This window comes from Rattus norvegicus, chromosome 4 (genome assembly GCF_036323735.1).
Source record: "Rattus norvegicus strain BN/NHsdMcwi chromosome 4, GRCr8, whole genome shotgun sequence".
Lineage (NCBI taxonomy): Eukaryota > Metazoa > Chordata > Mammalia > Rodentia > Muridae > Rattus > Rattus norvegicus.
The window spans coordinates 119,198,051-119,267,208 of NC_086022.1; the positions used below are offsets into that span (position 1 = coordinate 119,198,051).

At 49.2% G+C, this 69,158-nt stretch overlaps 1 protein-coding gene, 2 long non-coding RNA genes, 1 other non-coding gene and 2 pseudogenes across 11 annotated transcripts; 3 read left to right on the forward strand and 3 right to left on the reverse strand.

Annotated features, from left to right (window-relative positions):
• Positions 1-2,275: 2,275 nt before the first annotated feature.
• Positions 2,276-22,777, reverse strand: LOC134486599 (uncharacterized). Of its 4 annotated transcripts, none has more exons than XR_010065843.1 (5): positions 21,823-22,712; positions 9,803-10,147; positions 9,560-9,678; positions 9,186-9,301; positions 2,276-6,392 (listed from the first exon to the last, which is right to left on the reverse strand). It is a non-coding gene; the product is annotated as an uncharacterized LOC134486599 (long non-coding RNA). The 4 variants fall into 4 exon arrangements; XR_010065842.1 differs by having other exon boundaries at positions 9,803-10,152; positions 21,823-22,580; XR_010065845.1 differs by having other exon boundaries at positions 2,332-6,392; positions 9,186-9,272; positions 21,823-22,777.
• On the reverse strand, positions 12,323-12,446 carry LOC120102708 (small nucleolar RNA SNORA17; annotated as a pseudogene).
• Positions 22,778-31,396: 8,619 nt separating the features above from the next.
• Spr (sepiapterin reductase) lies at positions 31,397-35,270 on the reverse strand. Of its 3 annotated transcripts, none has more exons than NM_019181.2 (3): positions 34,806-35,129; positions 34,196-34,486; positions 31,397-31,985 (listed from the first exon to the last, which is right to left on the reverse strand). In NM_019181.2, exons 1-3 carry the CDS (start codon positions 35,110-35,112, stop codon positions 31,795-31,797), a joined length of 789 nt encoding a protein of 262 aa, NP_062054.1. In that variant the 5' UTR covers positions 35,113-35,129; the 3' UTR covers positions 31,397-31,794. The 3 variants fall into 3 exon arrangements, with proteins under 3 accessions (NP_062054.1, XP_038963129.1, XP_038963128.1); XM_039107201.2 differs by lacking the exon at positions 34,806-35,129 and adding an exon at positions 35,132-35,270 and having other exon boundaries at positions 31,423-31,985; XM_039107200.2 differs by lacking the exon at positions 34,196-34,486 and having other exon boundaries at positions 31,423-31,985; positions 34,806-35,151.
• Positions 35,271-35,651: 381 nt separating this feature from the next.
• LOC134486600 (uncharacterized) lies at positions 35,652-42,787 on the forward strand. 3 transcript variants are annotated; one of them, XR_010065846.1, is made up of 5 exons: positions 35,652-35,788; positions 37,752-38,079; positions 38,204-38,350; positions 38,585-38,700; positions 41,286-42,787. It is a non-coding gene; the product is annotated as an uncharacterized LOC134486600 (long non-coding RNA). The 3 variants fall into 3 exon arrangements; XR_010065847.1 differs by lacking the exon at positions 38,204-38,350 and having other exon boundaries at positions 37,747-38,079; XR_010065848.1 differs by lacking the exon at positions 38,204-38,350 and having other exon boundaries at positions 37,747-38,069.
• Positions 42,788-44,522: 1,735 nt separating this feature from the next.
• On the forward strand, positions 44,523-44,653 carry LOC120102711 (small nucleolar RNA SNORA17). The gene has a single exon (XR_005504318.1). It is a non-coding gene; the product is annotated as a small nucleolar RNA SNORA17 (small nucleolar RNA).
• Positions 44,654-48,896: 4,243 nt separating this feature from the next.
• Spr-ps1 (sepiapterin reductase, pseudogene 1) lies at positions 48,897-52,724 on the forward strand (annotated as a pseudogene).
• Positions 52,725-69,158: the final 16,434 nt, after the last annotated feature.

Genomic DNA, 69,158 nt, shown 5'->3' on the forward strand with positions numbered 1-69,158 from the left:
GAGACCTTTGGTGAAAGAGCACCCTCAGTTGCTGTGAAGATCTCTGGGTATTGGAATTTCCGCAACTGTGAGACATCCAGCAAGGAGGACAACAGCAGATGTGCATGGAGCCGAGAGACAAGCTCTGTGGGCTGTGGATGGCGGAGCTGGGAACTGCTCAGGCTCTTTGGAGCTCAGATCATGAGCCCCAGTCACTGGACATCAATTTATTTACACTACTAGAGTTTAATTGTGCCCCAGTTACATCCTCTTGGAATAAGAATTATCTAACATGTTTTTATTTTTGTAGGAACCCACAATCAAGAGACCAGGGACATTGAAAAAGACAAATACTTTTTGTTTTTGAGATGGTTTCACTAGGTAGGCCTGGCTACACTACTAGATTTTAGTTTTGCTTTTATCTGATTGTAGTTGTGCCCCAGTTATTTCCTCTTGGGATAAGAATTATCTAACATGTTTTTAGATTTATAGCCACCACAATTATGTGACCATGAACATTTAAAGAAGACATCATGGGTTGGGGATTTGGCTCAGTGGTAGAGCGCTTGCCTAGCAAGTGCAAGGCCCTGGGTTTGGTCCCCAGCTCCAAAGAAAAGAGAAAAAAAAGACATCAATTCTTTTGTTGTTCTTGAGATGGTCTCACTCTGAATCCCTGGTTGGCCTGGAACTCACAGAGATCCTCCACCCCTTACATTCTGAATCCACCACACCTGGCATGATATTAAACTGTTAAGTGTTGAAGAAATTGTGGGATTTTTAAAAGCTGGATTGTGTTTTATGTTATTCTAAGCTCCTGAGGATAAACCAGAAAGGAAAGGTTATGGTTTGAGAGTGATGCAGTTGTGTGTCAGGTTGACAAAGTGTCAATTGTACGGGTTAGTTTTTGTCAATCTGTACAACCTAGAGTCACCTTGGAAAGGGGAATGTCCACTGAGGGTTGCCTCCATGTGACTGGCCTGAGGCATTGTTTGTCTAAGGATTACAGTGGGTGGGCTCAGCCCACTGTGGGAAGCACCATCCCGGGGCAGATGGTCCTGTGTTCTGGAGAGAGAGAGAGAGAAAAAAAAAAAAAGCAAGCCAGTAAGCAGCATTTCATGGCCTCTGCTTCAGTTCCTGCCTCCAGGTTCTTGTCTTGAACTCCAGTTCTCGCTTCCCTCAATAATGGACCATAAGCAAAAAAAAAAAAAAAAAAAAACCTTTCCTCCAGAAATTGGTTTTGCTTGGCATTTTATCACAGGAAAGCAAACCAGAACACAGAAGGGCAAGTGTTTTATAATGTACTCAAGTTGGCTTGTGGAAATAGTGGTGAAATTTGGGCAGATTCCTTAACTTATCGTGGTGGTTTCCTTAAGTGAAATTGGATCTGGATCATGGAATCTGCCTGGTATTTAGTTAGACCACTACCTGGTACACAGCAGACATGTGGGAAAGTGTGTGTGTGTGTGTGTGTGTGTGTGTGTGTGTGTGTGTGTGTGTGTGTGATGGAAAAAGAGGCACACACCGAGGTACACACACAGAGGAACACATACAATGATAGGTACATGGGCACACACAGAGGGGGTTATACACACACACACAAGAGAGGCGAGAGAGAGAGAGAGAGAGAGAGAGAGAGAGAAATATATGTGTGTGACTACTTTTAGGTTTCCTAGGTGAGGTAAAAGTCTTTTGGTCATATATAGGAGGTTCTGTAATGTGAGTTACTGCAAACAAGACAGGAATTTTTCTTCTCACCTCACTAAAATTAAACACTAATTTAAGTTAGGACTATTAGGTCTAAAGATTCTGTTTCCTAAGAGGCAAAAAGATAGGGGTATAAATATTTGGAGAGAAGGATGACTCACAGCACCTAGGGTGGGGTCTACACTGTCTCAGATGCCCAGCACCTCTCTCTGCTTCCAAACTACAGAAGGAAGACAGGGGAACAGGGCAAGGATGACTACCTTTCCTCTACTTAATTCTCCCTCATTTAACCCCTCCCTCCCCCTGACCCCAGACAAAGGCTTGGAGGGATCCTCTACCTAATGTTCCAGTCTGCTGTCCCGGAGCTGCTGGTCCCATGACCATCTTGATTGCACACCAGGTCACTGAGATGTAGGTCCTATTGGAGGGCTGTTACCCTGGGGTGCCTCCTCTCTGGTGACTGGCGAGACCCATTGCTCACTTCCCTAAGTCTGTATAAAGAACACATCTAGACCCTTCTGGCATGTTCACACAGCAGGACCCCCCCCCCCATGCCAGGAGTTGGCCCGTCAGTCAACTTGGGAACCATGACTGGAGAAATGTGGATGTTTTATTGGAAAGGCAGAAAGAAGATGCAAGAGACAAATATGAGAGGGCTGCTGGTCAATACCATGGCAGCACTGTATTTTCTCAGTGTCTTTTAAAGGCAAGCAACACAAAGCAGGAACAATTTCAGGAAGTTAAACAAAGACCACAAATGCATACGTGGTGAGTTTATAGTACCCAGTATATATGTTTGACTAAGGCCATTTCATCCTGGCTTGGACAGCCTCTCAAAGACATATGTGTAAGCAGATGAACTTGGAAGGATATAAAACACGTCTTAACTAAAAGACGTCAGCAGACAGGATGACAAACCTGTGTAAAGGAAGCACTTCAGTGGTGAAACTGGACTACCATGTACCCACACTGACATGTGTGGGTATAAAACTTGTGAGGAATGCAAATAAGTATGCCTCAACTATCAGTAGTGAAGTCAGCATTATGAAATCCCTTACCCGTCCTAACATTAGCTGTTTCACATGGTCCAGGGGAGAGAAACCCCCTACCCAGTGATGGAGCAAGCCTCAGAGAGCTACTAGACCATATCCACGAATGGAGTTTAGAAGAGAGTGAAGCTTGAAGGATGTTTGCCCAGATACTACATGTGGTACAGTACTACCTACACGTGACATTGTCCATAGACAGAGGCTGTGCAGCATTGTCCATAGAGACATAAAGATTGAGCAGCAACATTTTGGTCAAGTGCAGGACTAATGCCAAACTGTATGGTTCTGGTCTGGCTGTTAGTGATTCCTGGCAGAAGCAGGTGGATTTCTGTGACACGCTGCCCTACAGTGCCCTGGAAATCCTACATGTAGAGGAATGTGAGGGCTGCCCAGTTCATATCTGGAGTTTAGGTATCCTCCTCTTCCTCATGGTGGCCACGAGCTTTCCTTTCCGAGGCAGGAATTTTGTAGAGGTGAGACGGCAAGTCATCGCCTCAACTTTCGGCATTCCTCTTAATCTTTCCACCTACATTTTCAAGGACATAGTCAAACTGCTGATGATTGATCCAGCAGGATGCCTACCATGAACATAATCATGATGCACCCTATGAACAGGAATAGCAAGGCAAGTATATCAACTACTTCCACACAGAGTTTCCTGGGCAACACGAGCCTTAGCATTGTCAGGCCCATGATAGTCATGGGGTATAAGAGTGAGGAAATCATACAGTCTCTGAGAGAGAAAAAATTCAATGATGTGATTCCAACCTAATTCTACACAAGTCACCCAGGAGAGAGAGCTCCCACTACTAATTAAAAGCCTTAAAATGCATGCAGTCAAGCCTGGAAGACCTTCACTCCTTTCCTGATTTCCTAAAGAGAGCTTCTGAGCCTCTTCACTCTACACCTTGTCCTCACCTTCATCTAAGCTAAAGGAAGAAGAGGAGGAAGAGGAAGAGGAGGAGGAGGAAGAGGAAGAGGAGGAGGAAGAGGAGGAGGAGGAGGAGGAGATTTCCTGTCAGGAGGAAAGAAGACATGCTGTGTGCTGCCAGCCAAAGAGGACGCACCGTCCATAACTATCCCACATGGACTGTCCTGTGACTGACTCCCTCATGAGAAGCAGACTGGAAATCAGTTGAGATTTTCGCAGTCCAAACTTGTCTTCTATGGTAGCTTGACTGAACCTGCCGTGTCTCCATTTCTATATACTTCCTCTTCTGACCAGACAATGAGTCTACAACTGACAAAGACAGGAATATGCCCTCCACAAGACGAGCTCTGGGCATCCCTGCAGGCAACTAGGAGCATAAGCCTCAGGCTCCTCCTCTGGGATGCCTTGGAGAAAGAGACCCTCATACAGGAAGAGACCCTCACACAGGAAGAGGCCCTCACACAGGAAGAGGCCATCATTCAGGATCTGGCCAATAGTCAGGAAATGCCCATCATTCAGGAAGAGACCATTACTAATGGCCAGCACGAGATGGCAGGTCCAGCCTCCCCTGGTGACAGCATCACCTCTGGAAGGGGGAAAGAAAGAATCATGAACTGTATCAAAAACCTGTGCTGCTGCTGCCTGCCGCTACTGAAGAGAAGCCAAGCCTCGTGTAAGAACCTGACTCCAAGGGAAGGGGACTGTGGAGTCACCCACAGGACCAGGAAGGTGCATGTCCTCATTCATTTTATACGTACTCCCTCTCTTTTGTGACAAATGATGAGTGTGCCCACTTGTAGCACACTTGGGAATTTAGCCTGTCACTTCAGAAAGACCATTTCCATAGACACCCCTTAAGGGCCACCTCACTCTTGTAGAGCCAGAAGCAGACTGCAGAGATGCTGATCAAAGCAGGGAGAAGTGAGGGTGGGACCTTGGCCAAAGGAAGCAGTGAGTCCTTGAAGAACCAGTGGGGTGCTGTGGCACTTCAGGGCCAGCCCAGTCAGTCCTGTGGGTTTCAAAGTTATGAAAGGCCTCTTTCCTGTGTCTTTCTGCTTTGAAGTCCTGAAGAGGACCTGCCCCAGGTCGATAGCTTGTGCACCATGATTTGGAAGTTGGTCTGGCTGAGAATTGGACAGCCCCTCAGGGGAGCAAGGGAAGACGTCCAGGAGCCAGTGTGATCACAGGCCCTCCTGCACAGGACAGATCTGTCCAGGTAAAATCTCAGACAACAAGGGGTAGATTTCACCATGTCTTGCTCAGGAAAGAGAGCTGAAGGGCTAAGGTGCCCTAAAACTGTATGTGGAACAGTACCCCATGCCCTCTCCCCCAGCCTGGGAAAACAGGGAGCAAATAACAGTCACACATGTCTCCTCATGTGTTATGGGAAGGTAACGTCATTTGCTCCATTTCTTACAGGGAACCTGGTCTTGTTCAGGAGGTAGCCTTCTCTCTCCAGAGAAGTCTCCCTAGTCAGCCTGTCCTGACTGCCCCAAAATGGGTTCCCAGGGTGAGAATGAGGCCTGCAAGTGCCCTTGTGGGACTCCTCTAGAGGGCAGTCTCCTGCCAACGTTATACATGCCCTCCCCTGCTCCCGCACCCCCATCCCATCACAGGTCACATTGCTTGAGGCCTCAGACCCACCTCAGAGCAAACACATGAAAACCACAGCTGTGGAGTGACTGCAGGGGCAGCTGTGCCCTCTCTCTCCACCAAATCTGCCCTCTAATAACCCACTGCCTGCCTCTCTAAGCTTGTTCCTTCAAGGCCAACATTCACATTTCACATTAACAACGTAAGTCCACACTCACCACCACCTGCCACACCATAAGCCAGTAATGCCTATTATAACCAGGCTGAAACTTGAGCCCCTCATGATGGGGCAGCAACCTGCTGAGGCCCTGTCTCCTGACAACTTCATCTCTCTTCCTGGAGTCTGCACGCAACTGGACAACTCAGAAAGCTGCTTGCATTTCTCGGAGTATTTGCACATTACTTGCTCTTGCCCTGGTAAGCAGCCTCCCACATCCTGTGAGAGCTTCTGGGAAGCTTTCCCTGTCCCTCCCACTGTCACATTGGTAAGATGTCATCTCCTGTGTTCTTTCTCCCTAGACTGTGCCAACATCTGTCACAGCCTGAGGCACACAGAAGCCCGTGTGACTGACATGGATGGTCCCTCCGACCAACGGTCTCTCCTAATTTGAACACAGGACAACAAGGTTCCTGGCATAGTCACCCTGCTGGGATATCTGCTGAGTTCAACACCCTGTCCCAGTAGTATTCTGCCCCTGGGAAACACATTCCTCTTTCTTATCTACTCTGTCCCCTGAGCAACACTAAGCTCTCTTAGGACAGACATTTTTTTCCTGTCTAATTTGAGAAGAGAGGAGTGTCCTATCCCTCTCAGAGGCAGGAAGGGCACCATTAGACCCCATGTTCCCCAACCCATAATGCACAACTCTGGGAAGTTCATTCCATGGATTCAGTGCTGGCTTCAGCCTCTGGAACAGGCTAGCTAATCAGACAAAACCAACGAGGACCTCCCGGAGACTCTGGCCAGCCTGGGTTGGAGATCTGGCCTCACATCCTGATGACTCCTTGACGTCCATGCACTGTGAGGTTCTGTCTGTGTCTCTGTCCCCGTCTCTTCTTGCACACAAACAAATTCCAGTCAGGCAGGTCGCACGTGCTCTTTCTTAAACTGGGATTCATGGAACACTGAAGATGGCCTTAGGTGGAAAACACAAAACACAAACATAAAAATCACAGCTGGTGGAAATCAAAAATCAACAGATGAACAACACTACCAACAACAATCCTTGAACGTGTCACCGTTCATAACATCAGACTCACAGAAGTATGCTAAGGGAACACATTCCACCGCAAACAGAAGATGGAATCTCTGTTTATGCACTGATGTATTCAGAGGTCTTAGGCACACTTCCACTGTGTATTCTGACATTTGCTTCTTTTTTCTTTGCTTCATAGGAATAGTACTGCTATGCTGGTTTTAATGTTCACACAGTCTCATCTATAATTCAGATGGAGTGGAACTCAGGGGAGCCCAGGCTAGCTTTTACTTCCCGTGGATCCTGCTGCCTCAGTTCCTCCTTAGGTGCATTGTAATGCTGTTAACATCTGTGTTTTACTCGGGGTCTCATTTATCCCAACAGGCCACCTTGTAGCCAGAGATGACCTTGAGCAGGATCCTCACCTTCCTGTCTCTAATTCCCCAATGCACACATTTCAGTTCTGAACCACTCTGCCCCGTCAAGGATCAAAAGTTCAAGACCAGTGCAAGCAAGATAAGTTCCCACCTGAGTGGATCCTGTCTGCAAAAGGACATGCATGGTCTAAATATTTTGAACTGTCATATCTGGTTCCTGGGGCTGTGGAGATGGCTGTTGTGTAAAGTGTCACAGTGTAACAAAAGGACCTCTGAAACCAGACATCGTAGCGTCCATATGAGGCCGAAGTGGGAGCTTGCTGGCCTGAGATCACTGGCATATCCTGTCTCAAAAGTTATGGTGGAAAAGCATTTGAGGAACATTCCTGGCCTACATGAATGAGGATAAACATGCACACAAACATACAGAGACAGAGACAGAGACAGAGACAGAGACAGAGAGAGAGAGAGAGAGAGAGAGAGAGAGAGAGAGAGAGAGAGGAGAGAGCTACTATAGTCATTTATGTCATGCAAAGATTCAGTCCTATAGCAGTATCGAGAGTTTCCCACCCTGGTGTTCACCTGCCTTCGCACTACTGACTATCTAACATTTGTGTTCATGTCCTTTTTTTCCTCTCAGGTGACATAACTGTCAGGTCTTTCTACTGAAAGATCCTGTCTTTTTTTTTCTGTCTCCTTTTGTTTTTACTCCAGTTCTCCGTGGGCAGTCCAGGTCGTCAAGGACTGGTGCTTCTCCTGCCCTCTGCCAACTGATATAGGAGAGAGAGCTGTGCCCTTAGCCCTAATGGTCTTTTTTAAAAATTCTACGTATCTGTGGGTGACCTTGATCCTCCCACCACCACAGTCCTTTTAAGGAGTTACCACTGACCCTGCCTTTTCTTTCCTTTCCAGATGGCTTATTTTTCCTTCTGAGAATATGTCCAAGTACTGCAGACAGGAGCTGCAGCAGGACTTCCCCTTCTGAAGCTGCTGAGCTGGAAGCTGGTGGAGGGAGGGAAAGGAGGCCGTCCAAGTCCCATGCCATCTCAAGGAGACTCAGGTCAGCACGCAGCCTGGGCAGCCAGGAAGCTTTGAAGGTGTATTCTGACTACAGCCCTCAGCTGACCTCATCCACCTTCCCCATGCAGCACCATGATAGAAGAGAAAACAGAAGCCACTACAAGCCTGCTGCTGACACAATAGGATGATGGGGTCTCATCCCACTGCTGGAAGATTTAGTTCCCTTGTCTCTGGATGATCTCACCTGCCTCACACGTAGCCAGCTTTTGGGAGTTTGTGGATTTTTCCTAAGACTAAACATCAAAGCTAGGGTGAAGGTTTTCACCTGTAATCTCAGGATTCTGGACACTTAGGCTGGAGTCAAATCCTTTGTAGACTATATAGGGAGCAGTAGTCTAGCTTTGTTTGACTGTGTGAGAATTTAAAGACAACAAAAACAGGCCTTGTGCTATGGCTCAATGTGTCTAGGAGGCAGGAGTCCCTGGTTCTTGGCCAGCATTAAATCAAATCAGATGGTTCATGGCCAGAATCCCACAATTCAGGAGTGGAGACAAGAGGACCAGACAATAAAGATCACCCATCACATTTTGAGGCCAGCCTAGAATGCACAACACTGTTTTACAAACTGTTAAAACAAGCATCCCCCTGCCCCAAATCTTATGCCCAAACCTGAGAAAAGTGACATGGCGGCTCACGACAGCCACATAATCCCTGTGAATCGTAAGTGCTCTCCGTTGGAGAGAAGAAAACTGGGCATCCATACGTGCAGTAATCATTTCCTGTGCCTCACATCTGGAGTTGGCTGAGCACTGAGTTCCTCCCCTGTGCACAGCAGTGAGGAGCTGTGAAGTAAGTACTCTCTGCTGGGCCTATGGGAGGTGTTGAGTCTGTGCAGCCAGTGCTCCATGCTGGCCCTGCGGAAGGCATTGAGTAGCTGTGCATCCATTGTTCCTTGCTCTCCCTGTGGGAAGCAGTGAGGAGGTATGCATCCAGTGCTCTCTGCTGGCCCTTGTGGAGGCACTGGGGAGCTGTGTACCCAGTGCTCCCTGATAGCCCCTTGGGAGGAAATGGGGAGAAAGGTTTGGAGAGCATGGTGACCCCAACCTTTGCCAAGAAGGCTGCTGGCCATGCAACCACTCAGAAACTGCTGTTCTACTGCCGCCTTGTGGTGATTCTGCAGCACCACCCTGTCCGTGCACCTGGTTTGCTGTGTTCCTGCTTCAACTCATGCCAACAGTGAGTATGGGCAACTTGCCCTGATACACATACCTAACATCATGTTGTCATTCCTTTTTCTCATGCACACCATAATAAAGGAACAAAATTCCTTTCATACCTGGGCTTCCCGGAAATGTCCCTGGAAGAAGTTGCCTAGACACATTGCTGTTTCTGATCCTCCAGTCCTTAAGGAAATTTGTCTGGGCTGCAAGGCAAGAGCGGGACATCTACAGCCTGGGAGAAATTGAGAAGCACAAGAAGGCTGAGACAATGACTCTTTCTGTGCATACAGTGCCTGCTTCCCATGTGAGATCTGAGAGTATTCACCAGAGTACAAGAAGAGCCAGCATGCTGGCTGAGGCTTGTCACCTAGCACTTTGAGATGGAGACAGATACACCTCCCCCTTTACATATTTCTTGAGACTCTGTTTCTATATTGATCCCTGACTATCCTAGAATTCACTCTGTAGACCAGGCTGGCCCAGAACTCACCAAGATCCCCTTCATCCTCTTGATTAAAGGCATGTGCCACCACCACCCAAATAGGCAGGTGCATTTCAACCTCGATAGCCTTGCAAAAGCCTGTGTCCAAAAGTCAAGGTGTTCAGCACCTGTGAAATAACATTTGAGGCTGAAATACATGTGTAAACACACACTACATACACAGAAAGTTGAAACAACACATGCATGTACACATGGACAAGTACACAAGTTAAACATATCATGTGACTGCACCTGCATGCACCGTAAAGTAGTGGTGATGAAGTTGACTTCACCGTTGACTGCACCGTTGACTTAAGCCCCAGGCAGCCCTCTGGAAAGCCTGACCTCCTTGCTGCAGGAGCATGCTGGTGGGTGAGACTTAGAAGCATCACAGGGCGATGATGCAGAGACACCTGGGTGCTCGTCGATGGATGCTGGACGCTGACAGAACCCAGCAGGCCCAGCTTCGGGGAATCTCGTGACTACTGAGTAGATCCCAGTGGTGGACTGGCAATGTGATCCCAGCTTTGTCAGCACAGTGGTCACCTGGATGTCTCACTTCCGTGCAGCATGGGACCAGGCACCTCTCAGATAGCCCTGCACTGGGAAGAAATGAAGGCCAGCCAGATCAGTTCTAATAGTAACCTCCCCCACCCCTTAATTAATGTAATATGTCTTCTATTTTGGAAATAAAATCACATTGTTGGATGGACTTTTTTGTTACGTTGTTTTCTTTATTTAGTTTTTTAAATTTTTTATTGGTTCCTTGTGAACTTCATATCATGCGCCCAATCCTACTCATCTTCCCTTCCCCCTTGTACCTGCCCTCCACCAATGCAACCATCTCCCTGCAACAGAGGTAAGAAATCTCTTGGCAGCTGTATTGTGCCAGTATGCCCATAATATTCCCTTTTGTCCACACTTCTTTGCTTGTAAATGTTCATTGCGATGACTCGTTACTCTGCTAGGAAGCCCTGGCTTCTGCTGCTCTCATCAATACTGGAACCCCACAGGAGCTCCTCTTGGATATCCTGCTCCTGCCCTGAGTCATGGAGCTCTGTAGTTTTGGATCTGTACAACCAGCCACTTAGTGCACAACAGGAAACCAATGATGGGCTGGATGCTGGGGTAGAACAACTGAAAGTCGGGCATCTGGGCATGAAAGGCTCAGAGAAGATCAGCCTGCTGGCTCTTACTCACTCATGCCCTTGGGGCCAGCTCGCCCTCAACCCCCACAACCAGTGGCAGCTCTGCCCTGCTGCTCAGGTGATGTGCGAGGACCCCCTCCTGAGTGCTGCAGCCACTAAGGGAAATGGCCAATTCTTCCACTCATAATCCTGTGGCCACCTTTCTCGTATTCCAGAGATTGATGAGGGGAAAAATGTGTCTCTCCCTCTTCTGTGCCAGTGCCCAGCAGGCAAGAAGCAGGGCTGGGTCACCTGTAACCTCGATTCCAGGGTCAGTTATACTATGATGCCCAGCCAAGGTTGCAAGGCCTACACTCCTGACTGCTGCAGCAGTGGCAGAGTGTGAGAGGGAGAGGGACAGGGACAGCTCTCCTGCTCTCATGAACCCAGGGAAAGTATTCCTGACTGCTGAAGGTGGCTAGGGACAAGAGTGGTTGTCACTGCTGCCTAACAGACAGGAGGCAGGGCAGCTCTCCCATGCTCACATCCTCAGGGCTGGCTCACCCGTACCCCTGCCATCAGGGTCAGGTCTACTGTGCTGCCCAGGTGAGGGGCAAGGCCAGATCTCCTGTTCTCATGGCCTCATGGAGACAACTCTCCTCCTGCCTCCATAGTGATGGCAAATGCAAGGGAAGGAGATCTCTCCCTTGCCATGCCAACGTACAGCAGACAAGAGGCAGAGCCGGCTCTCCCACACTCATGCCCTCTGGGCCACCTTACCCACAGTCCCCACATCTAGGTCCAGCTCTACTGTGCTTCCCAGGTGAGGTGCAGGGATTGCCCTTCCAAGTCCTGCAGCTGGTGAAGGACAGGGCCACCTCTCATGCTCTCATGTCCCCAGGGCCAGGCCTCCTGCCTGCTACAGATGGTGAGGGAGAGAAGGGAGGAGTGCACCTCCACATCACCACAAGGACCACAGTGGTAGGGCCAGCTCTACCATGCTAGCACACTCAGGGTCAACTCACGCCCATCTCCTGCCATGTTGGGCCCCTGAGTACTGTAGGGGTCTCTGGACGGAGTCAGCTTTCCTGCTCTCGGGCCTCCAGGGCCAGCTCTCCCACAATGCCCAGGTGAAGGGTGGGGCTAGTTCTGCACAGCCCTCAGATACCAACATGTCCACAGGGGCATACCAGACCAGGGACATCCACTTGGCCTTTGGTAGTGACAAATCCCTGCTGCTGCAGGGCCTTGGACACAGATGTGGCCCCCATTGTCAACACAGGACCCTACCATGATCCGTGACTTCACCAGCTACTTACATCAGGCCGTTCCTTACTACCCTCGAGTGTCCAGTTCTGTCTCCCTTGGTCATGCCCATGTCCTTCTGTTTCTCTTTCTCTTCTATTTCTCCACCACTTACTTGCTCAACTTAGTGGTGCCTTGGGGTCTCTTAGTGTCTGGGTCATTTCAGATGATCTCAGGACTGCTATGCTCTGTTCATCCATTATGGTGCTTGGCAAGGGTCATCTTAAGCATGGTCTGCAATTCCCCAGGCTTAAGGAAGGGGATAGTGGCCCCAGACTAATGTTCACCTCAGGTTAGCTCCTTGTCAGGGCCCTTGGCACCAGAATGGTGCTCCTCTTCAGATGTTAGGCTACTGATCATCAGATAATCATAGTTCAACACACTGTAGACATAGCTTCTCTCCCCTATCACCCCATGATGAACATGTGGGATAGCACCACACCTACAGTGCCTCTAGGGGCAGGGCTTTGTTGTTCTGAGAAGGGGTCTTTACGGTCTATCTCTGCTTTGCATGGCCTGGTACTATGTAGCCCATTCTGGGCATAAATCTGAGATAGTCTGGTCTGGAGAGATGGCTTAGTTAAGAGCACTGGCTGTGGTGGAGAGATGGCTCAGTGGTTAAGAGCACTAGCTGCTCTTCCAGAGGTCCTGAGTTCAATTCCCATCAACCACATGGTGGCTCACAACAATCTGTAATCGGATCTGATGCCTCCTTCGGTGTGTCTGAGAACAGCTACAGTGTACTCATATAAATAAAATAAATAAATCTTTTTAAAAAAAAAAAAAGAGCACTGGCTGTGATTACAGAGGATCAGGGTTCAATTCCCAGCACCCAAATGGCAGCTCAAAACTGTCTGCAACTACAGTTCCAGAAAATCTCACATCCTCATACAGGAAAACCACCAAAGAACATAAAATAAAAATAAAAAAAAAAAACCTTTGAAGCATTCCGACACAGTTTCCTGAATGGCAGGAATTGAAGGCTTCCTCCTTACTCCCTGCTTTAAGACACGTTCCTCTGTCTCCTTGTCTCTATCTCTGACTCTGGTTGTCTTCCTCCTTTCTGTCCCCAGAATCTCATATGCTGGTTATCTTAGGATCATTCTAACAGTTCAAAAGTCGTGACTCGGGGCTGGGGATTTAGCTCAGTGGTAGAGCGCTTACCTAGGAAGCGCAAAGCCCTGGGTTCGGTCCCCAGCTCCGAAAAAAAAAGAACCAAAAAAAAAAAAAAAAAAAAAAAAGTCGTGACTCCATGCAAGGGTCAAAGGTACCATCCTTTGCTGCTAACTGGAAGTGGGCAGCTGAAGAGAATTCAAAGACAGAATAAACTCAAGTCTAAAGAGGGACACACCACAGCCCGTCCCTGCCCCCGCTTGGGTCCCTCTGTCTGCAGCTGTCATCCCATGGGCTATCTTCTGTCTTAAGGAGGGTGAAGGGGGCACTGAAGCCGAGTGTGTTACAGGCACAGGAGGCCATAACGATACTGAAGCAAAGGATCAAGTCTGTGCCCTTGGGTTCTGCTGGCCAAAGAGCTCAAAGGACATGTCAGGGACAAAACCGCCCAGTGCTGGAATACTCTGCCCAGCACTCCACAGAAGCTCCCCAAACACCCGTGCCTTTGGGAAAACAGGGGACAGTCTAATGAGAAGGAGAGTCTCCCCAAATTTCCAAGCCTAGGCTTGAATGACACCTCTTCCTCCAATCCCAGTCTTTCATCTGTTATGGAGAGGCAGTGGGGAGCAGAACTGTCATGGTGCAGCAACAGAGCCCCTTTCAGGTGCCTTCCTGGTCTCCAAGGTGATGCTGAGGAGGGAGAGTCTGCCCTCTGTGACCTTCGTAAATCAAATATCTGATTAGAGAACTGGCAAGCACAGCTTTGGAGCCCATTGCTGGGCAGCCCCTGTGCCTCCCCTCACTGTGTGATGGGTTAGCTTGTTAGAACTGCTGGCCAGTGCTCTGTGTGGAATGTGGAGGCAGGTGCTGCCTCCAGTGACAGTGAACATTTTATTAAGACAGAACGTCCTCCTCCACCTCTGCTAAACTGCAGTCCAGTGCCTTTGGTATCCGTCTGTAGCTGGTTCTGGGTGGGTCCTGTGAGGTCCCTTTAATGTGTAAAACTGATGACATCTGCTGGGAGGTGATAGCAGCTTACCTTCAAGTGCATGGAAATGGCTGACCACGGCCCTCACACCGCAGTCACTGATGTCACACTCACTTGTGTCTATGCCCTGGTGTAACAGCGACCATTAATTTTTGGAGCATTGGGAATGAAGCTCATGCAGAAAACAAAAGCAGTTCTCGTTTGCTTTTGCATGTTGCTTTCATGAGACAGGGTCTCCTGAAGCACAGACTGCCCTCCTCATCACTGTGTAGCCAAAGATGACTTCAACTGCTGATCCTCCTGCCTCCACTCTCATAAATTTTATATCTACCGTGGGCTTATCTTTATGGGACTGTCCTGACTTTCCCTTTGTCTCATGTCTGTCCATTGACCCTGGAGGGCTCTTGTCAGGTTGGCACAGCTGAGTTGATCATGTCTAGATGTGTGATGTATGTCTGCGTCCTGCCAACTCCCTCTGCAGACTACGACCTCATACAACAGTAGTAAGGTTTGTGGCCTCACAAGCACCAGAGACTTGCTACAGAGCAGAACATGTGGCCTTTAGAAAGGGCTTCATAGATTGATTTCATGTTTTTTCTTGAGCATCTGGGAACACATACACATTAGAGTTAGAAAGCAGCCCTGTGACAAAAATTCCCTGTTGGAATTTTGCTCTTGCCTTATCAACATCCAGATGCACAAGCAATCGGTCTCTGTTGTTTCTAAGGACAAACTAAGGAATTTTGCTGAGACCCAACGGGGTTACAGAGTCAAGAAATGGCTCTACCCCCCACATTTGTTGTGTATAGGGTCATGGCTGACAGGTGCTTTCTTGATCATTTTGAACATATCAGCCCACCGTTTCTGGGTCCTGGACTTGGGTGAGAAGCCTCAGATCTAATGGGGAACATAGGAGAAATGATGTCATCTTCCTCTCAGCCCCACACATGTTAGTCTCATGGCCTGGCATGTCATGGAAAGCAGTACATTGCAACAACTACCAATGAGGTCAGGAGAATACCATCCTATAGCACCAATCGATCTGAGTTTTAAAAAAGTAGAATGGTTTCAGAGTAGACATGAGTTAATACAAAGTCATCATAAAGGCTGGGTCCAAGTGAAAAGCAAACACTGTCCATCTACTAACCAGGGAACATCAGAGTCAGTAACCGAGGGAGACCAAGGCTCTGGAGCCCACTGTCATCCTCTCGATTCCTTGTCTCATTATTGAGGAGGAAAGGTGGAGTGTCAAAGGTCCCACAGAGTTTCAAGGGTTTGACCATTCTTGCCACCACGTGACACCTTTGGGGAAATTGTGGGCCTTGGGCAGTGGGCCTAGCAGGAGGAATTGGGTCACTGGGTGACACTGGGGACAGACATTTGCGTGTAACCAGCCCTCTACTGCTCCAGTGACCAAGACCAGCCTTCCTGTCCTTGGAGACAGAAAGGGAGGAAAACCAGTGGAAAAACAGTGGAGGCACCACTGTGGAAAATGACAGACACCTGTCCACACACAGCTCTGGCCGAGGCTGCCTGCTGTCCTGAGAGTACAGAAGCTGTTGGTTGATTGGAAAACAATTGGGAGTTCAATGCTGCTGAGAGATTACACTTGGACTTTCTGAAGATGTTGGAGCCCGACATAGAGAGGTTTCTCTCCACCCAGGTGACTTTGATTTGTTTTTTAGGATTTGGTTTGTGTATTTCCTGGCTTGATTCTTGTGCTCACTCTTCCATGTTCCTTATTATCTTCCATTTTTCTTCTTATTTTCTCCATTTTTATTAACTTGAGTATTTCTTATTTACATTTCAATTGTTATTACCTTTCCCGGTTTCCAGGCCAACATCCCCCTAACCCTCCCCCTCCCCTTCTTTATGGGTGTTCCCTTCCCCATCCTCCCCCCATTACCGCCCTCCCCCCAACAATCCTGTTCACTGGGGGTTCAGTCTTGGAAGGACCAAGGGCTTCCCCTTCCACTGGTGCTCTTACTAGTCTATTCATTGCTACCTATGAGGTTGGACCCAGGGTCAGTCCATGTATAGTCTTTGGGTAGTGACTTAGTCCCTGGAAGCTCTGGTTGGTTGGCAATGTTCTTAATATGGGGTCTCAAGCCCCTTCAGCTCTTTCAGTCCTTTCTCTGAATCCTTCAACGTTGGTCCGGTTCTCAGTTCAGTGGTTTGCTGCTGGCATTCGCCTCTGTATTTGCTGTTTTCTGGCTGTGTCTCTCAGGAGAGATCTACATCCGGTTCCTGTCAGCCTCCACCTCTTTCCTAATCCACCTTATCAAGTTTGGTGGCTGTATATGTATGGGCCACATGTGGGGCAGGCTCTGAATGGGTGTTCCTTCAGTCTCTGTTCTAAACTTTGCCTCCCTATCCCCTCCCAAGGGTATTCTTGTTCCCCTTTCAAAAAAGGAGTGAAGCATCCACATTTTGGTCATCCTTCTTGAGTTTCATGTGTTCTGTGCATTTAGGGTAATTCGAGCATTTGGGCTAATAGCCACCTATCAGTGAGTGCATACCAAGTGTGTTTTTCTGTGATTGGGTTACCTCACTCAGATGATATTTTCCAGTTCCAACCATTTGCCTATCAATTACATAAAGTCATTGTTTTTGATAGATGAGTAGTATTCCACTGTGTAGATGTACCACATTTTCTGTATCCATCCCTCTGTTGAAGGGCATCTGGGTTCTTTCCAGTTTCTAGCTATTATAACTAAGGCTGCTATGAACATAGTGGAGCACGTGTCTTTTTTATATGTTGGGGCATCTTTTGGGTATATGCCCAAGAGAGGTATAGCTGGATCCTCAGGCAGTTCAATGTCCAATTTTCTGAGGAACCTCCAGACTGATTTCCAGAATGGTTGTACCAGTCTGCAATCCCACCAACAATGGAGGAGTGTTCCTCTTTCTCCGCATCCTCGCCAGCATCTGCTGTCACCTGAGTTTTTGATCTTAGCCATTCTCACTGGTGTGAGGTGAAATCTCAGGGTTGTTTTGATTTGCATTTCCCTTATGACTAAAGATGTTGAACATTTCTTTAGGTGTTTCTCAGCCATTCGGCATTCCTCAGCTGTGAATTCTTTGTTTAGCTCTGAACCCCATTTTTAATAGGGTTATTTGTCTCCCTGTGGTCTAACTTCTTGAGTTCTTTGTATATTTTGGATATAAGGCCTCTATCTGTTGTAGGATTGGTAAAGATCTTTTCCCAATCTGTTGGTTGCCGTTTTGTCCTAACCACAGTGTTCTTTGCCTTACCAGAAGCTTTGCAGTTTTATGAGATCCCATTTGTCGATTCTTGATCTTAGAGCATAAGCCATTGGTGTTTTGTTCAAGAAATTTTTTCCAGTGCCCATGTGTTCCAGATGCTTCCCTAGTTTTTCTTCTATTAGTTTGAGTGTATCTGGTTTGATGTGGAGGTCCTTGATCCACTTGGACTTAAGCTTTGTACAGGGTGATAAGCATCGATCGATCTGCATTCTTCTACATGTTGACCTCCAGTTGAACCAGCACCATTTGCTGAAAGTGCTATCTTTTTTCCATTGGATGGTTTTGGCTCCTTTGTCAAAAATCAAGTGCCCATAGGTGTGTGGGTTCATTTCTGGGTCTTCAATTCTGTTCCATTGGTCTATCTGTCTGTCTCTGTACCAATACCATGCAGTTTTTATCACTGTTGCTCTGTAATACTGCTTGAGTTCAGGGATAGTGATTCCCCCTGAAGTCCTTTTATTGTTGAGGATAGTTTTAGCTATCATGGGGTTTTTGTTATTCCAGATGAATTTGCAAATTGTTCTGTCTAACTCTTTGAAGAAATTGATTGGTATTTTGATGGGGATTGCATTGAATCTGTAGATCGCTTTTGGTAAAATGGCCGTTTTTACTATATTAATCCTGCCGATCCATGAGCACGGGAGATCTTTCCATCTTCTGAGATCTTCTTCAATTTCTTTCTTCAGAGTCTTGAAGTTCTTATTGTACAGATCTTTTACTTGCTTGATTAAAGTCACACCGAGGTACTTTATATTATTTGGGTCTATTATGAAGGGTGTCATTTCCCTAATTTCTTTCTCGGCTTGTTTCTCTTTTGTATAGAGGAAGGCAACTGATTTATTTGAGTTAATTTTATACCCAGCCACTTTGCTGAAGGTGTTTATCAGCTTTAGTAGTTCTCTGGTGGAACTTTTGGGATCACTTAAATATACTATCATATCATCTGCAAATAGTGATATTTTTACTTCTTCCTTTCCAATCTGTAGCCCTTTGATCTCCTTTTGTTGTCTGATTGCTCTGGCTAGGACTTCAAGAACTATATTGAATAAGTAGGGAGAGAGTAGGCAGCCTTGTCTAGTCCCTGATTTTAGTGGGAGTGCTTCAAGTTTCTCTCCATTTAGTTTAATGTTAGCAACTGGTTTGCTGTATATGGCTTTTACTATGTTTAGGTGTGGGCCTTGAATTCCTATTCTTTCCAGGACTTTTATCATGAAGGGGTGTTGAATTTTGTCAAATGCTTTCTCAGCATCTAATGAAATGATCATGTGGTTTTGTTCTTTCAGTTTGTTTATATAATGGATCACATTGATGGTTTTCCGTATATTAAACCATCCCTGCATGCCTGGGATGAAGCCTACTTGTCATGGTGGATGATTGTTTTGATGGGTTTGCAAGAATTTTATTGAGTATCTTTGCATCAATATTCATATGGGAAATTGGTCCGAAGTTCTCTTTCTTTGTTGGGTCTTTGTGTGGTTTAGGTATAAGAGGAATTATGGCTTCATAGAAGGAATTCGGTAGTGCTCCATCTGTTTCAATTTTGTGGAATAGTTTGGATAATATTGGTATGAGGTCTTCTATGAAGGTCTGATAGAATTCTGCACTAAACCTGTCTGGACCTGGGCTCTTTTTGGTTGGGAGACCTTTAATGACTCCTTCTATTTCCTTAGGAGTTATGGGGTTGTTTAACTGGTTTATCTGTTCCTGATTTAACTTTGGTACCTAGTATCTGTCTAGGAAATTGTCCATTTCCTGCAGATTTTCAAGTTTTGTTGAATATAGGCTTTTATAGTAAGATCTGATGATTTTTTGAATTTCCTCTGAATCTGTAGTTATGTCTCCCTTTTCATTTCTGATTTTGTTAATTTGGACACACTCTCTGTGTCCTCTCGTCAGTCTGGCTAAGGGTTTATCTATCTTGTTGATTTTCTCAAAGAACCAACTTTTGGTTCTGTTGATTCTTTCTGTGGTCCTTTTTGTTTCTACTTGGTTGATTTCAGCTCTGAGTTTGATTATTTCCTGCCTTCTACTCCTCCTGGGTGTATTTGCTTCTTTTTGTTCTAGAGCTTTTAGGTGTGCTGTCAAGCTGGTGACATATGTATTTCCTCTCTGTAGGCTCCTGCTTATTTTTGTTTTCCTGACTTTCTCTAAGGGAGTTCTTTATGTCTTTCTTGAAGTCCTCAATCATCATGATCAATTGTGATTTTAAATCTAGATCTTGCTTTTCTGGTGTGTTTGGATATTCAGTGTTTGCTTTGGTGGGAGAATTGGGCTCCGATGATGCCATGTAGTCTTGGTTTCTGTTGCTTGGGTTCCTGCGTTTGCCTCTCACCATCAGGTTGTCTCTGGTGTTACCTTGTTCTGCTATTTCTGACAGTGGCTAGACCGTCCTATAGGCTTGTGTGTCAGGAGTGCTGTAGACCTGCTTTCCTGTTTTCTTTCAGCCAGTTATGGGAACAGAGTGCTGTGCTTTCAGGTGTGTAGTCGTTCCTGTCTACTGGTCTTCAGCTGTTCCTGTGGGCATGTGTCCTGAGTCCACCAGACAGGTAACTTAGAGCAGAAAAGTTGTTCTTACCTTTGGTCTCGGGCATGAAGTCACTCCTCAGGGGTTGCGTTTCAGCTCTCCATGAGGGCAGCAACCAGAAGGGCCTGCCCTGCCTTCTCCAGGATCCCTGTGCACAGAAGGCCCAGATGACTCTAGGTGTTTTCCTCTAGAGTCAGAAATGTGGGCAGAGAGTAGTCTCCTCTGGCTTCCCAGGCGTGTCTGCCCCTCTGAAGGTCTAGCTCTCCCTCCCACAGGATTTGGGGTGCAGAGAGCTGCTTGACCTTCAGATCCAGGCGCTGTCTGAACAGCAGTGCTCCTGCAGCTTGAGTGCCCCTATCTTCCTGTTCCCAGAGGCCCTATACAGTTTCCTCCTGGTCCAGGGATGTGGGCAAGAGTGGGCAGTATTGGCGGTCCCTCCTGCCCTGCATTCTCAGGAGTGCCCACCTGTCTGGGCGGTGAGCTCTCTCTCCCATGGGGTTTGGGAATAGGGAGCTGTGGGCTGGGATCAGCAAGGTTCCCCATTTTTCTTTTTATTAATTTTTAAGTTGTGGTTGCTAAGCTAGAATCTTTTCTGTGTGTATTTTGCCTCCATGTGTGTCTGAGCACCACATCCCTGGATCCTTTTGTGGAGTTCAGAAGAGGGAGTCATTTTTTGGAACTGCGTTACAGGTAGTTGTGCGCCTCTTATTTTACACCTGGTACTAAAACCATAATATTCATATAACATAATTGGGTTTTTAAAGAATCCAAATGCTTACTACAACTGCCCATAGTTCCACTTCCATGGAATCTGATGCCCTCTTCAGACCTTCAGCGGTCACATAAATAAAATTATATGCAAAGCTTTTTATCACTCTTTTTTTGTGTCCTGTGGTAACTTTGAGTGTGCTGTATGGATGCCCTTAGAGTTGAGATTATAAGGTCTCCTGGAGCTGGAGTTAGGAACCTGACCTGTTCCTGAGCACCAAATGCAGGTCCTTTGCAGGAGTAGCAGAACTTCTGGAATCCAGAACCAGCTCCCCAACCTGGACACTGTGGGTTTGGGGGCATCCGTTGTCTTATCCACTTCTCTTGAACCTGATTTTCTTGGTGCCCTTGCTCACAGTCCGTGCTGACATCAGGCTAGAGGACCAATGAGCAGCTCTTAGTATCCATGACCCTTTGTGTTGTTCTTTCAGCTTGCAGTTGGTCCCTGTCAACCCAAACTGTGTCATATTTTTTGTGAGCAATATTTTGATCGACTGAAGGGGGAACACCAAGCTGTGAAATTTTGGCCTGGCTACTAAAGTGATTCCTGGGCAGAAGCAGATGGATTTCTTCAGCAAACTGCTGTACTGTGCTCCAGAACTCATTCAAGCTGAGGACTGTGAGGGCTGCCCCGTCAATATCTAGAGTTGAGTGGTCCTCCTCATCCTCTTGGTGGCTGGGAGCTTGCCTTTCCAAGGCAGGTATTCTGCTGACTGAAGTGACAGATCATTACTGCAAACTTCAGCATTCCTCCTCATGTTTCCATCCAGATTTTCAATGTCATCGTCAAACTGCTGATGATCAGTCCAGGTGGACTTCAGCTGCCCGCAAGCACCAAGAGTTCTGGTAAGTACTAGGACATAGTAGGTCACAGCTCAAAGCTCTGGAGCAGTAAGGGCGGAGGGCCAGCATTTTTAGGGATATGAACTGTTTAATCATAAAGGATGCTCTATCTTAACTGGGTTTGGGTTCATTCTTTGGAAAACGTGGCAGTCCCAACCTCACTTCCTGAGTGGGAGACCAACACAGCAGATCACAGGCTAATCGCCTGGGAACAATCAAGGCTGACCCCTAAGCCTTGTCCTTAACTTCTGTACAGACCCCCACCCCCACCCCACCCCCACCACCTCAAGGAGCCTTTCCCAGATCCCCGGGTCACAAACACGGAGTGGACACTCACCATGGAAGCAGTAGCCAAAGAAGCGGTTCCAAAGTCCCCAGGGATAGAAGTGGAGAGGGTCCTGAAGCTGAGCGCTGAGTGAGGGGATTGCGGAGAGGAGGAGCCCAGCTGGTGTGCCTGTGCACTATCAGCACTGAGTGATTAATGGTCTCTGGCTACACCAGCTCCCGTGGTTCCTAGAGGGAATGGCCCGCACCCTGCGGCAGGGAAGCCACTCACCAAGGCTATTTCGACCAAAATGGGATGAAGGCAGTTGAGTGCCACGAGCCTGAGCAGTTACTCTAAGGCAGCCACAGCCAGAGGATGGGAGCCCGAGCCCACCCCCACGCCCACGCTGCCAGGACTCCCACCGTTGCCACCATCCTTGGCCACCAAAAACTCTATGATGAAACTCTGCTTGGCCGCAGGCTGGAACACGGCCACAGCCACCAAAGCGAGGGACGGCGAGAGCCCTAGAACCAAGTTGGGCCAGTGCCCACCACTTGGAGTATGGTCCCTATGGCTCCTAAGGTAGCTCTGAGCAACCGCCGGTGCGCGCGCGCGCTGCGTGTGCTACTGCGAGCCCCTTCTGGGGTCCTCCTGGCTCTCTTCCTTACAAGTACGCCGGGACCAACACCGCCCGGGATCCTCCACGCTCTGCTGGGCCAGGTCTAGGCAGTCGTTCTACGAGAAGTTAGTAGGCACCTGCCCCGCGCTCGCCGGTTAGCCTCCTCACAGCTGCCCTAACGTGGGGGCGGGGCGGGACGGTAGTTGCCGGTAGAGAAGCGGTCCCCAGTCCGAGGCAAAAACCGGACTGGAATCGTGGTGCATGATCGAATATCCTCTACCTTCCCTCTTCTCTGCAACTTGATTCTGACTCTGCTCTTTATCCTCAGTGGCAATCGTTGTCTGAGGAGGACATCTGCAGAAACTGGGCTTGAGGAAAAATACCAACCCCTCTTCTAGCGTGAACCGCAGTTGAGTTCCCTCCCTTCGTCCTGGGTGTCCTTTCAGTTCCTAGAGAACTTGGATCCAAGCTTAGGAAGGCTATTTGGAGTCCAGCCTATATTTTCCAGAGAATCTAGTCTGCCTTCATCTAACCTAAGGGAGGTTCCTGCTCCTCCACCTTTGGCCTCTGGATCACTATTCTGAAACTGAGGTGATGTTCCCGAAATTTCTCGTTTAATGGATATTTAGGGGAACAGTGCTTCAAACAGGACATGCATTCTTTTCCTAGGGGTCCGGTTGCCACTGTCCAGGGAGGAGACAGAGAACCCATCTCTCTTCAGCTCTCCCTCAGCACTTCGTGCTGCTCCAACGCAGTGGTTTTACCACTGGACTGCGGGCCTCAAGTGCAGAGCAATTTCCTTTCTGTCCTGCTACCTACGACTGTAGGGCATTGTCCCTGTCTGCTCAGGCTAGTTTCCTTTACAGGCACTAAACCCTGAGGGAAAGAGGGCAGTTGACCAGTAGAACCTGTACTCTGCAAATTTTTCACCCCAGCCTTCCAGGGTGCTGTTGGCTAAGAAGGCTCTGAGTTAGGGGGTCCTGATCCAATAAGTCCTTGTTCACCTATGGTGGGGAGGAGACCTAGAAGAATTCTGCTTTCTAGTCGCTGCTCCTTGAGTCAGACTGGCCAGAGCACAGCCCAAGCGCTCCCCAGAGCTGGGCCCCTGAACACCGAAGGGCGTGGAGTCTACATTCCTTACCGCTATGGGGACTCCAGGCCAGGTCTTGTAGCCGCCACCAGAAGGCCTGGAGCCTGGGAGCCCTAGTAGGTATAAAAAGGGTGAAAGTCTATTTTCCACTCAACTGCTACAAAAAGCCACCCCCACACCCGAAGCTGGCACCATTCAGGCACCCTTGGGTGAGGCGCGAAGGAGATGGCAAGAGGAGGTTGAAAGGGGACCTCACCTTGCACCCCATCTCATTCTGGACCACCTAGGGCTGGCCACTGGGGCTTCCCAATCTTTACCAGATCAGCACTCTGTGCCCTGTCTCTGGATTTCTGCCCTCCTATGAAACTTTCCCCACTCCCCAACCCTGTACCTGTCTCAGACTGTCCCCCTTCACCTCCTGCTTCCTCTGTCCACATAAGGCTGAATTCCTCCCTCTTTTCCTTGGCCACATTCTACCTGGTGGGGGCTTGATCACTAAAGAGGCAGAGGTGGGGAGCTGGAGGGTGGTCTCATCCGAGCAAGGTCTGGGTTCCATTCAATAAAACTGTCTAGGCTTAAGCTCTGGGGAACAAGCAAGTGCTGGGCTCTATGGGGGAGATGACAGAACAGGCCCCCTTCCTGGTCTTTGTGAATCCCACAGGTCATCCCTAGGCTTTTGTTTCATGTCTAGTCTGAGCAGTAGCTAAGAACTCCTTGGAAGGAGGAACATCAGACCGGAAGCTGGGCTGTCCTCACCATCCCAGCCCTGCATCTAAAGTGCCTGCTCTGGTTCACGTCTGCTCCTGGTCAGCTCTTCACTCACCTTTCCTCCCTAGTCCTCCCCTAGAACTCACTGATTCCCTTCTGTCAGTCCACAGGCATTAATCCCCTGCCTGGTTTCCTCATTTCTGTTCCCCCAAGGGCCTCCTCTTCCTAGCTACTCCCCTGCAGCAGCTGGAGAAGTGGCCAAGCTTCCAACCCTTTCTGGATTTTGCAAGAAAGTTCTGACCTTCACCCAGTTCTCTCTTCCTGCCCCTACCCTGTCTGCCCCTCCACAGCTTGCAGACCTCTCCTAATAACACCTTCCTTTACCAAAGTACCCTCCATTCACCTCCAGACTGTGGCTCACTTTATCCGATCCTGTGGTCTCCCTTCCCATCCAAACTGTTGGGCTCTGCAGGAGATGGAGGCCCAACATACACAGTGAGAGCTCCTACACTCCACACACCTGGCTGGCTGTGTCAGCTCACTCCACATCTGTCCAAACTTTCCCTCAGTTTCTTCAGAGATCCTGGCTCCTACTCTGCTGATCCAACCTCAACCATCTGTACTCTTCTGTCTGTTTCTCTTCCCTCAGTCTCTGAGATGGCAGGGACCAAATCCAGACTCTTTGTGTACTGGACCATGAGACTTGATCAGCATCCTGCCTCCAATGTATAGCTTAGAAGTGGCAAAGGTTCTATGGAAGTCTGCAAATATTAAATCAGTAACACATGGTGCTCAGGCCAACACCCCACTCCACGGAAGCCTTGTGTAAAAGTCACCTGGGTAGCAGCTACTCTCTTTGTTGGAATAAACTAAGGGAGCATCTTCAAGACTTCCCTTTAGCTTCAGGTAGGGGTGCAGTGTCTAGCCAGGCCAGGTAATTTCTCCATCAGAGTCTTGACTACGTGGGAAACTCCATCCAACATGGTACCCCCCCTCCTGTTTTCATCTCCCCGTTTATTCTCCAATTGTCCCCCTTCATGTCTCCCACTCTTCCAAAGATCTTTCTGTCATGTTTCCCTCTGTCTCTCGACTTTTCTTCTTAATCATCCACCATCATTTCTTCTCTTTGAAACAAGCAAGGTCTCACTGCAGAGACCTGGAACTCACTCTGTAAACCAGGCTGCTCTCACACTGAAAGTGATTCTCCTGCCTCTGTCTCCTGGGAACTGGGATTCTAAGTATGTGTGGCCAAACCAGCTGACCCTCCAACTTTCTGAATAACTTTAGTCTCTGGCCAGTTCTCTCACTTCCTCTCTCCTCACATCCTCACAGTCAGACCTCTACCCAATCCCAGCAGAAAAGCGGTCTGCAAACCTCCGGAACATGCATGAGTGTGTCCTTGCACACTCACGTACCCTCTTGGAGTTATTGTGAGACTAAGTGGGTTACAATCTCCACATGGTAGACCTGGGGCAGTGCTCAGCACACAGTAAATCCTTAGTAAACTCTGGCTGCCTTCTAGAACTGTCTTCTCCAATTTGGAATCCAGGAGGCCACATATACTAATTAGGTGGATAAAATGTTGGTGGCCCAAATTGAAATGTTCCAAAAATGTAAATATGTAACTTACTTGAACACACAAGCAAGAAGCCCATCCATGTAAAATTATATATATTGTATTGGGTGATTGGGTATTAGACAGTAATTTTAAAATGTAAAAATTTTACTTATATTTTCTATATTAGTTGTATATTAAAATGAACATATCAGTTAAGTGAAATTTCCTAAGACTTTTTTTCTATTTTCCTTTTACATTTTTTTGTTGTTGCTGGGACAGGATCTTATGCAGCCCTGGCTAGTCTCTGGAACTCACAGAGCTTCCTCTGCCTCTGCTACACACCTATACCCTGCCTATACCCTGTTTTCTTTTTAACTCTTTAGTACTGCTTTTATAACACTTAAAAGTCAAATTCTGTGTCCTGGCTTTTCTTCCATGCTTTGGAAGGAGAAGAAAGTAGCAATCATGTAAGATCTCGGGCAGCTAGGGCCTACAGCCTCTGCTACGGGCCAGGGCCAAGGATGTTGGCAGGGGCTAGCTGATGCAAGCCATTAAGCTTAGGGCAGAGGAGAAACAGAGACAATACATGGATAAGGGCACGAATTTCCAGGCAAGAGGTATCTGGGCCCAGCAATTGTGCCTAGAGTATATTGAAGAGACCATTAACACTGGTTTGAATGAACTCTGTGAACTAGAGAGGCAGAGCACAGTGAAGCACACCTTCGATGTCGTGTTAGACACCTTGGAACAAGTGAAAAACTCGCCCACCCTTGCGACTTCCACAGACTCTCTCAGCCCGCTGCACAGCGTCAGCCTCCGGAGCTCAGTCTCAGATTCGCCGGAGCACCAGCTCCTCCAGCGATGCGATGAGTACTTTCAAGCCTATGGTAGCACCCAGGACGGGCGTCCAGCTGAAGCTCCCAGTCCCTCGGCCAAAACCTGCTGTTCTTCCAAAACCAAGCCCTACTGTAGGACCTGACGCACCTTCCCAGGGTCCCACAGTCAAGTCTTGCACGATGTAAAAACGAAGGTCGTGAGGGGAGGGGGTGGTCTGAAAATGGAAAAGAATTAGTGGCAAGGATTAGTGAGCCACAACCTTCCTCAGTCTAGCGCTTATAATTGGAGTTCTTTTGGCTTTTCTGTGCTGTGTCGAATGCAATGATGTCTGAGACTAGCTAAATTAACACGGGCATTCGTATTTTGTAGGTGTCTAAATAACCGGACGCATCATTTTTCTAGACAATAGAAACACTTAGACTTACTTGACAATCCAATGTTGCACCCTTGTAACCAAGGCAACGCCTCACCCAACATGGCGTATGGCTTCGGATTTAGTGTAGCCCAGGTGAGTTTCCCGGAAGCAAGAGAACCAGAATCCCAGATCTTACTGGAGTACCAATACCTGCCACGATCTGTTTCACTTAAGGAAGAGCACTCGTTGCCTAGTAACCGACAACAAGCACCTCTAACTCTGTCTAGATTGGCTGCCCGCAACCGATAAAGGTCACGAGCGAGGCTCCAGTAGGACCTTCAGTTGATGGCTTGAAGAAGGTCAATAATGGACCAACCCTTCCATTAAAGTCATTTCCCTGGATCCAGGTTAAAGACTCAGTGGAAGCGTGTAGAAGGTACTCAGAACTTGGAAACGACAGTAAGGGAAACTGTCTCCTAGGCTGTTGACATTCCTTCCTCAAAGAACTCCACCGGGCACTGGAGAAGTCCAAGTCCACCCCATACACTTACAAAGAACAGTCGAATTGTAAGAACTCTCTGGTTACACCACAAACTCCTGCACATGTGTTCAATAACTGCCTGTCTGTCTTCCTCTAAACACCCATGATCTCCTTTATGGTAATGGAAAAAAAACAAACAGGAAATGAATCCTTGATCCACTGATGTTGTGACTAAATTACCTTGGTTTCTTTATGCCACAAAAGCCCAATGGTCCCTAATCTGAAAATCCAGTTCTGCTACCCACATCTCTCTTTGAGTCAAGCCAGATCTGACTACAGTACTGAGCGAGAGCCATGTGAGGCCACCATGGGCAGAGGACCTTGTGGTTGGTGTCTTCCCAATTCTCTACCTCAGAATCATGACTTCTGTTCTCGTCCTGTTTGTGTTTGCTTTTTTGGACTTTTCATTATCTCTACAGAACTAGAGTCAACTGGTCTCAATTAGCGACCTCTCTTCCTGGTATTGTAGCATATAGCTTTGCCGTATTTACTACATTTTTCCTCTATTTTAAAAAAAATTCTGTGTCTCACACAACATTTCACGAGAACAGAGCTGCTAGAAAATAGACTTTAAAATAAAAAGTAAAAAAGCTTGGGAGTAGGGAAAATGGATGTAAAGTATTCATTTTATTTTTATGTTTTGAGACAGGTTCTCATGAATTCCCGACTGGCCTTAATAATATAGTGACGGATGACCTTGAACCACACCCTGTCAAGTAAGCTGTGCTCCCAGCCTTCATCAGGGAAGTCTTAGAGCAGATCTGCAGATGCATGCAGTTCTTTATATGGGTTCCTTTTAGAAATCAGAAGAGGAGGAGGACTGAGGAGGAGTTAGATGACCCACATATGTAATCTCAGCACCGAGGAGGCTGAGCCAAGATAATCCCAAATTCAAGTCTCAGAGAGGAGACTCACATGCACAATTCTATAACACACTTCATCATACTCTTCCATCAACTGAAATCATATTTTCCTCTCATTGAATATTTACCATTGGACAAATTTACTCTTTAAAACATTTCATTGAACTATTTGTGTGTGTGTGTGTGTGTGTGTGTGTGTGTGTGTGTGTGTGTATATATATATATATAAATGTCCAGAAGTGTCTTTTCAGTCATAATTGTCTTTGGACTCTGCACATCAAACACTTGCAATTGCCCTGCCTTTCAAAAATCCTTAGAAATCCCCTCCCCTCTTTTTCCAAAAGGGCCCGTATCTGGGTCCACTGCCTGAATGTTGCTTCTTCATGGTGTCCATCACAGTAGATGTCCATCCTTAGTCTAAGTGTCCTTTCCTTAGTCTAATTCTCTTTTCAGTCCACTCAGCTATTCTATCATCTACTCTGTCTGTCTTGTAGTCTGCCCATGTTTGAATGTGCATACCCACAATGCATTTTTGTGGAGGTCAGAGGTCAGTCTTGGATGCCTTTCTCAATTACTCTTCATCGTATTTGTATGTGTGTATGTATGTGTATGTGTGTTTTCAAGACAGGGTCTCTCTGTGTAACAGGCCTGGCTATCCTAGAACTTACTCTGTACATCAGGCTGGCCTCAAACTCACAGAGATCCACCTGCCTCTACTGGAATCAAAGGAGCACACCGCCATGCCTGGCCTGTGGTTTGCTTTGTTTTGTTTTGATTAAGACAGTCTTACTTTGTAGCCCTAGCTGACCTGGAATTTCCTCTGCAGACAAAGCCTCATACTCCAGTGATCTGTGTAGTCTCTGCTGGAGTGTGGCCTCTGTGTGGTCAGTGCTGGAGTTAAAGGCGTGTTCCACAGCTCCTGGCTCCACGTTATTGTTTGATTCAGGGTCTTACTGAACTTAGAGTTCACTGATTTATCTAGACTGGCTTGGTCAGCAAACCCTGGGGATCTTCCTATCTCTACTTCCCTAGTTTTAGTAGTTTCCAATGTCAATTTGCCACAACTAAAAATCCCCTGAGAAGAAAGCTTCAACTCAGAAATCCTCTAGACCAGGTTGACCTCTCTGTGGGAATTATCTTGACTGTTAAGTGTTGGGAAAGTCCCTGTGGGCAGAGATGGTGGTATGTCACTAGGATGGCCCTCGGGCCTCCTAAGGAGAGGAGCTCTATCCCTCTGACCTCCTTTACGTCTGTGGATCCCCCTGAGGATAGAATGAGAGAGGTCTTAGAAGACACTGAAGCCAGCATCCAGAAGACAAGAGAAAGTCTCGCCACCTTGTGGGGACATGTGGTACTCCTCCCTGAACTCCTCCTCTGTCAGGGAAAGAGGGTGACCATATTGGGTTTGGGCTGGGGCTGGCTGTTCCAAACACTTAGCACTCCATCCCACCCACCCCACCACCCAGCCCCCGAAAAAAACAAGAGGCCTGGGAGGAACTTCCAGAACAGAAGGGTACTCTAGATTAGCCCACCTAGTTGCACAGACAATAAAATATCAATCCCCTGGGCAGCCTGGTCGTTCTTGAAGAGAGGTTTGCAGAAAAAAACGAAACGAAACGAAACAAAACAGGGATTCCTTCCTCCCAGGGAAACAGAAGCTCAGGGAGGGGATGGGGACCTGCTCAAGGCAAGCACAGAAATGTCTGGACTCCGGAATCTCATGTGTCTCCAAATGGTCTGAGAGGACCTAGACCCCTGAAGAGGCTGACACAGGAGCAGTGCAGTGTGAGAGAGAGATCTTGGCACAGGTCAGCAAGGGCAGGGCACCTGGTCCCTTAGAGGGAAGGCTGTGTGAGTGATGTCACGAGGCAGTAGTGGAGGTGGTGATGTAGCTCAGTTGGAAGTGCTCACCCGTGCATGCAGTGCTGGCGTCCATCCCCACCACTGCATAAACCTAGGTATGGTCGTGGCTGCCTATAATCCCAGCGCTTGGGAGAATGGAAGAGAATCAGAAGCTCAAGGTCATTTTAGTTTGAGGCCAGCCTTAGCTACTAGAGGCCTTCTCAGAAATAAGAGTCAACAGAGTTTTACCAACAGTGGGGCATTCAGTGCCAAGCACAGACACTAGGCCAGTCAGCACTCATGATGACCCTTAGGGATGGGAGCTATGACTTAAGTGGTTGCAATACACACTCTTTTCAGAGGCACAGAGCAACTTGCTGTGAGTTACAGCTTGTAAGCAGCAGCCCAGGGGTCTGAACTCAGCCATGTCCATTCCAGGGAGAATGAGGAAAAGGCGATAGAAGTCACCTACCCCCTCCCACCTTGGGAATCCTGCAGGACCTGGACAATGGTGGGATATCCTGAAGGAAGGACAGGCCCACCTTTCCATGCTACACAGCCCCAGTGAGCCCTCTGCTGGGCACAGGGACGGTCAGCTTGTTCTTTTAACAGTGAGATGGCAGAGCAGGGCTGAGTCTCTTTGGAGTTGTTTGTTTTTGATGGCCCAGAACTGTATGGCCCTTGTCAAAGCTGTGCCAAGAGGCTGGCTGCAGACCAGTCCCACTGTAGAGCTTCCAACCCATGAGGGTGGACCACACAAGAACCAGATCCCTCAGCATCCTCAGGATCCTTCAGGGATCCTGGTGCTTTCCTGAAGGCCTGGTGGCCCTGAGTCTGTACAGCAGCCCTAGGCCCATAGGGACAGTTCACGAGGACTTGTCACGGGAGCTGGGACCTATTCGCAGCACTGCCATGTGGGCAAGCACTCACTGGTCAGCACTGTCTGCTGTGTGTTGGGCCCTGAGGATTGATACTCGTTGATGAGCTCTAGGACCCTCAAGGAAATGTCAGCAGAGGTGGGTCAGTGTGGACAGAAGCGTGAGAAGGGCATGGGTCTCCAAGGACATCATCTTGATGACTTTGGACCTCGCTTACCTCTGTGTGGACCTCCATAAAAGAAGGGAGACAGTTCTCTGCCTACGCTTGGAAAATAGAAGTCAAGTTCTCAGGACCCCTTGTCTAATGAACAGTGTGTCCCTCCTGGGCTCTCTACAAAAAGTTAGCAGGCATTCATGAAGGACAGCCCACACTCTAGGGCATCTGCCCCATAACCATGTATTTGACCAGAGTCGAGGGAGGACCAGTGAATACCCCAGGATGAAGGCAGTACAACAAAGATTCAATACCCTCGGTCCTCTCTGTGAATCAGACCCCGCCCTCTTCACCTGAGAACGACCACAGACGAGAGACTCTGCCTCATCTGCTCAGTGTTTCTGCTTCTCCTGCTCTCCCAGCCCTAAGTTCTCTTCCTGGGGACAGAGGACTCCAGTACACATCAGCTCTCTCCCGAGCCTCTGCAGAAGCCTTCTCAGGACTGGCAGTGCCCGTGGCTCCCCGCTGGCTGGGTTGGAGGGCTTGTATGTGTGTTAGGCAGGGCTGAGGGGGGGGGGGCACTGTGACAGGACATGGGCTTAAATGTCATAGAAGTCCACGTGGGCTCCAGATTGGAAGGTGTCCCTTTGCAGCAAGCTCAGCAGTTTCTGGGCTGAAGTCCCACAGTCCACCAGCTCCCCCTCAGAATTCAACTTCTGCAGTCTGCTCCTCAACTCTGGGTCCATGGAGGTTTCCCGGGCCAACTGCTGCATGTTGGTGTCCAGGGGACCTGGTGGGCGCAAAGCACAGACAGGAACAGGTCAGGTCCCTGCTGTGTGGAGAGCAGAGCTGAGTCAGGACTGACCCAGGCTGTTGTGTTGCCTGTTAACCTGTTCCTTTTCCTCAGCTCTGCTCCTCTATGCATTCTCAAACTCAGGATCCTCTCCCCTTAGGCCTCAGTGCTTGATCTCAAGGGAGGTCAGCCAGACCACGTTGTGTCTGAGATTTGGGCTCAAAGCTAAAGTCTAGTACGCACGGTTTAAAATCACCTCTTGTCCAGGTAACACCTCTTCCTGACTCTCCCATTGCACTAACAGATAAGTAAACCGGGTTCCCCAGTCCACCTACAGCCAACCAGGGGCCAGGTGAGACCTTCAGCATCTTCAAACCTGACAAGCAGGTACGTGACACAACCTTGCCTTTCTCCTTCCTTCAAGGCCTCCTCTTAGCCCTCTGACAAATTCACCTGCTGCACTTTTCTGGGCCTACACAGCTTCTCAATACCCCCGGATGGGCCACTCAGTTGCTATAGTGCTTGCTGTACTAGCATGAGGACCTGAGTTCAAATCCCCAGTAAAAAGCCGAGGGTAGTGGACAGAGAGATAGATGGTCCCTGTTAAGAGCATTTGCTGTTCTTGCAGAGACCTGGGGTTTGAGTCCCAGTACCAACATGGCAGCTGACAACCATGTGTGACTCCAGTTGCTCTGGATATGGTGTCCTCTGGTGGCCGCCGCTGGTACTGCATGCATGTGAAGCCCATAGACATTCAGGCCAAACACAGACTCAAGGGGTGGGCTGCAGGGAGGGGGAGGGCAGGAAGACCTGTCACTTTACAAGTTTGGTCACCATTACTTACATGTCTGGAAAATGTCTCCAGTCTGACAATGGAATTGTGAAGCCCCCAAACTTTAATGGTGTTTTAGGGGCAGAAAAATCATGGAACACAAGGACGGGAAGAGCACTTTGCTAACATCTGAATGTCCTCCAGCCTGATCCTCCCCTGCTCCTCTTGCTCTCTCTTGTGTTTTCAGACACTCTGTCAGAGTCCATGCAGGCCTCTCACTTTGAACTCATGCTCACACCTCTCCAGTGCTCTACCACGCCCAGTTTATCTCCTCGAGCACCACAGGGCAGAGGCTTGCTATGCTTTCAAACAGATATTTCTGTCTTTGGTATCCTGTTAGAACATTCTTCCAGAGACTGAAATGAAAACTAGGCTGGCCCCTGCTTCTCTTCAGTCTCTAGGGAGCTTCTCTGCTCCTCCATGAAAACTGGGGCAGCTTCCAGAGGGTTAACTTAGCTCTGGGCCTTCTGGAACTGGCTCCCCTCCCGGCTGTGGTTTACATGTGATCACTGCTGTCTGAAGGAGCCTAGGCTTAGCTCAGAGCAGGTGATCTGGATATTGGAACAAGAAATATCATGTATGTGTGTATAGGGCAGGTGCTAGATAACTTGAGGGGACACGGTGTAGACTGAGAAGTTAGAAACAAGCTTGGATCCTGGTCCTGCCTTACTTCACCATTAGACAGACCACTCTGCCTCTGTGTGTCCCGGATCCAGTCCTACTCAAAATACAGACAACTGCACCTCCCCCCTTAGTTGTTCAGTCTTTCTATCTCACTGCTACCTTCTAAGCACAGAAGTCACTAGTTTAGGAGAAAGGCACAGTGGCATCTTAATAGGCTGGTCATACAAGACAGTGTCTCAGAAGACCTCACACCCTTTCATCCCATAAGAAGGGGCCCTATCTTCTTCATGCTAGCGTCCTTTCTGCATCCCATTCAGTGTGCCAGCACAGCTCAGCCTCAACTTATCTCTGTGCTGTCCTTGAGTGTTTAGTTCTTGAATCCTTCCTACGGCTTTGCTGGGTGTTGGGTATGCCTGGAGGAATACTATGTGTCTCTTGAGGGAGAAAAGCAGACAGCTAAACATGTAAAGATATTTTGTGTTTTTAGTCTTAATTTATTTTTATGTGTGTGGATGTTTTATCCCACCTGCTAATCAGACAACTCCTGTGGCTGACTACCCCTGCCCCTGACTGCTCCAACTTCTTAGGAGTCTGTATTTTTCTTGCAAGGTGAGGAGTCACGACTGGAGGGAGGGGCACTCAAGTCTTTGGATTCTTTACTGAGAATGTAGATGAGGCTCCCCTCCTTGCCCAGCCCACACAAAGGTAACAGCTCTGTCTGGGGACAGCAATGTCAGTAGCACCCACCTACCTGGGGCATAGCTCAGCACCCTCACACTGGGTTCCTCAACAGCCAGGACCTGGTATAACATGTCTCGGGCAGCCTTCCCTGCACAGTAGAGTCCCCAGCCCTTGAAGGGCTGCAGGGCACACAGAGATGAGATGTTAACTACAGTCTTGCTCAGGCCAGGGCTATTGGAGAAGGCATTCAAGGTGCCGGTGGTCAAGCAGAGCATGGAGGTTAGGTTCAGGGCCCAGTAGTTGTTCACCTCAGCTAGGTCATTGATGTTCAGGAAGCCTTTGGAAACATCCCCAAGAGTGCCTGGAAAAGACAGGGCCAAAGAAATAACACAACAACTGGGGCGCTCTTCTCTCAAGCTTCCACAGTTCCTCCCCATAGCCATTTGCTATCTTTCTGCCCCAGTTCTGCAGACACCCCTAATGCAAGCTAAGAATACACTTGAATGCTCTTTAGAAAAGCAGAGGGATTTGTTCAAGAAGTCTTGACTCACACATCCGCCAGAGGGCATCGCACCCTACAGTGACACTGGTACTTCCTCTCCTCTTGAACTTTGGACTCGCCCTCCACCTACCTAAATGGCGATGAGAGCTCACAGCCCTAGTCTGATGGCGACTCTCACCTGCATTGTTGATGAGCAGGAGGCGCTGCAGCCTCTCGGGCCTAGGGAGCTCGCGCACCGCGCTCAGCAACTGTTGCACGCCGGACTCGGTGCCCAAATCGGCGGCTGCCAGCACCACTTGCAGGCCCGGCTGCTGCGTACAGAGCTCCTCCTTCAGTTGCCGCAGCATCGAGTCACTGCGTGCGCTTAGAAGCAACACCGAACCGGGCGACAGCAACCCGGCCAGCTGCGGGGCCAGGGCGCGGCCGAAGCCCCGGGAAGCCCCGGTCAGCACGCAGACAGCGCAACCTAGCCTGCCTCCTTCCATGCCTGGAACTCAGACTCACCCGCTGCACTTAACCCGCACGGGGCGGAGCCTATCCTTGGCTTGGGCGGCGGAGGTTCGGGTCAGCATCCATTGGTGTTTGGGTGAAAAAAGTGACCAATAACCAGGGGGGAGGCGTGGCTCCACAGGATATCCTCGTCCCCTTCCCAGCGCTTCCGGGTTCTCCTTGCGCGCCACTCCCACATGTAGAACCCCTTTCTGGGAGGCATGTTCGCAATTTCTACCGTGTTCCTGGGTGGTTTGTCTTAATCCATACAGGAAAGGACAGTTAGCGACCGGACAGGTGACTGCCTTGGATGAAGTCCTTGCCTCTGATCAACAAAAGCCTTCTCTGGAAGAGCACAGCAGCTCCCCTAGTAGGTGCTAGGGAGACGGAACCAGAAAATGAAGAGCACACACGAGGGAAGAGAAAGGCTGAGAATCACAACAATCTCATGAACGAGACCCATGTTCAGTGTGAAAAAGCGTACCCCTAAACGGGGAGCCGCGTCTCTCGCTCCGTTCGCGGGGTGGGGTGCCCCCAGGAATCACGAGTAGCCGTCTTGATGTAACAGCAAGAGGTAGCTTTATTTGCGGGATCCCGGGTCGATACGTATCCCACACAGGAGACAGAGGAATCGACCCCGAGCTCCCAAACTCAGGGGTTTTTATAGGGGAGGTAAGGGGCATTCGCGCGGTTACACATGATTGGTCAATTCAAAAGGTGCACGGTTACTTTCGGCGCGAAATGACATCAGCAAGGAGTACGTGCTCTCTAGCAGCTCGGCAGTGTGGGTAGGGTGGCTTATCTCACTCAGGAGGATGACACACTTCTGGGGAGTGGAGGAAGGGGAGGGGGTGGCTACAGATGGTCAATGTCCTTGGGGCTGATGGCTGGTCCGGCAGGTCCTATCTCTAACACCCTCTCAGGCATGTCCGGACCTTGTTTATGACTAACTTCTTGAAATTTTAATTCCTCAAGTGAAAACACTTGATTCCTTGAAACCTGTGTACAGTAACCTTATCCTGTAACCTGTGTCATGCACCTCGAAAACCACTTAATAATCTCAAATGGGAAAGAAAAAATCCCAGCACTCGGAGATGTCGTAGGAGGATAAGGAGTGAACGACATAGAAATCCTTTGTCCATTTTTAGTGTGAGGTGAACTAGAATCCATAGGAATTGCAGACAGGCAGGCTAGAGGCTAGCCCCTCTTTGTTTCATAAAGTTCAGTGGTAGGTAGTCCTAGTCACTTAGCCTGGTCGCATAGGGAAACTAGTAATCAGTAGGGGCCATTCTAAAGGTCCCCCCCCCTTTTTCTTTAATTGAATGAGGCTTATGTCCTAGGCCAATGAGATAGGGGAGAGTAAGGCAAGTCCTATAGGCCTATAGGAGAAGAGAACCCGAATGTCTCTCTATAGGTTTTTAAAACCCTCTGTGTTGTACCAAATCACCTTAGCCTGTCTTTTCTCTATGCTGGAGTTCTCTTTCTGCAGAAATATATATATTTTTAGTTATCACTAGTCTTATTGAATTTGTTATCTTATTTCCAAAAGTAGTTGAAAGACCTTCACCAGATCCAGTGAGTTCAAGGCCAGCATACTCAGAAAGGGCTGAGTTTGAACCCCAGAACCAACGTTAAAAATGCTAGATGTGGCCAGACAGTGGTGGTGCTCCTAGCACACGGGAGGCAGAGGCAGGTTGATTTCTGTGAGTTCAAGGCCAGCCTGGTTTACAAAACCAGTTCCAGGACAGGCAGGGCTACACAGAGAGAAACACTGTCTCAAATAAAATAAAACAAAACAAAACCTGTTTTGAAAGGTAGACAGGCATAAAACAACTATACACATTGTCCTCCACCCCCACCACCCAACAGGACAAAGGAATAGGCACACATTAACATACAGAGAAAGAAAGTTTCTTAAACCAAAGTAAGCATACAGAGTCCCATTTACATCTCTCATTTTTTTAATTAATGTATATGAACACACTGTCCCTCTCTTCAGACACACCAGAAGAGGGCATCAGATCCCATTACAGATGGTTCTGAGCCACCATGTGGTTGTGGGAATTGAAGTCAGGACCTCTGGAAGAGAAGTCAGTGCTCTTAAACCCCTGAGCCATCTCTCCAGTCCCTATATCTCTGTTTTTGAAGTCTCTCTTTAACATATTTTTTATTTATTTGTTGTTTTTATGTGAATGGGTGTCTAGCCTGCATGTATGTCTGAGCACCACATGTGTGCAAGGCAAAGTGGAGGCCAGAAGAGAGCCTTGGCTTCCCCAGGGACTGCACACACACACACACACACACACACACACACACACACACACACACACACACACACACGTGTGAGCTGCTACATGGTGCTGGGAATGAAACCCCAGTCTTCCTTAAGAGCAGCCAGGGCTCTTAACCGCTTCCAAGTCTCTCCAGCCCTCCCCCCATGCACATCTTTTGAACAATGTAACAAAATGGCAGGGTTTGGTAATGCTGCTTGTAATTGCAATAATTTCAAACCTGAGGCAGGAGGATCAAAACAATGTTATTTTATTTCCAACATAGAAGACATTACATTAATTAAGGGGTGGGGGAGGTTACTATTAGAACTGATCTGGCTGGCCTTCATTTCTTCCCAGTGCAGGGCTATCTGAGAGGTGCCTGGTCCCATGCTGCACGGAAGTGAGACATCCAGGTGACCACTGTGCTGACAAAGCTGGGATCACATTGCCAGTCCACCACTGGGATCTACTCAGTAGTCACGAGATTCCCCGAAGCTGGGCCTGCTGGGCTCTGTCAGCGTCCAGCATCCATCGACGAGCACCCAGGTGTCTCTGCATCATCGCCCTGTGATGCTTCTAAGTCTCACCTACCAGGATGCTCCTGCAGCAAGGAGGTCAGGCCTTCCAGAGGGCTGCCTGGGGCTTAAGTCGACGGTGGACTTCATCACCACTACTTTACGGTACATGCAGGTGCAGTCACATGATATGTTTAACTTGTGTACTTGTCCATGTGTACATGCATGTGTTGTTTCAACTTTATGTGTATGTAGTGTGTGTTTACACATGTATTTCAGTCTCAAATGTGATTTCACAGGTGCTGAACACCTTGACTTTTGGACACCGGTTTACTCAAGGCCGTCAAGGTTGAAATGCACCTGTCTTAGCTGGATGGTGGTGGCACATGCTTTAGTCAGGAGGAAGAAGACGGGGATCTCAGTTCTGGGATATCCTGGTCTACAGAGTGAGTTAGTCAGGGTTCAGTATAGAAACACTGTCTCAAAAAAAAAAAAAACAGGAAAAAACCCAAGGTGTATCTGTCTCCATCTCAAAGAGCTAGGTGACAAGCCTCAGCCAGCATGCTGGTTCTATCCCTTGTACTCTGGGGAATACTCTCAGATCTCACATGGGAAGCAGGCACTGTATGCACAGGATGAGTCATCGTCCCAACCTTCTTGTGCTTCTCAATTTTTCCCAGGCTGTAGATGTCCCGCTCTTGTCTTGCACCCCAGCCAAATCCCATTACCGACCTGAGGGCCAGGAACAGCAGTGTGTCTATGCAACTTCCTCCAGGGACATTTCCGGGCAGCCCAGGTATGAAAGGTATTTTATTCCTTTATTATGGCTCGCATGGTAAAAGGAAGGATAAAATCATGTTATGTAGGTGTGTAGTGCAAGTCCCCCACCCCACCACCACCCCCATGTTGGTATGAGTTGAAGCAGGGACCCCAGCAAGCCTGGTGCACTGACACAGTGCTACTATAGAACTGCCACAAGGGGGCAGTAGAACATCAGTTTCTGAGTTGGTTGCATGGCCAGCAACCTTTCTGCCTTCCTTATTGGCAAAGCTTGGAGTCTCCACGCTCTCCAAACCTTCCTCCCCATTTCCTTTCAAGGAACTGTCAGGTACACAGCTCCCCAGTGCCTCCATAAGGGCCAGCAGGGAGCACTGGATGCATACCTCCTCACTGCTTCCCACAGGGAGAGCAAGGAACAATGCTCAGCTACTCAATGCCTTCCGCAGGGCCAGCATGGAGCACTGGCTGCACAGACTCAACACCTCCCATAGGCCCAGCAGAGAGTACTTACTTCACAGCTCCTCACTGCTGTGCACAGGGGAGGAACTCAATGCTCAGCCAACTCCAGATGTGAGGCACAGGAAATGATTACTGCACGTATGGATGCCCAGTTTTCTTCTCTCCAACGGAGAGCACTTACGATTCACAGGGATTATGTGGCTGTCGTGAGCCGCCATGTCACTTTTCTCAGGTTTGGGCATAAGATTTGGGGCAGGGGGGTTGAGTGTGTTTTTATAGAGAGTGCCATGCATTCTAGACTGGCATGCTAGGTGACCTTGGCTGTCTGGTCCTCTTGTCTCTACCCCACCATCCTGGGATTCTGACCATGAACCACCTGATTTGATTTGATGCTGGCCAAGAAGGATATCTGCATGGTAAGTACACTGAACTATAGCACTAGGCCTGTTGTTTTCTGTAAAGTCTCTCACGGCCAACAAAGCTAGATTACTGCTCCCAATATAGTACAGGCTGGCATGGAATTTAAGGCCAGTCTTCTGTCTAGGCCTCCAGAGTTGGAAGATTACAGGCAAAAACCTTCACCCTAGATCTGATTTCAAGTCTTAGGAAAAAATCTACAAGTTTACTGAACTGGCTACATGTGAGGCAAGTGAGATCCCCCAAGAGATAAGAGAACTAACAACAGTGGGATGAGACCCCATCATCCTATTGTGTCAGCTGCTTCTTTGGGCTCAGGCTTGTAGTGGCTTCTGTCTTGTCTTCTGTCCGTGGTGCTGCATGGAGAAGGGGAATGGGGTCAGCTGAGGGCTGTAGTCAGAACACACCTTCAAAGCTTCCTGGCTGCACAGGGGACAGTCCTGAAAACAGCTGCGTGCTGACCTGAGTCTCCTTGAGATGGCATGGGACTGGGACGGCCTCCTTTCCCTCCCTCCACCAGCTTCCAGCTCAGCAGCTTCAGAAGGGGGAAGTCCTCCTACAGCTCCTGTCTGCAGTACTTGGACATATTCTCAGAAGGAAAAATAAGCCATCTGGAAAGGAAAGAAAAGGCATGGTCAGTGGTGTAGACCTGTAACTCCTTAAAAGGACTGTGGTGGTGGGAGGATCAAGGTCACCCACAGATACATAGAATTTTTAAAAAGACCATTAGGGCTAAGGGCACAGCTCTCTCCCCTATATCAGTTGGCAGAGGGCAGGAGAAGCACCAGTCCTTGACGACCTGGACTGCCCACGGAGAACTGGAGTAAAAACAAAAGGAGACAGAAAAATAAGACAGGATCCCTCAGAACCTGATAGTTATGTTGCCATGGGAATTAAGGCCATGTTCACTGGCAAGGAAAAGAAGGACATGAGCTCAAAGGGTAAACAGTATGCAGAGGAAAAGAACACCGCGGCTGGAAGACTCTAGATACTGCTATAAGGACTGAATTTGTGCATGAGACATACATGACCATAGAGCTCTCGCTCTCTCTCTCTCTCTCTCTCTCTCTCTCTCTCTCTCCTCCTCCTCCTCCTCCTCCTCCTCCTCCTCTCCTCTCTCTCTCTCTCTCTCTCCCCTCCTCTCCTCTCTCTCTCCCCTCCTCTCCTCTCTCTCTCTCCCCTCCTCTCCTCTCTCTCTCTCTCTCTCTCTCTCCTCCTCTCCTCTCTCTCTCTCCCCTCCTCTCCTCTCTCTCCTCTCTCTCTCTCTCTCTCTCTCTCTCTCTCTCTCTCTCTCTCTCTCTCTCTCTGTTTGCATGCATGTTTATCCTCATTCATGTAGGCCATGAATGTTCCTTAAATGCTTTTCCACCATGACTTTTGAGACAGGATATGCCAGTGATCTCAGGTCAGCAAGCTCCCACTTCGGTCTCTCTTGACCTCCAGGCCAAAGACGACACACGGACGCTACAATATCTGGTTTCACAGGGTCCTTTGGTGTACTGTGACATTTTCCCCAACAGTCATCTCCACAGCCCTAGAGCCCAGATCTGACAGTTCAAATGGACATGTCCTTTTTCAGACAGGATCCACTCAGGTGGGAACTTACTCTTGCCTACACTGGTCTTGCACTGTTGATCCTTGACGGGGCAGAGTGGTTTTTAGGGTCATGTTTTTCTTTCCACCAGCTGTGATTTTTATGTTTGTGTTTTGTGTTTTCCACCTAAGGCCATCTTCAGTGTTCCATGAATCCCAGTTTAAGAAAGAGCACGTGCGACCTGCCTGACTGGAATTTGTTTGTGTACAAGAAGAGACGGGGACAGAGACACAGACAGAACCTCACAGTGCATGGACGTCAAGGAGTCATCAGGATGCGAGGCCAGATCTCCAACCCAGGCTGGCCAGAGTCTCCGGGAGGTCCTCGTTGGTTTTGTCTGATTAGCTAGCCTGTTCCAGAGGCTGAAGCCAGCACTGAATCCATGGAATGAACTTCCCAGAGTTGTGCATTATGGGTTGGGGAACATGGGGTCTAATGGTGCCCTTCCTGCCTCTGAGAGGGATAGGACACTCCTCTCTTCTCAAATCAGACAGGAAAAAAATGTCTGTCCTCAGAGAGCTTAGTGTTGCTCAGGGGACAGAGTAGATAAGAAAGAGGAATGTGTTTCCCAGGGGCAGAATACTACTGGGACAGGGTGTTGAACTCAGCAGATATCCCAGCAGGGTGACTATGCCAGGAACCTTGTTGTCCTGTGTTCAAATTAGGAGAGACCGTTGGTCGGAGGGACCATCCATGTCAGTCACACGGGCTTCTGTGTGCCTCAGGCTGTGACAGATGTTGGCACAGTCTAGGGAGAAAGAACACAGGAGATGACATCTTACCAATGTGACAGTGGGAGGGACAGGGAAAGCTTCCCAGAAGCTCTCACAGGATGTGGGAGGCTGCTTACCAGGGCAAGAGCAAGTAATGTGCAAATACTCCGAGAAATGCAAGCAGCTTTCTGAGTTGTCCAGTTGCGTGCAGACTCCAGGAAGAGAGATGAAGTTGTCAGGAGACAGGGCCTCAGCAGGTTGCTGCCCTATCATGAGGGGCTCAAGTTTCAGCCTGGTTATAATAGGCACTACTGGCTTATGGTGTGGCAGGTGGTGGTGAGTGTGGACTTACGTTGTTAATGTGAAATGTGAATGTTGGCCTTGAAGGAACAAGCTTAGAGAGGCAGGCAGTGGGTTATTAGAGGGCAGATTTGGTGGAGAGAGAGGGCACAGCTGCCCCTGCAGTCACTCCACAGCTGTGGTTTTCATGTGTTTGCTCTGAGGTGGGTCTGAGGCCTCAAGCAATGTGACCTGTGATGGGATGGGGGTGCGGGAGCAGGGGAGGGCATGTATAACGTTGGCAGGAGACTGCCCTGTAGAGGAGTCCCACATGGGCACTTGCAGGCCTCATTCTTAACCTGGGAACCTGTTTGGGGGCAGTCAGGACAGGCTGACTAGGGAGACTTCTCTGGGGAGAGAAGGCTACCTCCTGAACAAGACCAGGTTTCCTGCAAGAAATGGAGCAAATGACATTACCTTCCCATAACACATGAGGAGACATGTGTGACTGTTCTTTGCTTCCTGTTTGCCCAGGCTGGGGGAGAGAGCATGGGATACTGCTCCACATACAGTTTTAGGACACTTTTACCCTTCAGCCCTCTCCTCTGAGCAAGACCCAGTAAAATCCGTGCCTCGTTGTCTTGGGTATTACCTGGACAGATCTGTGCTCAGGTGGACAGCTCTTCCTGTGCAGGAGGGGCCTGTGGTCACACTGGCTCCTGGACATCTGCCCTCCTCTGAGGGGCTGTCTAGTTCTCAGCCAGTGCAACCCCCAGCACATAGCTCATAAGCTATGGATCTGAGGCTGGTCCTCTTCAGGGCTTCAAAGCAGAAAGCCAGAAAAGGAGGCTCTTAGTGATTTTGAAACCCGCAAGACTTACTGGGCTGGCCCTGCCGTGCCACAGCGCCCCACTGGTCCCCCAAGGACTCACTGCTTCCCTTGACCAAAGTCCCACCCTCACTTTTCCCTGCTTTGATCAGCAAATAGAGTTAAAATTGCAAGCAATGAAGAAAATAACCCCCATTGTACTTCAAACCTAGAAAGGATAAGAGAAAATTAATTAATATCCAGAAAACATAAACCTCTTAAAAGAAACATGGGGGCTGTGGAGATGGCTCAGCGGTTAAGAGCACCGACTGCTCTTCAAGAGGTCCTGAGTTCAAATCCCAGCAACCACATGGTGGCTCACAACCATCTGTAATGAGATCTGATGCCCTCTTCTGGTGTGTCTGAAGATAGTGACAGTGTAATCATAATATATAATAAATAAAATATTTAAAAAAAAAAGAAACATGGGAATGTAGAAGAAAACTAATTATGTTCAGATTCAAGAATTCATTAAGTTCCAACGCATTAGCTCCCCAGCCTACACATCCAAATGCTCTCCAATCAACCAACAGCTACTGCAATGTTAGAAGACGGCCTCCGCCAGAGCTGGAAGTGGGAAGGCAAGGTAAATGACCTCACAGCGCTGACTGAGGTCATTTTTAAGTACATTTTTATAAGCCATAGTATTGTCAAAGGATAGTGTGCAATCTGAGTTATCCAGTGAAGAACTGTCAAAAGAAAGGAGCAGCGGGGACATTATGGGCTGAAGTGCAGCTCAGTTTGCAGAATGCTAACCCAGTGTGCACAGCAGCTCGGATTTGAGGGCAGCAACACATAAACGAGAGTGGCTGTGAGTGGTGGATGCAGGAGCTCAGGACTTCAGGGGCGTCTCTGCACCTTCACAAGTTCAGTGATACCCAGGGATGTAGGAATCGCTGGAGACAGAAAAAGAGGAAGAGAAACAGAGTCAGAGACAGAGGAGAGAGAGAGAGAGAGAGAGAGAGAGAGAGAGAGAGAGAGAGAGAGAGAGAGAGAAGCATGTCTTAAAGCTTACATGAGGCAAGCCTACAACTCCTTCCACTCAGTAAGCTGGGGCAGACTGCTTCAAAGTTTTTTGTTTTTTAATTTTGATTTTGATTTCATGTGATTGGTGTTTGTCTGTACAAGGGTGTGAGATCCTCTGGAACTGGAGCTGCAGACAGTTTTGAGCTGCCATTTGGGTGCTAGAAGTTGAACCCGTCCTCTGGAATAACCGCCAGTGCTCTTAACCACTAAGCCATCTCTCCAGCCCAGACTGCTCAGATTTAAGCCCAGCATGGGCTACACAGTACCAGGCCATGCAAAGCAGAGATAGACATTAAAGACCCCTTCTCAGAACAACGAAGCCCAGCCCCTGGAGGCCTTCCAAGTCCTGCAGCTGGTGAAGGACAGGGCCACCACTCTTGCTCTCATGTCCCCAGGGCCAGGTCCCCTGCCTGCTATAGCTGGTGACAAGAAGGGAGGGACAAGAAGGGAGGAGTGTACCTCTCTCTCATCCACACCACCATAGAGACACTAATGATAGAGCCATGTGGCTGCTATGTCACATGTTCATCATGGGATGGCAGAGGGGAGAGAAGCTATGTCCAAGCTAAGCACAGTGACCCGTGAATATCTGAATGATCAGTAGCCTAACACTTCTCCCCTCCAAAAAAAGCTAGCCTGAGAAGACCACCAGTTTGCCCCAAGGGCCCGGACAAGGAGCTAGCCCGGGACAACCACCACTCTGGTGCCTGGCCGGTCTGGCCAGGTTCCCAGGATGGAAAGCAGGATAGAGAACTAGAAGAACCCTGCCAAACAGGACTGAGCCCAAGACAGATGGACACTCAGGTGGGCCTGTAGAGGAGCGAACCTGAAAGGACCACAACACTTGCGCCTTAACACCCAGACATGGAGCTAGCCTGAGCTGAATATCAGTCTGGTGGCCAGGTCTGGGGAAACATACCTTACTCGAGATGACCCCTGCCAGGCACCGTAATTCCCAAGCAGAGCAGAGCACTCTTGAGATCTCCTGAAACAACCCCGACACTCAGAGACACCCCATCCCCCAGGCACCACTAAGTTAAGCAAGTATGTGGTGGAGAAATGGAAGAGAAAGAGAAACAGAAGGATGTGGGCATGACCAAGGAAGGCAGAACTGGAGACTTGAGGGTAGTAAGGAACAGCCTGATGTGAGTAGCTGGTGAAGTCACCTGGGATCATGGTGGGGTCCTGTGCTGACAGTAGGGACCACATCTGTGTCCAAGGCCCTGCAGCAGCAGGGATTTGTCACTACCAAAGGCCAAGTGGATGTCCCTGGTCTGGCCTGCCCCTGTGGACATGTTGGTATCTGAGGGCTGTGCAGAACTAGCCCCACCCTTCACCTGGGCATTGTGGGAGAGCTGCCCTGGAGGCCCGAGAGCAGGAAAGCTGACTCCGTCCAGAGACCCCTACAGTACTCAGGGGCCCAAACATGGCAGGAGATGGGCGTGAGTTATCCCTGAGTGTGCTAGCATGGTAGAGCTGGCCCTACCACTCTGGTCCTTGTGGTGATGTGGAGGTGCACTCCTCCCTTCTCTCCCTCACCATCTGTAGCAGGCAGGAGGCCTGGCCCTGGGGATATGAGAGCATGAGAGGTGGCCCTGTCCTTCACCAGCTGCAGGACTTGGAAGGGCAATCCCTGCACCTCACCTGGGAAGCACAGTAGAGCTGGACCTAGATGTGGGGACTGTGGGTAAGGTGGCCCAGAGGGCATGAGTGTGGGAGAGCCGGCTCTGCCTCTTGTCTGCTGTACGTTGGCATGGCAAGGGAGAGATCTCCTTCCCTTGCATTTGCCATCACTATGGAGGCAGGAGGAGAGTTGTCTCCATGAGGCCATGAGAACAGGAGATCTGGCCTTGCCCCTCACCTGGGCAGCACAGTAGACCTGACCCTGATGGCAGGGGTACGGGTGAGCCAGCCCTGAGGATGTGAGCATGGGAGAGCTGCCCTGCCTCCTGTCTGTTATGCAGCAGTGACAACCACTCTTGTCCCTAGCCACCTTCAGCAGTCAGGAATACTTTCCCTGGGTTCATGAGAGCAGGAGAGCTGTCCCTGCTTCTTGCCTGCTGGGCACTGGCACAGAAGAGGGAGAGACACATTTTTCCCCTCATCAATCTCTGGAATACGAGAAAGCTGGCCACAGGATTATGAGTGGAAGAACTGGCCATTTCCCTAAGTGGCTGCAGCACTCAGGAGGGGATCCTCGAACATCACCTGAGCAGCAGGGCAGAGCTGCCACTGGTTGAGGGGGTTGAGGGCGAGCTGGCCCCAAGGGCATGAGTGAGTGAGAGCCAGCAGGCTGACCTTCTCTGAGCCTTTCATGCCCAGATGCCCGACTTTCAGTTGGTCTACCCCAGCATCTAGCCCGTCATTGGTTTCCTGGAGTGCACTAAGTGGCTGATTGTACAGATCCAAAACTACAGAGCTCCATGACTCAGGGCAGGAGCAGGATATCCAAGAGGAGCTCCTGTGGGGTTCCAGTATTGATGAGAGCAGCAGAAGCCAGGGCTTCCTAGCAGAGCAACGAGTCATCGCAATGAACATTTACAAGCAAAGAAGTGTGGACAAAAGGGAATATTATGGGCATACTGGCACAATACAGCTGCCAAGAGAGAGATTTCTTACCTCTGTTGCAGGGAAAGGTTGCATTGGTGGAGGGCAGGTACAAGGGGAAGGGAAGATGAGTAGGATTGGGGCGCATGATATGAAGTTCACAAGGAACCAATAAATTTAAAAAGGTAAATACATAACAAAAAAGCCCATCCAACAATGTTATTTTATTTCCAACATAGAAGACAGATTGTCATGATTAAGGGTGGGGAGGTTAACGTTAGAACTGATCCAGGTGGCCTTTTCTCCCCAGTGCAGGGCCACTTGCCTTGGCTTCTGAGAGGTGCCTGGTCCCTCTCAGAACATCCAGGTGACCACCATGCTGACAAAGCTGGGATCGATCACATTGTCAGTTCACCATTGGGATCTACTCAGTAGTCATGAGATTCCCCAAAGCTGGGCCTGCTGGGCTCTGTCAGCATCCAGCATCCATTGACGAGCACCCAGGTGTCTCTGCATCATCGCCCTGTGATGCTTCTAAGTCTCACCCACCAGGATGCTCCTGCAGCAAGGAGGTCAGGCCTTCCAAAGGGCTGCCTGGGGCTTAAGTTGACGGTGGACTTCATCACCACTACTTTACGGTGTGTGCAGCTGCAGTCACACATATGTTTAACTTGTGTACTTGTCCATGTGTACATGCATGTGTTGTTTCAACTTTATGTGTACATAGTGTGTGTTTACACATGTATTTCAGTCTCAAATGTCATTTCACAGGTGCTGAACACCTTGACTTTTGGACACCGGTTTTCTCAAAGCCGTTGAGGTTGAAATGCACCTGTCTTAGCTGGAATGGTGGTGGCACATGCTTTAGTCAGGAGGAAGAAGACGGGGATCCTGGTGGGTTCTGGGACAGCCTGGCTAGGATAGTCAGGGCTCAATATAAAAACACTGTCTCAAAAAAGCATTAAAAATACAGAGGTGTATCTGTCTCCATCTCAAAGAGCTAGGTGACAAGCTTCAGCCAGCATGCTGGCTCATTCCCTTACACTCAGATCTCACATGGAAAGCAGGCACTGTATGCACAGAAAGAGCCTTCGCCCCAGCCTTCTTGTGCCTCTCAATCTCTCCCAGGCTGTAGATGTTACTCTCTCCACTTGCAGCCCTGACAAATCCCATTAAAGACCTGAGGGCCAGGAACAGCAGTGTGTCTATGCAACTTCCTCCAGGGACATTTCTGGGCACCCCAAGTATGAAAGGTATTTTATTCCTTTATTATTGCATGCATGAAAAAAAGAAAAGACAAAATTATGTTAGGTAGGTGTGTAATGCAAGTCCCCCACCCCCACCCCCACCCCCACCCCCACCCCCACCCCCACCCCCACCCCCACCCCCACCCCCACCCCCACCCCCACCCCCACCCCCACCCCCACCCCCACCCCCATTGTTGTTAGGAGTTGAAGTAAGGACCCCCAGCAAACCAGGTGCAATGACAGGGTGCTGCTACAGAGCCGCCACAAGGGGGCAGGATAACATCAATTTCTAACTATTGCAGTGCCAAAAATTGGTACTTGACATTGGTCCGTTCTGATTGCTGACTTCACAGTCCTCTCTGGCTAAAAAGTGGTTAGTCCTACTACTTGAACTGTCTGAAACAAAGACGGGCTGGCCGCTGGCCTGCCTGTCTGCAATCCCGATGGACTTTACCTCACCTCGTAATAAAAATGCACCAAGGCAATCTCTATGTAGTTCACTCCTTACGATCCTACGACATCTCCAGAGTGTGGGAAATATTTCTTTACCATTTGAGATTATAAAGTGGTCTCTGGGGTGCATGACACAGATTACAGAATAAAGTTGCTGTACACAGGTCCCAGGGAAACAAGTGTTTTCACTGAACATGGGTCTCGTTCATGAGATTGTTGCGATTCTCAGTCTTTCTCTTCCCATGTGTGTGTGCTCTGCTGTGCTCTTCCAGAGAAGGCTTCTGTTGATCAGAGGCAAGGACTTCATCCAAGGCTGTCACGGGTAGGGTTGCTAACTGTCCTGTCCTGTATGAATGACGACAAACCATCCTGGAACATGGTGGAAATTGCGAACACACCTCCCAGAAAGGGGCTGAGCTTGTGACAGTGTCACACAAGGGGAACTCAGAAGCTCTGAGAAGGAGACTGGGATTTCCTGCCTCCCTGGCTATTGGTCACTTTTTTCACCCAAACACCAGTGGATGCTGGCCCGAACATCCACTGTCCAAAGCCAAGGATAGGATCCGCACGATGCGGATGATATGCGACCAGTGAGGCTGAATTCCCGGCATGGAGGGAGGCGGGCTGGGCTGCACTGAGTGCTTGCTGACCAGGGTTTCCCAGGGCTTCCCCCGCAGTGCTGCAGCCGCCCCTGGCCCCGCAGTGCTGCTTCTAAGCGCACACAGTGACTCAGTGCTACAGCAATTGAATGGGGAGCTCGGCGCTCAGCAGCCCGGCCTGCAAGTGATGCTGGCAGCCACCGACCTGGGCACCAAAGCCATCCCAGTTGCTGAGCGCAGTGCGCGAGCTCGCTAGGCCCAAGAGGCTCAGCTCCTCCTGCTCATCAACAGTGCAGGTGAGAGACGCCATCAGATGAGGGCTCTGAGCTCTCATCTCATCGCCACTTGGGTAGGTGGAGGGCCAGTCCCCAAAAGGGCAAAGTCCAAGAGGAGAGGAAGTACCAGTGTCACTGCCAGGTGATTGTGCCTCCCGGAGGGTGTGTGATTAAAGACTTCTTGAACAAGTCCCTCTGCTTTTTTTTTTTTTTTTTTTTTTTTTTCTTTCCGGAGCTGGGGACCGAACCCAGGGCCTTGTGCTTGTAGGCAAGCACTCTACCGCTTAGCTAAATCCCCAACCCCCCCCCCCCGCCATCCCCTCTGCTTTTCTAAGGAGCATTCATTCAAGTGTATTCTTAGCTTGCACTAGAGGTGTCTGCAGAACTGGGGCAGAAAGATAGCAAATGGCTATGGGGAGGAACTGTGGAAGCTTGAGAGAAGAGCGCCCCAGTTGTTGTGTTATTTCTTTGGCCCTGTCTTTTCCAGGCACTCTTGGGGATGTTTCCAAAGGCTTCCTGAACATCAATGACCTAGCTGAGGTGAACAACTACTGGGCCCTGAACCTAACCTCCATGCTCTGCTTGACCACCGGCACCTTGAATGCCTTCTCCAATAGCCCTGGCCTGAGCAAGACTGTGGTTAACATCTCATCTCTGTGTGCCCTGCAGCCCTTCAAGGGCTGGGGACTCTACTGTGCAGGGAAGGCTGCCCGAGACATGTTATACCAGGTCCTGGCTGTTGAGGAACCCAGTGTGAGGGTGCTGAGCTATGCCCCAGGTAGGTGGGTGCTACTGACATTGCTGTCCCCAGACAGAGCTGTTGTTACCTTTGTGTGGGCTGGGCAAGGAGGGGAGCCTCATCTACATTCTCAGTAAAGAATCCAAAGACTTGAGTGCCCCTCCCTCCAGTCGTGACTCCTCACCTTGCAAGAAAAATACAGACTCCTAAGAAGTTGGAGCAGTCAGGGGCAGGGGTAGTCAGCCACAGGAGTTGTCTGATTAGCAGGTGGGATAAAACATCCACACACATAAAAATAAATTAAGACTAAAAACACAAAATATCTTTACATGTTTAGCTGTCTGCTTTTCTCCCTCAAGAGACACATAGTATTCCTCCAGGCATACCCAACACCCAGCAAAGCCGTAGGAAGGATTCAAGAACTAAACACTCAAGGACAGCACAGAGATAAGTTGAGGCTGAGCTGTGCTGGCACACTGAATGGGATGCAGAAAGGACGCTAGCATGAAGAAGATAGGGCCCCTTCTTATGGGATGAAAGGGTGTGAGGTCTTCTGAGACACTGTCTTGTATGACCAGCCTATTAAGATGCCACTGTGCCTTTCTCCTAAACTAGTGACTTCTGTGCTTAGAAGGTAGCAGTGAGATAGAAAGACTGAACAACTAAGGGGGGAGGTGCAGTTGTCTGTATTTTGAGTAGGACTGGATCCGGGACACACAGAGGCAGAGTGGTCTGTCTAATGGTGAAGTAAGGCAGGACCAGGATCCAAGCTTGTTTCTATCTTCTCAGTCTACACCGTGTCCCCTCAAGTTATCTAGCACCTGCCCTATACACACATACATGATATTTCTTGTTCCAATATCCAGATCACCTGCTCTGAGCTAAGCCTAGGCTCCTTCAGACAGCAGTGATCACATGTAAACCACAGCCGGGAGGGGAGCCAGTTCCAGAAGGCCCAGAGCTAAGTTAACCCTCTGGAAGCTGCCCCAGTTTTCATGGAGGAGCAGAGAAGCTCCCTAGAGACTGAAGAGAAGCAGGGGCCAGCCTAGTTTTCATTTCAGTCTCTGGAAGAATGTTCTAACAGGATACCAAAGACAGAAATATCTGTTTGAAAGCATAGCAAGCCTCTGCCCTGTGGTGCTCGAGGAGATAAACTGGGCGTGGTAGAGCACTAGAGAGGTGTGAGCATGAGTTCAAAGTGAGAGGCCTGCATGGACTCTGACAGAGTGTCTGAAAACACAAGAGAGAGCAAGAGGAGCAGGGGAGGATCAGGCTGGAGGACATTCAGATGTTAGCAACGTGCTCTTCCCGTCCTTGTGTTCCATGATTTTTCTGCCCTTAAAACACCATTAAAGTTTGGGGGCTTCACAATTCCCTTATCAGGCTGGAGACATTTTCCAGACATGCAAGTAAAGGTGACAAAGCTTGTTAGAAGGTGACAGGTTACCCCCCACCCCCACCCCCGCGTCTATGTTTTAACTGAATACCTATGGTCATCACATGCATGCAGTACCTGCTGGGGCCACCAGAGGGCACCATATCCAGAGCAACTGGAGTCACACATGGTTGTCAGCTGCCATGTTGGTACTGGGACTCAAACCCCAGGTCTCTGCAAGAACAGCAAATGCTCTTAACAGGGACCATCTATCTCTCTGTCCACTACCCTCGGCTTTTTACTGGGGATTTGAACTCAGGTCCTCATGCTAGTACAGCAAGCACTATAGCAACTGAGTGGCCCATCCGGGGGTATTGAGAAGCTGTGTAGGCCCAGAAAAGTGCAGCAGGTGAATTTGTCAGAGGGCTAAGAGGAGGCCTTGAAGGAAGGAGAAAGGCAAGGTTGTGTCACGTACCTGCTTGTCAGGTTTGAAGATGCTGAAGGTCTCACCTGGCCCCTGGTTGGCTGTAGGTGGACTGGGGAACCCGGTTTACTTATCTGTTAGTGCAATGGGAGAGTCAGGAAGAGGTGTTACCTGGACAAGAGGTGATTTTAAACCGTGCGTACTAGACTTTAGCTTTGAGCCCAAATCTCAGACACAACGTGGTCTGGCTGACCTCCCTTGAGATCAAGCACTGAGGCCTAAGGGGAGAGGATCCTGAGTTTGAGAATGCATAGAGGAGCAGAGCTGAGGAAAAGGAACAGGTTAACAGGCAACACAACAGCCTGGGTCAGTCCTGACTCAGCTCTGCTCTCCACACAGCAGGGACCTGACCTGTTCCTGTCTGTGCGTTGCGCCCACCAGGTCCCCTGGACACCAACATGCAGCAGTTGGCCCGGGAAACCTCCATGGACCCAGAGTTGAGGAGCAGACTGCAGAAGTTGAATTCTGAGGGGGAGCTGGTGGACTGTGGGACTTCAGCTCAGAAACTGCTGAGCTTGCTGCAAAGGGACACCTTCCAATCTGGAGCCCACGTGGACTTCTATGACATTTAAGCCCATGTCCTGTCACAGTGCCCCCCAGCCCTGCCTAACACACATACAAGCCCTCCAACCCAGCCAGCGGGGAGCCACGGGCACTGCCAGTCCTGAGAAGGCTTCTGCAGAGGCTCGGGAGAGAGCTGATGTGTACTGGAGTCCTCTGTCCCCAGGAAGAGAACTTAGAGCTGGGAGAGCAGGAGAAGCAGAAACACTGAGCAGATGAGGCAGAGTCTCTCGTCTGTGGTCGTTCTCAGGTGAAGAGGGCGGGGTCTGATTCACAGAGAGGACCGAGGGCATCGTGTCTTTGTTGTACTGCCTTCATCCTGGGGTATTCACTGGTCCTCCCTCGACTCTGGTCAAATACATGGTTATGGGGCAGATGCCCTAGAGTGTGGGCTGTCCTTCATGAATGCCTGCTAACCTTTTGTAGAAGGCCCAGGAGGGACACACTGTTCGTTAGACAGGGGGTCCTGAGAACTTGACTGCTTTTATTTTCCAAGCATAGCCATGAGAGCCTTTTCTCATTGAGGTCCACACAGAGGTAAGCGAGGTCCAAAGTCATCAAGATGATGTCCTTGGAGACCCATGCCCTTCTCACGCTTCTGTCCACACTGACCCACCTTTGCTGACATTTCCTTGAGGGTCCTATAGCTAATCAATGAGTATCAATCCTCAGGGCCCAACACCCAGCAGTCAGTGCTGACCAGTGAGTGCTTGCCCACATGGCCATGCTGTGAATAGGTCCCAGATCCCATGACAAGTCCTCGTGAACTGTCCCTATGAGCCTAGGGCTGCTGTACAGACTCAGGGCCACCAGGCCTTCAGGAAAGCACCAGGATCCCTGAAGGATCCTGAGGATGCTGAGGGATCTGGTTCTTGTGTGGTCCGCCCTCATGGGTTGGAAGCTCCACAATGGGGCTGGTCTGCAGCCAGCCTCTTGGCACAGCTTTGACAAGGGCCATACAGTTCTGGGCCATCAAAAACAAACAACTCCAAAGAGACTCAGCCCTGCTCTGCCATCTCACTGTTAAAAGAACAAGCTGACCATCCCTGTGCCCAGCAGAGGGCTCACTGGGGCTGTGCAGCATGGAAAGGTGGGCCTGTCCTTCCTTCAGGATATCCCACCATTGTTCAGGTCCTGCAGGATTCCCCAAGGTGGGAGGGGGTAGGTGACTTCTATCACCTTTTCCTCACTCTCCCTGGAATGGACATGGCTGAGTTCAGACCCCTGGGCTGCTGCTTACAAGCTGTAACTCACAGCAAGTTGCTCTGTGCCTCTGAAAAGAGTGTGTATTGCAACCACTTAAGTCATAGCTCCCATCCCTAAGGGTCATCATGAGTGCTGACTGGCCTAGTGTCTGTGCTTGGCACTGAATGCCCCACTGTTGGTAAAACTCTGTTGACTCTTATTTCTGAGAAGGCCTCTAGTAGCTAAGGCTGGCCTCAAACTAAAATGACCTTGAGCTTCTGATTCTCTTCCATTCTCCCAAGCGCTGGGATTATAGGCAGCCACGACCATACCTAGGTTTATGCAGTGGTGGGGATGGACGCCAGCACTGCATGCACGGGTGAGCACTTCCAACTGAGCTACATCACCACCTCCACTACTGCCTCGTGACATCACTCACACAGCCTTCCCTCTAAGGGACCAGGTGCCCTGCCCTTGCTGACCTGTGCCAAGATCTCTCTCTCACACTGCACTGCTCCTGTGTCAGCCTCTTCAGGGGTCTAGGTCCTCTCAGACCATTTGGAGACACATGAGATTCCGGAGTCCAGACATTTCCGTGCTTGCCTTGAGCAGGTCCCCCCCGCCCCCCGCCCCCCGCCCCCCGAGCTTCTGTTTCCCTGGGAGGAAGGAATCCCGGTTTTGTTTTGTTTCTCTCTGTTTTTCTTCTGTTCAACTTCTCTTTAAGAATGGCCTGGCTGCCTAGGATATCAGCATTGCCTTCCACAAGTGGGTGGGACAGTCTAGAGTGCCATTCTGACCTGGAGACACATGAGCTGCCCCTAGGCCTCTTGCTTTTCCTGGTCTTAAGGGTGTGGAGCAGCTTGTACCAGCCCAAACCCTAGTAGAGTCACTTGCCTCTCTCCTTGACAGAGCAGGAGTTCAAGGTGCAGTACCACATGTGCCCACAAGGTGGCGGGACTTTCTCGTGTCTTCTGAATGCAGAGGTCAGCCTGTTCTTACAGGTCTCTCATTCTATCTGCGGGACCCACAGACTTGAAGGAGGTCAGAAAGGGATAGAGTCCCTCTCCTTAGGAGGCCACAGGGTCATCCCAATCATGTGCAGCCATCTCTGCCCACAGGGATTTCCACAGCGTCAAATTCTGCCCTAGACACACTATCTCTGGAACAATCCTCAGAACTGGAACTTGTGTGCTGGCCTCCAGGGCCTTACCCATCTGTCTCCTAGAGATCCTGGCCTGCCTGGCCTTGGCCAACGCACACATTAACACATGCAAGCACATACTTAAATACATGCCTGCACATGCACAGAGGCCAGCTGCAAGGGTGAGCAGGCCTGCAGATTAGCCAAAAGGCAAACATGTTTTTTCTTTGTCTTTGTTGTCCCTCAGCTGGGTAGGTTTTTGTTTCTGGGTTTAACAGTCTGAGCCTGGGCCCGGCCGCTCTCTCCTGAGGAGGTGGGGAGTGAGGAATATTTTAGGCTTACCCCCATGCAGCTGTGGTATCTCTACCCATGAATGGAACCAGCTAGGGTGTGATTGGTCAGGAACTTCTCCCATGAATATGCCCCCATCCATGCCTCACAGCAAAGCTGGTACAGGTCCATTGAGTCAAAGCTTGGAGGTATCAGCCCCACCTAAAGACCTGGCTCTAGATCGCTCTCCTAGGACAAACTTCATTCCCGAGTCCAATGTCTCATTTCAAGGAGTGGGGCCTTGGGGCACTGCCTTCTGGCCCCACCCATATCCTTCCCCAACTACTATCTTACGTGATAATGTGTGTCTAACAGTTTGGATTCACATGCCCTGGGGGTGCACTCTTGTGTAAACGTGCCAGGAGGGCCTAGATGTGTCCTTCACACAGACTTAGCGAGGTGAGCAATGGGTCTCTCCAGTCACCAGAGAGGAGGCACCCCAGGGTGACAGCTCTCCAATAGGACCTACATCTCAGTGACCTGATGTGCAACCGAGATGGTCATGGGACCAGCAGCTCCAGGACAGCATACTGGAACATTAGGTGGAGGATCCCTCCAAGCCTTTGTCTGGGGCCAGGGGGAGGGAGGGGTTAAGTGAAGGAGATTTGGTCCCAGATATTCCCCGTCTCTTTTGCCCCTTAGGAAACAGCACCTTCAGACCTAATAGCCCTAGCTGGAGTTAGCAGGCTGGACTTAATTTTTAGTGAATTTTCATTTTATTGAAGAGGTGAGAAGAAAAGTTCCTCTCATGTTTTGGCGTAACCCACATGATAGAACCTTCCACGTGTGACCCAGAGACTCTGTGATACACCAGCTAAGAGACCTGAAAAATGATCTAAAGGTCTCTTGGTACCTAGTACCTTTCCCCTACAGCAAAGGAAAAGAGGCTCCCACTTCCTCTCAGATGTGAGGGATGCTCTCAAAAGCTTCCGAAGTCTCTGGCTCACGGTCTGGCTGCTAAGGACCGTCTGGCTCAGTACTAGCATCTAGGATTGGTATTTTCCAAACTTAGCCTATACCCCATGACATTGAACTAGACCTGGATCACCACAGTCATTTGCTGAGGTTTGCTGAAACCTCAGTGAGTGAATGACTACCAGAGTAAACCCCATGCAAATGACAGGATAGAAGCATCGTTTTCCAGAAGGAAATTGAGTGTTTCTTGTGTGAGTGCATGTATATGTGCATATATGTGTGTGTGTGTGTGTATACATACATACATACATGCACACATACATACCATACATATGGATAAAAGGATTAAAGTCGGATATCTTCTTCTTGCTTTTGTTTTTTGTTTGGTTGGTTTTTGGTTTTTGGTTTTTGGTTTTTTGGTTTCTTTTCTTTTTTGACATAGCGTCTCTCACAGAACCTACAGCTCACCAATTTAGCTACACTGGCTGACCAGAGACTTCCAGGGATCTTGGAATTAGACTTGTACCACTGCACCCAGATTTTTACAAGGCAGCTAGAGACCTGAACTCAGGTCTTAATGTTTGAGCAGCAAGCATTTTACCCACTGAGCAATTTCTCATGCTCCCAAGGCTTGTATGAGACCCAAAAGGGACCAGGAGCAAAGTTAGAAAAAGGAAATACCTCTTTGCTCTTTGGAGTATTCAGATACAGAAACCAAACTAGGTCCATAAGGCTAAAAGACTGGGGCAGGCGAGCAAAACCATGATGGAGAAAGAGCCAAAAACAGGGAACCCAGCCAGAAAGGAAAGCAGTAAGGTCCAGAGGTACAGTAAGACTTGGATGATGGAAGAAGTCACACACACACACTTTCACATGCTCCTGTACACACACACACACACACACACACACACACACACACACACACACACACATGCACGAGGCCTGTGCTCACGCAGCCACCTTGAGCCTTGCTGGAAATAATCCCTTTCATTTGCAGCGCTGGGGCCTCAGCTGCACAGGCAGCGCTGAGCTGCTACCTTGCACATCTGTCAGTTCCAAATGTGGAAGCTGTCAGAGGGGTGTGTGTGAGTGAGTGTGAGAGTGTGTGAAGAGGGGGTTGGGGGGACTGGTCCTCCAGGGGATGGAGAGGATTCAGCAGGTAGACGGAGATCCCAAGATCTCAGGAGGCTCATGCCCTAGGATGCAGGTCCACTCCCTCCCAGACAGAGGCCCAGAGTTAGAAACCAACTCACCCGTCTGGTTAGGTCCCTACAGCCAGGTGACCCTGGGGAGTCACCTGTTGTTCTCACTCACAGTGTGTGTGTGTGTGTGTGTGTGTGTGTGTGTGTGTGTGTGTGTGTGTGTGTGTGCGGGCGCACATAGATTGTCTGGTAGGCAGTAGGCTGTCAGGCCTGGGCCTCCTGGTCTTCTTTTTATACTTTTAATATTTATTATTATTCTGTATAACTGGAGGTCAGAGGACAAAGGTGGGGAGTCAGGTCTCTCCTTCCACCTTCAAGGGTTCTAAGGCTAGTTCTCAGGTCACCAGGCTTCCAGGGCCGATGCCTTTACCCACTCAGTCATCTCACACCTTCCCCGAGCCCTTTCTGGGCTTCCTTCAGTCTGCTTCCTAGAAGTCCCTGTCTGTGTTCATCTCTGTCTCCTGGGATGTGCCAGGCCTGTCAGGGACACCAGGACACTGTCCTCGGTCATCTTGGCTGCTTTCTTTCGGGAGCTGAGGACGATCTTGGCCGTGGAATCTGAACTCCCTGACGTCTGGGAACTTCGGACTCTGAGCCCCTAGGAACACAGAGGGCTGGCACAGAACACTTAATAGTCCCTTGTCAGAGGCCTGGGGTGGAGCCCTGTGCCCTTTTCTCTGGGTGCCCTTTCTAGGTATTTCTCCCAAATACCAGAATGGTCCTCTGTCTTTCCCTTCTCTCCTGCTTCAAGCTCATTAGAAAACAATAAAACTTTTACAGCAATAAAACTGCTCAGCAAGGGAGCCATCCTTATCCCCGTATGGTGACATGGAGGCTGTAACAAAAGTCCCTGGTCCTCAGGGAGAGAGACGGCTCAGTGGGGAAAAATGTTTGCTGTGCAAGCATGGAGAACCGGGTTCAGATTCTCAGCACCCATGGAAAAGTCACGCATAGCAGTGCATGCTATAGCCCCAGGGAAGGGAGGGGGAGAGGGAGAGGGAGGGAGGAGAGAGAGAGAGAGAGACAGAGAGAGAGAGAGAGAGAGAGAGAGAGAGAGAGAGAGAGAGAGAGAACTCTCCCTTAAGCTCACTGGCCTAGCAGAACTGGGAAGCTCTGAGTTCAGAGCGTGATCCTGTTTTTGTTTGTTTTGTTTTGTTTTAAAGCATGGAGCATGGTACCCAACATTAGCCTCTGGTCTCTACAAGTTCTAATGTACGCAGGCTTTGAGGAGAGCACCAGAGACAGCCTGGGGGTTAAGATGGGTTCCACTGAGGTAGGGCGTTTATGCTCACATCTGGAAAGGTTGGGCTCCATTCTGTGGGGAATGGGGAAATGGGGAGTGTATATGGGAGGATGTTCCACTGTGGGAAGAGTGCCCACTGAGGGTGAGGGTGTGTGTGTGTGTGTGTGTGTGTGTGTGTGTGTGTGTGTGTGTGTGTGTTTTCACCTTTATTAGTCACACAGGATGTGGGCCTCTAGCTTCTCTTGTGTATGGAAAAGTGTTGTGTGAACCTGCGTGTAGGTCTAAGGACGTAGAATGTCCCAGTTGACAGGACGCACATGCAGACATGGCTGTAGCACAGATGAAGTTACTCGGTGCATCTGAATAACGAGCTATTTGAGTGTGCGTCACCATCTGTATTTTGATCACTTGTGGTTTGTATGTTTAAGCTACATGTCACATGCAACCGTGTGCGTACATAGAGTTGTGGGTGACTGTGTCTAACCACGTATCCTGTCCCTGGGTTGCCCTCAGCTCACTAGGAACAGAGGCTTACCGGTTGAGCAGGGGTCTGCAGACCTTGCATATGTGCATACGAATGACTTTTATACAGGGCAGGTGTTCCTGAAGAACTAAGTGCCATCAGATCTATGACTGGGGACAACTCTGTGTTGACAAACTCTAGTCACCCCTTCCGCCATGTCCGGCATGAGGAGAATGTGCAAATGTGTTCATTAAACTCCAAACAGAACTGTGACAAGACGCCAGGCCCTGCAGTGGCCGTGGCAAGTCCCGGAGGTTTTCCCCTCCTGTCTCCACAACTCCATCTCCCCCTCTCCAGCGTATTGGCCCCTCTCTGGCTTCCTTCCCTCACACCTAAGCCCAATGGTGTTTTGCAGTCTTTCAGCTGTTACCTCAGTCCCTCCTGCCTCATTCCCGATTCACTCCGTTGCTATAGGTATGTTTAAACCCCAGCGTGGTAGATTTTAATTAGTCTTCCTACAGATGGCCAATTAACATTCATTACTTTTGCCTTGAGCGATTAATTATGAGTTTGGATAGAAAAGGAGAGAAGAGGAGAGGAAGATGGGCAGGTGAATGAAAGGAGAAAAGAGAAGGGGGTTTGATTGGGAGTTTGGAATTTTTACACAGAGCAGGCTGGTGGGGGAGAGGGTGGGAAAGAGCTGTTTGAATCCCCTCACTCCCAGAGGCCAGCCTCCCCGGCCCACAGCTGCTCAGGGCCCCTAATCGGCTTGGCTGGCCCAGCCCTCCAGGAAAATAGAACTCATACCCTCATTTGGGGGTCCTTAAGCCTTTGGTGTGCCCTGACCCCAGCCCTTTCAGATTCCCAGCCTCTTGTTTCTTGTGCCAGAACTGGGTGGGAACTGTGTCAGGAATCGTCCTGAACGATGCAGATAACCCAGCAATGACGCTCCAGTGACATTCACTCCACCTTAGAATTGTTCCTGCTCACTGTACGGATGAGGACACTGAGGCCAGGTCTGAAGTGACTTCCCCCAGCCTGGACGTCTCAGGAATGAATACAGTCTAGTTTTGCTGGCCAGTGGGCCCGATCTCTCTCTGTCTCTCTGTCTCTCTGTCTCTCTCTCTCTGTCTCTCTTTCTCTCTCTCTCTCTCTCTCTCTCTCTCTCTCTCTGTCTCTCTCTCTCTCTCTGTCTCTCTCTTTGTCTCTTTGTCTCTCTGTCTCTCTGTCTCTCTGTCTCTCTCTCTCTCTCTCTCTCTCTCTCTCTCTCTCTCTCTCAGACACACAACAGTTTATAACAACTTTCTGTACAGGGCAGCGTGGTGGGTTTCTGAGGTACAGCGTTTGCCCAGCATGTACAAGGCCTGGGGTTTGACCTCACTCACCACATAAAAATTAAAACGCACTCATTTAAAAGGACCTTTTGCGACAGTCAGCATCAGTGATCTGGTTCCGGACATGCCCACAGGCTTCACTGTGCACCCAGTTGCCACATTCAGTGGTTCCAGCTTCTGGAAGCTTTCCAGGGTGATCATAGGGTTCAGAACCGCATCTCTGTTCTTACTCCTACATCTACAACAGCAATGGTGTCTGTGCTGTGCTGGTCTGGTGGGAGGACGGCCAAAGATTTGTTTTCTCTTAATGCATCCCTTTTTTGCTTTTTAACATGAATGATTTATTTGAGGACCCAAAGAGGTCGCCCAGGGGATAAAGTGCTGAGCTCCATCGCTGGAACCACACAAAGGTGGAAGGAGAGACTTGATGCCTCAGAGCTGTCCTCTGATAAACACACACACACACACACACACACACACACACACACACACACACACAAAATGGCATGTTAGCCCCACCCATTAAATTTTAATAATTAAAAATATCTCTCTTACTTAAGCAATACATAGTACATAAAGTGGGACAACATCTTACTTGATGGCCTTTCAAATATGGTTTTGTAGAAGTAGACAGAGGGGCTGGTGAGATGGGTTCACATGTAATGGCGGTTGTGACTGAGCCTGAGGACCTGAATTTGATACCTGGAACCCTTAAGGCGAGAGCTGACACCCAGAGTTATCATCTGGCCCCCACGTGTGCTCCATAGTATGCACACCCACTCATACACACACACCCACAAATAAATGCATTTTAAAACTAAAAGTAACACTACAAGAGACCTGCAGGGTCTACTAACTGGGGCCCAGGAGCACTCACAGAGACTGAACCACCAACCAAAGAGCACATACAGGCTGGACCTAGTCCCCTACACAGTTGCCATTGGGCCCCCTTCCCCTAGCTGGACTGCCTGGTTGGGCCTCAGAAGGAGAGGATGCATTTAGCCTACTGGGACTAGATGTCCCAGGGTGGGATGATACCCAAGAGGAGTTTCTCCTTCTCTTGAGGAGAAGGAAAGGGATAATGGAGTGAGGGATTTGTAATGGCAGGACTGGGAGGAGAAGAGGGAGGGGTAGCATTTGGGATATGAAGTAAATTTAAAGAAGTATTGAGGTGGGGTTGGGGATTTAGCTCAGTGGCAGAGCGCTTGCCTAGCAAGCACAAGGCCCTGGGTTCGGTCCCCAGCTCAAAAAAAAAAAAAAAAAGGAAGTATTGAGGAAAAAAAACTAAGAAGAAAAAGAAAAATTTCCATGTAGGTTTATGATATTTTTGTTGGTTTTGTTTTTTATTTTGGTCTGATTTTTGGTGTTTTGAGACAGGGTTTCTCTGTATAACAACACCCCTTGCTATCCTGGAACTCATTTTGTAGACCAGGCTGGCCTCGAACACAGAGATTCACCTGCCTCTCCCACTGGAGTGCTGGGATTAAAATTGTGTGCCAGCACCTTTTTTGTTGTTGTTTTTTAAAGTTTTCCAATACATATACCAAATTTTAACAGTTGGGTCAGCCTCCCTGGATCCCACTGTTGGTTTTCAAGGTTTCAAGGTGCTCGTCTGTTAGGCTGGATAAGATACGCGTCTCATAGGCTTGTAAGGAGCATAGAAAGTCTAAAAACTGTGTCTTGTATCTAGAGCAGCTCAGAAAGTGTCAGCTAGTGTTGGTAACAGCAAGTTAGAAAGGAATAGTTCTGGGTAGTGGGATTTTAGAAGACGTTGGCTCCTTTTTGATTTCTACCTCTTGGCATTTTTTTCCCCCATATGAGCATGAGTTACTTGGTAAGAGAAGGTAATATAATTGGGGAAGGTAATAAAATCGAGGTAATATAATACGGGAGCATGAGAGAAGGGAAGGGAGGGAGGGAAGGGAGGGGAAGAAAGGAAGGAGGAGAGGAGGGAAGGAGAAAGGAAGACAGAGAGGGAGGGAAGGAAAGGATGGAGGGTGGAGGGAGGAAAAGTAGAAGGACAAGTTAGTCCTGCTCAAGAAAAATAGAGTTTTGCTGGATTTTCTTGTTTTGATTTTTTTGTTTTGTTTGCTGGCTTGTTTTTGAGACAAGGTCTCCCTGTGTAACTCTAGTTGGTCTAGCACTTGATATGTAGATCAAGCTGGCCTTGAACTCACAATCATCCTCCTGCCTCAGCCTCCTGAGGGCTGGTATGTTAAGTGGGCTACTACCCCAGGCTCCATGCCATGCTGGGGTGGAACCCAAATCTTCAAGCATGCTAGGCAAACACTCTCCCAAACTCTATCACTTCTTTCTGAAAGCAAGAATCCAATGGGCCCAGGCCTCCTTTGGAGCACCTTTGTAGGTCCCTGGCCAGGCTGCGGATTGGCCTCATCCATGCCTAACCTGAAACTTATGGAGTGGTTGGGGGTTGATGCTGGGTTCACATGATTCAGAATATAACTGTCTGGGTTCTGGTTTTCTTAGATGGGGGTCTGCTGGGAGATAGCAATGACGGGCATCTTTGATACTGTGCTCCTATCATGTGCCCCCAAACAACTGCTGTCCCCCTGCCACACTGTGTTGCTACCACCCTGCTTGTTTTATTCCAACCAATGAGCTTCAGTGCTAAGTTCCGTGAGGGAGCAACCATGTGATTTGGACATGCTCATGGCTCTATCTCCATGCCCAAGCCCAATCGCTGCCAGAGATGAGATGCTAAGGTGAGTCTCTACTGACCACTGAGAATTGTATCCTGTAAGGACACTACTCCATGTGCTTACCAAGGTCTCATGGGAGTGCACAAGGCAAGCCCACATGACAGAGTCATTTGGGGGCTGCAGACGTTTCTGTCTAGAACTGGTTAGCCCGGCTAAATTTGACTTAACACAGCTATGGAAAGCATCCTGAAGGAAAAACAAATGCAGCAGAAGGAAGAGAGGGAAGCTTCCATGGCAGCAGGAGAAAGCTTGCTGGCCTGCCTTGCGGCTCTCATTTCAGTAGCCCTATGTTAGGAAGATAGGGTCATGTCCAGAAAACGAGAGGCTAGAGCAGCAAGATCCAGGCTAGTGCGGTAAGGGGCAGCCTGGCAGGAAGGGCAGGGCAGAACCATGCAGTACCGATGACAGGACAGGATCTATTATCTGTCTGTGAAGAAGGAAGGGTATCCAGGAGGGCTTCCAGCCAACGTGTTAGGATGAGGAGAGGCTGCCCTGTCTAGTTGAGATTCCTGCTCTTCCTGCCCGAGGAGGCATGTGGGTAAGAGGAGGATGGCAGCAAGGGGCTGGGAAGGAGCCTGGCTCATACTGCAGGACGGTGAGACAGAGATGGGGTGGAGTGGGCTTCTGCTGGCTGTGGATGTATTCCTTATGCCTCCATGGGGGGCAGATGGCGAGAGAATGGCTTCTGAGCAGGGTTGGGGGAACTAGGACCTGGACACCAGAGAAAGAATCCCCCTGGACCCCTGTTCTGTTGAATGAGACAGAAAAGGGGAGGGGCGTCTCTACCCCCCCCCCCAGCCCAGGGCCCTGCACTTGCTAGGCAAGCGCTCTACCACTGAGCTAAATCCCCAACCCCTGGGGGTCTCCATTCTTATTCTCATCTTCATCCTTCTCTTCCTCCTCTTCCTTCCACCCTCCCACCCGACTCCCATCTTTTACTTCTTGATATAGGGACTCATAACCCAGACTTCCTTGAAATTCACATGTAGCCAAGGATGACTTTGAGCTCCTGGTCTTCCTGGTGCCACCCTCCACCACTCAACATCCACCCAGTGCTGGGATTGGAGTCTTTCAGAACCACGCCCACCTACTATCCTGTCCTTTTCTTGCTGTGGTTCCAGGAGCCCTGCATCACTACCACATGTATTTCTTGACTATGCTAATGCCAGCCATGAGTCATGGTCTGTAGATGCCAAAGGGCTTGAGCTAGGGGAATACTAGCATGTGGAAGTGAGAGGCAGGCCTTGGTTGAGTAGGGCTGCCATTGTATGGAGAAAGCAGGCTGCCATAGGTTCCTAGAGCCAGCCCTCAGTGCCTCAGGCACTTTCCTGACTCCTGGGTTGGTGGCACTCATTCTCAGATCCTCTTGCCTATTGCTGATGCCACTTCTGAAGTCACTTGGTTCCAGAGACCTTTGAGAGGAACTCATTGTTTGCTCCTTGCCCTAAATCATAAGTAAGCTCCATAGGGACCTTTCTTCCCATCAGATGTGATCTGAAGGAAGGCCATAGGGTCCACCAAAGACCATGGCAGGGTGTGTGGGGGCATGGGCATAGTTGAACGTTTTCAAATGCTTATGTTTTTTCCTTATATACTTTCTCAGAGTTCCTGAAGCTTCTCTCCTTCTGCTATTTCTTTTTGTTTCATGTGTGTGTGTGTGTGTGTGTGTTGGTGTGTGTGTTGGTGTGTGTGTGTGTGTTGGTGTGTGTGTTGGTGTGTGTGTTGGTGTGTGTGTGTTGGTGTGTGTGTATGTTGGTGTGTGTGTGTTGGTGTGTGTGTGTTGGTGTGTGTGTGTTGGTGTGTGTGTTGGTGTGTGTGTGTTGGTGTGTGTGTGTTGGTGTGTGTGTTGGTGTGAGTGTGTGTTGGTGTGTGTGTTGGTGTGAGTGTGTGTTGGTGTGTGTGTGTTGGTTTGTGTGTGTTGGTGTGTGTGTGTTGGTGTGTGTGTGTTGGTGTGTGTTGGTGTGTGTGTGTTGGGGTGTGTGTGTGTGTGTGTGTGTGTCTGTGTGTCTGTGTGTCAGAGGTTGACATTGAGTGTCACTCTCAAACTCTCTCTGTTGGCCTTATTTTTTGAGACAGGGTCCTCTCATTGAGCCAGGAGCCTGAGGACTGTGCTACACTGACTGGCACACAGAGGGCCGCCTGTCTCCACCACCGCCATAGCCCACAGCACTAGAGCTGCAGGCGCCCATCACTGCGTCAGACGCTGAGGATGGAGACTCAGGTCCTCATGCTCGCACATCCAACTGAACTGTCCCCCAGCCTCTGCATTTTGAAGCCAAACCTCATTATGCAGCCCAGGCTGGTCCTGGACATACTCCATAACCAAGGCTGCCTTCAAACTCATGATCCCCCTGCCTTAGCATCTCGAATGTGCCACCGAAGGAGTGCACGATCACCAGCTGTTACTGGTTTGGGGAGCGCACTAGTTTAGTAATTGTGGCCAGCATTTACTGGGAACAAACATTTATGATAAACTGTTTTTCTGAGGAAAGTACTACCTGAGTTAACACGAACATTTTCTTCCTTGAAAAAAAAATTTCCCACTTTGAGCCCCTGGGGGATTGGTTATCGGCATGATTTCTCTGTTCCGTCCCAACTGGTTTTGAAATATTTATCGCTTCTCTCAGATGACAAGCCACGAAATTTTATTTCAGCCTTTGATGGCAGAGAGAAAGTGTCTATAGTTTCAATTCAAAGCTCTTTAGGAAAAAAAAATGACTGCAGTGCTTAGCCCATTGTTTTGGCTTTTTGTAAACAAGAGGTGAAGATTTTAGGGACCAGAGTCAGCCAAGCTGTCCCTGCCACAGTCATCTGTACACATCAGAAATAGCCTGATCCAACTTCCCTGGGTTGGAACAATCTGCAGAAGGCCCTCAATCACAGTCATGCAACGTGTTTCCAGCAGCCCTGAGCTCCCCCCCCCCCCAGCTCGCCTTCCCTCCTCTCACGAATGTTTTGAGGAATTGCCAGCTTTTCAGCGATGTCTGAAGAGTGCCATGTGAAGAACTGACAGGACTGTGATCGCTTTGGAGCTCTTTCTCATCCTGACAAACTCAGCACCATTAAATCCCCACTATGTGCATGACAATGTGTGTGCACATGAAGCTTTCTTAACCTCTACAGATGCAGAAGCACCATTAAACCTTCCCGGGTCTCCAGTGTAGATTGAACCGTGCATTTTGTAAAAACCGTTCCCTTAAGAATCAGGAAGAGGGGCTGGGGATTTAGCTCAGTGGTAGAGCGCTTACCTAGGAAGCGCAAGGCCCTGGGTTCGGTCCCCAGCTCCGGAAAAAAAAGAACCAAAAAAAAAAAAAAAAAAAAAAGAATCAGGAAGAAAGGGGCTGGGGATTTAGCTCAGTGGTAGAGCGCTTACCTAGGAAGCACAAGGCCCTGGGTTCGGTCCCCAGCTCCGAAAAAAAAGAACCAAAAAAAAAAAAAAAAAAAAAAAAAAAGAATCAGGAAGAAGAGCTGCTCTGGTGATCTTAACCGCACTCAAGTGGGGGCAGCCTCGAGGACTGGCATAACTGAAGAGTGGTGGTGTCCCCTGGGGTTCCAGCACGTGGGAGTTGGTAAGAGGAGGGAGGGTCAGAAGTTCAAGATCGTCCAGTGGAGTTGAGAGCTCAGCCTCAGAACACCTTCAGCTCTCTCACTGCAGCTCACGAGTAACCTCTGGAAACCATGTTCCTAGTAACTATCTTAAGAAAGGTATGGGCTGGAGAGATGCTCCACAGAGGAAGTGCCACAGAGCAAGTGGGAGGGCATTAACTCAGTGTGCATTTTATAACCTAACCTACAGTCACAGTGTCCTGCTGTGAGAGGGGAGGCAGAAGCAGGAGAATCCCTATGGGTTACAGAAAGTAACAAAAGATTCTGTCTCAAAGGAGGTGGAAGGATAACCTCAGGTGTGTTCTTCTGGCTTCCACACGTCTGCCATGGTGAGTGCTCACAGATACACTAGCACACACCCTCTGTGTCTCTGTCTCTTTGTATATGTCTGTATGTCTACTTGTCTCTGTGTCTCTGTGTGTCTGTCTTTGCACCTCTCTCTCTGTCTCTCTATTCTTGTCTATGTGTCTGTCTTACTGTTTTTCGCACACACACGCATGCGCACACATACACATACATGTACGTGCTCGTGCGCGCGCGCGCACACACACACACACACACACTTCTCTAAATGTCTGCTCTAAATGTACCAGGCAGTGTTCTGTTTCCTCTGGATTCACTCACTGACTCTTGATTAAATATCAGGCAGATTCCATGATCCAGATCCAATTTCACTTAAGGAAACCAACACAGTAAGTTAAGGAATCTGCCCAAGTTTCGCACAAGTTTGCACTATTTCCAGAAACCAACTTGAGGGCATTATAAAACACTTGTCTTTGCTTGTCCTGGTTGCTGTCCTGCTGCTGTGATAAAATAGCAACCCAAACCAATTTCTGGAGGAAAGGGTTTGTTTGGCTTATGGTCCATTATTGAGGGAAGCTAGGACTGGAGCTCAAGATAGGAACCTGGAGGCAGGAACTGAAGCAGAGGCCATGAAATGCTGCTTACTGGCTTGCTTTTTTTAACTACTTCCTCCCACCCCACCACACAGGACCATCTGCCCCGGGATGGTGCTTCCCACAGTGGGCTGAGCCCACCCACTGTAATCCTTAGACAAACAATGCCTCAGGCCAGTCACATGGAGGCAACCCCTCAGTGGACATTCCCCTTTCCAAGGTGACTCTAGGTTGTACAGATTGACAAAAACTAACCCGTACAATTGACACTTTGTCAACCTGACACACAACTGCATCACTCTCAAACCATAACCTTTCCTTTCTGGTTTATCCTCAGGAGCTTAGAATAACATAATATAAAACACAATCCAGCTTTTAAAAATCCCACAATTTCTTCAACACTTAACAGGTTAATATCATGCCAGGTGTGGTGGATTCAGAATGTAAGGGGTGGAAGATCTCTGTGAGTTCCAGGCCAACCGGGGATTCAGAGTGAGACCATCTCAAGAACAACAACAAAAGAATTGATGTCTTCTTTAAATGTTCATGGTCACATAATTGTGGTGCCTATAAATCTAAAAACATGTTAGATAATTCTTATTCCAAGAGGAAGTAACTGGGGCACAATTAAACTCTAGTAGTGTAAATAAATTGATGTCCAGTGACTGGGGCTCATGATCTGAGCTCCAAAGAGCCTGAGCAGTTCCCAGCTCCGCCATCCACAGCCCACAGAGCTTGTCTCTCGGCTCCATGCACATCTGCTGTTGTCCTTGGTGGACGTCTCACAGTTGCGGAAATTCCCATACCCAGGGATCTCCACAGCAGCTGAGGGTGCTCTTTCACCAAGGGTCTCCTGACCCCTTGGTAGGAACACCAAACCTAGCACATGGTGCTGAGCCTCAGACTCTATGACCCCTTCAGTCCTGGGGCTTCCATTGCCCTGGGGCTACACCCTCACCAGTGTCCTCGCCTAGACCTCTCCCTGTGCCAAGCCTCAGCTGCTAACCAAAAACGATGACTTTCAAGCCTTCAAAACCAGTATCACATAGGAGACTTTGTGATACCAGCTTTTAAGGAAGCCTTGCCTTCCTCTGCCCACCATGTCTATGTGGCAGCCGTGATGAAACACTTCTGACTTAAGGTCTCTATTGGTGTGATAAAATAGCATGGCCAAAAAGGAGCTGGGGAGGAAAGGGTGTATTTGGCTTACACTTCCACATCACTGTTCATCATTGCAGGAAGTCAAGACAGGAACCTGAAGGAAGGAGCTGATGCAGAGACCATGGAGGAACACTGCTTACTGGCTTACTCCTCATGGCTTGCTGAGCCTGCTTTTGCAGAGAACCCAGGATCACCAGCTCATGGATGATCCCCCAAAACCCACAATGGGCTGGGCCCTCCTACATCAATCACTAATTAAGAAAATGCTATGGAGCCCAGTCTACAGCCCAGCCTTATGGAGACATTTTCTCAATGGGGATTCCCTCCTCTCAGATGACTCTAGCTTGTGTCGAGTTGACATAAACTTAACCAGCACAACATCCTAGGTTATTTCATCTTAACAATGTTGGTCTCTTATTAACCTCAGCTCATTTTCCAGCACCTGTTGACCAGCATTGAACATCCCTGTAAAGAAAAGGTTTCACGGGTTGGGGATTTAGCTCAGTGGTAGAGTGCTTGCCTAGGAAGCGCAAGGCCCTGGGTTCGGTCCCCAGCTCCGGAAAAAAAAAAAAAAAAAAAAAGAAAAGGTTTCACTTCTGCAGGTTCTTTGTCCAACTCATCCCATGAACAGCCCTGATGGAG

What these genes read in the sequence shown, in the direction of transcription:
- Spr (NM_019181.2), bottom strand. Translation starts at nt 35,112, where the DNA reads ATGGAAGGAGGCAGGCTAGGTTGCGCTGTCTGCGTGCTGACCGGGGCT. An exon ending in CCTGCTCATCAACAATGCAG is followed by an intron (nt 34,487 to 34,805) that starts GTGAGAGTCGCC and finishes TGTCTTTTCCAG; the next exon opens with GCACTCTTGGGGATGTTTCC. An exon ending in GGTGCTGAGCTATGCCCCAG is followed by an intron (nt 31,986 to 34,195) that starts GTAGGTGGGTGC and finishes TGCGCCCACCAG; the next exon opens with GTCCCCTGGACACCAACATG.